The sequence below is a fragment of the Paramormyrops kingsleyae genome, chromosome 1 (genome assembly GCF_048594095.1).
Source record: "Paramormyrops kingsleyae isolate MSU_618 chromosome 1, PKINGS_0.4, whole genome shotgun sequence".
Lineage (NCBI taxonomy): Eukaryota > Metazoa > Chordata > Actinopteri > Osteoglossiformes > Mormyridae > Paramormyrops > Paramormyrops kingsleyae.
Window position 1 is genome coordinate 27,018,039 of NC_132797.1, and position 61,603 is coordinate 27,079,641.

The 61,603-nt window shown below is 44.3% G+C and overlaps 4 protein-coding genes across 16 annotated transcripts; 1 reads left to right on the forward strand and 3 right to left on the reverse strand.

The window, feature by feature from the left end:
- The first annotated feature begins 5,276 nt into the window (after positions 1-5,276).
- Positions 5,277-15,450, forward strand: fbxl5 (F-box and leucine-rich repeat protein 5). 2 transcript variants are annotated; one of them, XM_023823792.2, is made up of 11 exons: positions 5,277-5,428; positions 6,676-6,891; positions 8,773-8,868; positions 9,121-9,304; positions 9,725-9,910; positions 10,078-10,203; positions 10,689-10,837; positions 11,251-11,333; positions 11,743-12,378; positions 13,240-13,388; positions 14,370-15,450. In XM_023823792.2, the coding sequence occupies exons 1-11, from the start codon at positions 5,345-5,347 to the stop codon at positions 14,444-14,446; spliced, it is 1,986 nt and encodes a 661-aa protein (XP_023679560.2). In that variant the 5' UTR covers positions 5,277-5,344; the 3' UTR covers positions 14,447-15,450. The 2 variants fall into 2 exon arrangements, with proteins under 2 accessions (XP_023679560.2, XP_023679559.2); XM_023823791.2 differs by having other exon boundaries at positions 13,240-15,450.
- cc2d2a (coiled-coil and C2 domain containing 2A) lies at positions 13,441-41,075 on the reverse strand. Of its 9 annotated transcripts, none has more exons than XM_072712718.1 (39): positions 40,626-41,075; positions 40,315-40,396; positions 39,556-39,612; positions 38,904-38,984; positions 37,168-37,291; positions 36,731-36,798; positions 36,426-36,527; positions 35,697-35,795; positions 34,344-34,565; positions 33,792-33,951; positions 33,560-33,696; positions 33,143-33,274; positions 31,923-32,138; positions 31,186-31,292; positions 30,421-30,561; positions 30,022-30,178; positions 29,675-29,937; positions 28,959-29,136; positions 27,408-27,561; positions 27,175-27,322; positions 26,597-26,735; positions 26,306-26,509; positions 26,071-26,163; positions 25,566-25,657; positions 24,478-24,645; positions 24,203-24,308; positions 23,944-24,053; positions 20,544-20,640; positions 19,923-20,021; positions 19,621-19,797; positions 19,390-19,404; positions 18,753-18,956; positions 18,448-18,537; positions 18,125-18,238; positions 17,772-17,906; positions 17,429-17,551; positions 17,022-17,080; positions 16,434-16,611; positions 13,441-15,789 (listed from the first exon to the last, which is right to left on the reverse strand). In XM_072712718.1, the coding sequence occupies exons 1-39, from the start codon at positions 40,637-40,639 to the stop codon at positions 15,601-15,603; spliced, it is 5,034 nt and encodes a 1,677-aa protein (XP_072568819.1). In that variant the 5' UTR covers positions 40,640-41,075; the 3' UTR covers positions 13,441-15,600. The 9 variants fall into 9 exon arrangements, with proteins under 9 accessions (XP_072568819.1, XP_023679546.2, XP_023679548.2 ...); XM_023823778.2 differs by having other exon boundaries at positions 35,697-35,807; XM_023823780.2 differs by having other exon boundaries at positions 38,904-38,987.
- A 242-nt stretch (positions 41,076-41,317) lies between these two features.
- Positions 41,318-47,766, reverse strand: c1qtnf7 (C1q and TNF related 7). The gene is made up of 3 exons (XM_072712755.1): positions 47,136-47,766; positions 45,804-46,049; positions 41,318-44,310 (listed from the first exon to the last, which is right to left on the reverse strand). The coding sequence occupies exons 1-3, from the start codon at positions 47,140-47,142 to the stop codon at positions 43,682-43,684; spliced, it is 882 nt and encodes a 293-aa protein (XP_072568856.1). The 5' UTR covers positions 47,143-47,766; the 3' UTR covers positions 41,318-43,681.
- A 598-nt stretch (positions 47,767-48,364) lies between these two features.
- Positions 48,365-57,274, reverse strand: LOC140590941 (uncharacterized). 4 transcript variants are annotated; one of them, XR_011991848.1, is made up of 3 exons: positions 56,879-57,274; positions 55,885-55,994; positions 48,365-53,124 (listed from the first exon to the last, which is right to left on the reverse strand). XR_011991848.1 is itself a non-coding variant. In XM_072712743.1 (2 exons), the coding sequence occupies exon 2, from the start codon at positions 54,437-54,439 to the stop codon at positions 53,534-53,536; it is 906 nt and encodes a 301-aa protein (XP_072568844.1). In that variant the 5' UTR covers positions 54,440-55,994; positions 57,116-57,274; the 3' UTR covers positions 48,365-53,533. The 4 variants fall into 4 exon arrangements, 2 of the variants coding, with proteins under 2 accessions (XP_072568844.1, XP_072568840.1); XR_011991845.1 differs by having other exon boundaries at positions 48,365-49,854; positions 51,570-55,994; XM_072712743.1 differs by having other exon boundaries at positions 48,365-55,994; positions 57,116-57,274.
- Positions 57,275-61,603: the final 4,329 nt, after the last annotated feature.

Sequence of the window (61,603 nt, forward strand, 5' to 3'; positions counted from 1 at the left end):
TCTGGGACCTGGGTTCGACTCTCCACCTGGGTTACATGTGTGTGGAGTTTGCATGTGTCATCGTGGGGTTTCCTCCACGTACTCCGGTTTCCCCCCACAGTCCCCCCACAGCTAATTGGCATTGCTGAATTGCCCTTAGGGCATGCATGTGACACCAGTGAATGGTGTGTGAGTGTGCCCTGCAATGGGCTGGCCCCCCATCCCAGGTTGTTCCCTGCCTCATGCCCATTGCTCCCAGGATAGGCTCCCCACAACCCAGTAGCATAAGCAGGTTGGACAATGGATGGATGGATGGATGTGTTGTTATACAGTGACACATGCATAGATTGCCATTAATCTGATAGTTTAGCAGGTATGTCCCAAAAAAAACAATTAAGCAGGTACATCCTAAAAACATTTCTGACATCCCCTTCCATGTTCCATGTATTTTCTTACAACTTAAAACGTGCCAGCACCTTTTGGTTTAGTTCTCTGGGCCCGAGCTCATCTCAGATGGACCAAAATGGGCATTGAATTCTCTGTGCCTAAGATGAAACGAGTCATCCAGATGCTATCAACGAAAGGTACAATAGCCAACATCTGTGATGGTAATGGGGTGCAGTGCCAACGGCATGGGTTAGTTGTGTGAATGTGAAAGTACCAATTACTCTGAAGCCATATTATGATTTTAGAGAGACATACTGTATGTTGCTATCAAGGTGACGTCTCTTTCCAGGACATCCATGCTTACTTCAGCAGGACAATGCTAGGCCACATTCTGCACAGGCTGTGCCGTCAGGGTCCCTCGAATCACTACCAGAGATGACCTGAAGTCATACCCTATGGCTCCCCATACCATGTTGCCAGGAGTAACGATGGTGGGTCTCTCCCCTTGGCGCCGCCATACATACACACGACGGTCATCCATGGTAATGCAGAACCAAGATTCATGGTACGACACCTCTTGTCAGCAGTCCATGCTTCCAGCTTACAGCAACACTCCAAACCCAGCCATCTCTGCACTGGTGTCAACAGCAGCCTACGCATGGGATGGTGAACCTGTACTCTGGCTGATGCCAGTCGATGAGACACGGTGTGGGATGACACGGGGTGTTGTGGAGAGTCCAATACCTGTTTTCCCGATGGCAGACGCAGATGTTATGGGGTTCTGTAATGCTGGCCATATAAGACGACGATCCTGCCTTGGTGTGGTCTGTCTTGGGTGACCAGAACTATCATGATGTGTGTGGGTGCCCTTTAGTTCCAACATCGGGCGACTGTGACATCTGCATACCCCACATGCCGGGCAGTTGCATGATATGACCACCCGGCCTCATGCAAACCCACAATGTGACCCCTATCAAACACTGTCAAGTGCTGGTAATGCTGTCTAATGCATCTATGAGGCATCCTCTGTGTCTGGTGGTGACTAGATGTGCCAGCTCCTTGCAAATCAAATCATTTACATACCCATTGCTGGTCTGCACGTGTACCAAATTACATCTAAATTGGACCATTACTTCCGGGTACTTAACTTTTTTTGTTACTGAGTGTATTTTTTGTCATCTATGGATAACTGCCGAACAATTTTATTAATCAAGATTGATTGTGCGTTCCTTGTGTATGTGCCCTGCGATGGACTGGCATCCCACCCAGGGTGTGCCCAGCCTTTGCTCTATGCTCCTGAGGAGAAGCTCCAGGCTCCCCCTGTGACCTTGACCAGGATGACTGGATAGAACATAATTGCTCCCTGAGAAGAAATCAGATTTGTCGTGAGCAATTGCCAGGCGTAAAAGGCTTTGCCCTTCACTCTCATTTTAGGGCAGGGGTGGGCAATCTCATCCATGAAGGGCCAGTGTATATGCAGGTTTTTGGGATAAGCTTTACATTAGCTGTTAAAACCCAGGTGTGAGCAAATCAGTCCTCTAGTTAGTAATCTAATTGCGTTGCAATGAAATCCTGAACACTACGGAAGAGGATTAGGGCCACCATGAAAATATTATTTGAATTCTGACTTTAATATCAGAATTCTGACTTTTTTTCTAAACTCAGAATTCTGAGAAAAAAGTCAGAATTCTGTCATTAAAGTCAGAATTTTGAGGAAAAAAGTCAGAATTCTGACAAAGTCAGAATCCAAATAATATTTTCATGGTGGCCCTAATCCTCTTTCGTAATACAACAAATAACATTTACTTTATACATTTGTTAAAAAGCGGATACTTCAACAAACATGAAATCACCAATAAACTATGTATAAAAATATTTGTTTTAATATTTTTATTTTAATATTCAGAGAGAGCAGGCCTGTGGCATTACAGCCTATGCACTTTTTCTTTGAAGTGATTTTATTTTTGCACTAATGGCACTACTAATTTTACAGTACTCAGTTTCCGGGTAAATAAACATAAGTTTGTGTTTCAAATAAGAGTGAAATCTGTCTTTGTGTACTGCACAGTCAGACCTTATAATAACATCCATTAACATTGGTTTCATTTCATCTTGTGAACATAATGACTTTCTGACATCAAAGGGAAACTTTAAACATTATACTTTACACTTTTAATTTTATTCGACTAAATCAACTGTAGTTTTAGTCGACTATAATCTTATGATATTTAGCCGACTAAAACTAAAATAATTTAGATGACTAAATTATGACTGTTATAACCGCTGGCCGGCGAGCATAGCGAAATATAAGGCAGGCAGACGAGAATACAAAAACCATAGGGTTTTATTCTCACAAACAGGGTAGACAACGATGCACATCAATGACAGATCTGGGGAAACTAACTCAGACGCAGACTAAAATACACAAGACAAGCAGAAAATAACAGGCAACAGGTGATCACAATCGGGAATTAACACGAGGTAACAAGACTATGACTAAAACTAAATAAAAATTTGCTGTCAAAATTAACACTGCCTGCACACCCAACAGCCCTTTCTGGATAAGGTTGCCCACCCTTGTTTTAGTGGGTGGTTTTTGAGGTAATAAATTTATGTAACTTATTTTAATGACCTCTTCTGAATGGTGTTTCTACTCTGTCCTAATGACATGCTGTGGTGTCAGAAGCATTTTGAATGTGGGGGGACACACTGGCATAAAACAAATATTTTATGTTAAATGTGGGGGGGTCCAAACAAATAATTATGAAATGTGAGAGGGACACGTCCCCCTCAGATTTAATGGAGGCGAAGCCCATGCTGTGACGCTAAAAATGCCTCCATTCTTAAAGTGATGCCCTGAGGGACTTGCATTTTAAACTGACCAAAGATCATTTCATTTGCACATGTAAATGTGTGGCTTAAGGATTTAAGGAAAGGATTATGGGAATGAGGATGCAAACAGGGTGATTCGTGTTTGCCGGGTTAAAAAAGGGTTATTCTGAAATTGGCAAGAGGAGTGGCAGCGGGCTCGTTATTTTTGTTAACAACAGATGGTGTCACACTGCCCACATTGTAATCAAGGAAAGTGTGTCCCCTGGATTTCGAGCTGGTAGCGTCTGCATTATACGCCAAGAGAGTGTGTGCATGCCATCAAGCATCTACAGTGCAACGTTTTCGTCACATATGCAACTAAAAATCAATGTGTGCGAATTACTAAAAATATTCCCTCGCACATTTGCCAATGGGACTGAGCAATGACATTACACCACTACCTGTAGTTCTTTTTGGAACGATATGTTGAATTGACAAATAACTGTTAGGCAGGTGAAAACTAGTACTTCCAACATGCGACACTTGTCAGTCAAAAAATTGAGTCTCCATCCACCTCCAAGTTAATGTTTTTTTTTTTATCAGCCAAGTATTCTATCTATCTATCTATCTTTGCAGTGTGTACAACATTTACTTTTTTTGGAAATTTGTTTTCTCATCTGACAGGCCTGGTGCAGTGCAGAGTCTTGAGGTCACAGTCATGCACAAAGCAAGACATGGTTGGGTGCGTTTGGTGTGGAAGGACTAGACTGCTCTGCACAGAGCCCTGGCCTCAACACTTTCAGACACCTTTTGGATGGAATTGAACAGAGATTGCAAAACATGCCTTCATGTCCAACATTAGTGCCTGACCTCACAAATGCTCTTCTGGATGAATGGGCAAAAAAATGCCCATAGACACACTCCATAAACTTGTAGAAAGCCTTCCTAGAAGAGTGGCAGCTGTTATAACTGCAAAGGGGGGCCAACTCCATATTGATGCCTATGGATTTAGAATGAAATGTCATAAAAGTTCCTGTAGGTGTAATGGCCAGGTGTCCCAGTACTTTTGTACATATAGTGTATTTTGAATAAATTTATAAAACTGAATGATTAACTGTCTTGTGAATTTAATAATGGAGCAACAGCACCTTTCTTGGACCTCATGGAATCCTATACCTGCTTATGCCACCTGCTGTCCCATCATCTCCAAGGGTCAAGTTAAGAGAGAACTGTGCAGCCTCTGGCCAGGAAAAGCAGCCTGTTCTGATGGCATCATTACTAGAGTGCTCCGAATCTGTGCTTTCCAGCTCTGCAGAGTACTACACAGTATCTTCAACTTGGGCCTCAGTCTAAAGAAAATACCAACACTGTGGAAAACATCCTGTCTGGTTCCTGTGCCCAAGAAGGTACGTCCCAGTGCTCCATCTGATTACAGTGGCACTGACATCACACAGCCTGATGACCTTCGATACTGGTCCTGGACATACTCCACCACTGATTAGGTTGTTGCTTGATCCCCTTCAGTACATCTATGAGGTCCAGATTGCTGTGGATAATGCCATCATCTACCTTCTGCACTGTGTCTATTTCCACCAGGACAAATCAGGATGTACTGTAAGAATCATGTTTTTTGATGTCTCAAGTGCCGTCAATGTCATCTAGGCAGTCCTGGACAGTACTGCAATATTTTCCATACTTATTCATATTCAGTGACCCATGTATTTTTTATCTCTATATGATATATTTAGATTGTTGTACGTGTTATTGTGTATTGTCTTTTCTTTTCTTGTTCTTTAGTCATGTAAAGAATCACAATTTCATTCAGGATAATAAAAGTTTTCTGATTCTTTTTTTTAATCTAATTTTGGTTTCACATATAGTATATAAGAGAACTAAATACTTATAGCTAATTATTAATTTGTTGTCTAGTATCCTGGGGCAAAAAACAGTAATAAAAAACTGACAACGAAGCGGTTTTCCTACGAGTTGGAAAAAAAATCAACCTCTAGTCGACGCAAACGCTCCTTAGGTCACGTACTCGCTAGCTTCGTACCACATGACAGGGGAATTTAAAATGGCTCCACCCTGAGCGGCTTCACCTCTTCCGCGAAAAGCTTACGACGGCAACAGTAAACAGCAGAGTTATTTCGGTTTCCATGGCGTGAAGATGGCTCCCTTTCCAGACGAGGTGGATGTTTTCACAGGCCCACACTGGCGAATGAAGCAGTTAGTGGGCCTTTATTGTGAGAAGGTAATGGAGTCTTAACGCAAATTGTTTTTTATACCGGGCTGGCTCACTGAGAGAAGAAAAAGAAGCAAAGATGTAAAACACTGCTATCCTACGCAGATTGCGCAGCGGACTAGCAGCTGCTAAAGCAAAGGGGCTGCGTTCAGTCCCCAAATATTAGCGGTGTACTACCCTGCTGGCTTAAAATCAAGCTAACAATGCAGTTTAACTCATAATATCATATTGAATATTGTTTCTATTCAGTCGTGTTAAATTGTGTTGTAGGTTCTGCTGCAAAATTGGAAAAACGTCACTTGATTTTAGCCGTGAAGCTAAATGCTAGTATATCCCTGTTATGTCACTGTTATGTGTTCGGTAGGTAACCTCATACATGCCACACGTAGTCATTTATTTAGTAAAACTATTTTTACGTGTATTCCATTAGTGTTGTCTTTTTCAGAGTACATGTGTGTATTGGGTTAACGACAGTTTGCACTAACAGTGCAATGTCGGAAGATCGCCAACTTGCAGTTGGTCTGTGTTCGTTTACCAGTTGGCTGACGTAGTAGGTTAGTTAAAGCTTTACTCTTCCGGTAACAGATTAGTTTAAGAAAATCAACAGCCATGAATCTATTGCCCCAGAGGACGGCGTTATTATTCGCTAGATGTGAATCGTGTGTGTGTGTGTGTGTGTGTGTGTGTGTGTGTGTGTGTGTGTGTGTGTGTGTGTGTGTGTGTGTGTGTGTGTGTGTGTGTGTGTGTGTGTGTGTGTGTGTGTGTGTGTGGTGGGTGGGTGGGTGGGTGGGTGGGGAGGGGCTGCAATTTCTGCCCCTTTTCGTACGATTAATTGCCTTAGGTACTGGATACGTTGGATACTGACTGATACTTAAAGTTTGATTTTAAATTGAGGTTAAATTGTAAAGGGTATTTCAATCAAGGCAAGAAAACTTTATAAAAGGTATACTTGGGTAGTCATGCACACGAGATCAAATATTAATATGCAGATGATTTAACATAGTGATTGACTTTTGGTTAAGGTGACACATAAAATGGAGTTTTTTAGGAACTAAAAACCTGCACAAAAGATGGGTTACTGGCTCTGGTATTAAACCATTGGCTAAATGCCTCTGCCACCCTCTTATGTGATTATTTGGATCATCAGTTTTACCTCACCTGATGTTATAGCTGCTGGTTAGAAGCTTGTTAAATGGTGTGTAAATGTCTAAGTGGGTAGATAATAATCTGTTAACATATTCTGGTCCCCTTTTCAGCTGTCAAAGACCAACTTCTCGAACAACAACGACTTCCGCTCGTTTCTGCAGTCGCTGTGCGCCACCTTCAAGGAGTTCAAGATGCACGAACAGATCGAGAACGACTACATCATCGGGCTGCTGCAGGAGCGCAGCCGCACTGTCTACAATGTGCACTCTGACAACAAGCTGTCTGAGATGCTGACACTGTTTGAGAAGGGGTTGCGTGGTGTCAAGGTCTGGATCGTATCCACTTGTGTTAATGCTTACAGAACAGGGCAGAGCCACATTAATATGGTCAGAGACCTCTGGGGTCCATTTGTTGTCAGTGAGCCCCCTGTTCTTTTCTGTGGTGTAGTTCTTTTCCAGAGGGCATCCCTGATGATAAAAATATGTTTGGGTGTTTGGCCTGGATTAAACTGCATTTTGGTCCTGACCTGAAAATACCAAACAAATTATGTCCCCTTAGTCCCTTATTGGTTCAAAAAGGGACACAGCATTTTCTTTCCAATATGGGATGGGTGGAAACTAGATTTAAAATTTTATTGAACAAGGTTAGTTGAGACCCCTTCTGGCAGAGGCTCCTGGCCTTTAGCCTGGGTACAGTCCTGTATTAAAGTGTCCCTAATGTTTAACACTGCAGCCTTTCACCTCCAGGATTTTATAAGAACATAAGAACATATGTTTGGTTCCCACCTAGTGCTGTGTGTATGGAAATGGCATGTGTTTCTCCTGCAGTGTAAAGGCTTGCAATGAATTGGAGCTTTTAAATGACCTGTTGTCTATGTGTGCCCTACATAGGACTTTTAGGAATTAGATTTATGCCAGTTTATATATCCTCCGGTTTCATTTTTTTCAAACCTGAATTTATGGCTTTGCAACAGAGGAAGACTTGCCTGTATTGAAAAATGGTTACGAAATGAATCCTTCTGCTTCTGTATGCTGGTGGTACTCTTATGGTGTTTTCTAAAGCAGTCACTTCACACTATGTTGTCTGTATTATTGGCTGTGTCAACTTAGCGTCCAGAGGAAGTGTAATGATTAATTAAGTCCCGTCTTAGTGCTGCTAGAATAGCTGGCTGTCCAGAAAACTGCTGGAAGTGGTTCTGTGCTCACAATGAACGGTAACTGGAATACGCAACAGTTTTTGTAAAGTGATGTGCCGGCTGTGGTACCATATCCGGCTGCAGAAGCCACAGTATTTATAGCACATTTTAAGTTTGATTCAGTTTGTGACTCTTAAATCTGGATATATGGTGGAAAATATGAGCATCATTCATTGTGTGCATCAGTACCGGCAGGTTTTTGGTGAGTATGTTGTCAGGACTGGGTCTGAATTCTCTGCTGGAGTTTGTTTTTTATGTAATTGGCTGGTGGTTATGCTGGTCTCAATTAACTCTTCAGTGCCCACAGGGGGCCTAGTGCTTAGGGAATTAGAGTTTGAAGCAAGCTTCAGGTGGGACTTGGCTACAGACCCCGGAAATCCCGATTTTTGCCAAGTATAGTAACGTTTATTGGGTTTTCTGCGTTTGCTGGGGTTGGAATCTATGTAAAATTATACAATTAAGTCCTTTAACTATCATTTTCTGCTTTTCGGTATTGTGATTGCTGGAGAAAGTCGATTTGCTTCATACTTGTTCTCCATTCTTTAATGTCTTTTCTGGACAAGCTCCACCTTCATTTATATAGCCCAAATGTTGCCTCATTCCACCAGTGTACAAATAGCCATGTGTCTCAATCCAGGAAATTTCTTTGCCTTTGCTGGGAAGAGGTAAACCCCAAAAGGTAAAACACTGGGGAAATTGCCAGCATTTGTCTGGAGGGCATTCAAGAAGAGCCTTATTGGGGTCAGAAGCTGTTAGCGGATGTGGGGTGGTTGTGGTTGTCTTCCTTAGACTTTGTGGCTTAGCCCTTTTGGTTAGGGTGAGTGCTGACATCCCATCAGTGATGACCTGAGGCATGGTTTGTTTCCCCTGCAGTTGACTAATGCACTCAGTCTTTTACTTTCATTAGAGTTTCTGTCCTGTCTGTGCTTTTGTGTTCTTTGCGACCTGTCTGTATGTTGGTTGTTGGTATATGATGCAGCACAAATTTGTTTGCTTTTGCCTCACACTGCAGAATGAGTATGAACAATTGAACTACGCCCAACAGCTGAAGGAGCGGCTGGATGCCTTCACCCAGGACTTCCTTCCCCATATGAAGGAGGAGGAGGAGGTATGTGGCCAGAGGCTGTCTCTGAGAGTCCTGAACAGACCAGATTTTTGAGCATAGATGTAAAATATGCCTAATTAAAAATAGAGTGAAGGGAAAGTGTTTGGACAAACCACAGGAGCGCACCCCTCCTTGTGTATACCTGTCTGCCTGCAGGCCTGTGTGTCTGTCTGGTCGTAGTGACTGTGAATGTCCGTCTGTGACAGCCTCCTTATCTGCCAGCGTGTCTGTGAATGCTCGCCCACCTCTCCTCAGGTGTTCCAGCCCATGCTGATGCAGTACTTCACTTATGAGGAGCTGAAGGCCATCAAGCAGCAGGTGATGGCAGAGCACCGGGACCGACGGGGAAGCGCCCCCCTCAAGGTGCTCGATCTGTGGAGTCAGGCCCAGGAGCTGCAGCGTGCCTTCAAGTACTCGGTGCACGAGAAGTGGGATGAGGGTGAGAATCAGGGGTCAGAGGTGGGGCCAGGGAGGATGCTCATGGAAAGTTAATCCCAAAGTAAAGTGTTCACATCCACTGCAGATCTTGCTTGCTTTGTCTTTAGATAGGTTGTAGAGTAGCATTGTTCTGTTGCCCTTTTGTAGGTACCTCCATCATTTTCCTGAACATAAGTCACTCACTGCCTTGTCCAGTTTTTTTTTTTTCCATCCCTGGAGTCTTATAAGGCCTGTTGATTTCTCCTTTTGCCTCCTATCTGTCCATTTCCCTATGTGTGGTTATCATTAGGACCATTGTCCTCCAGGACCACAGGTTTCTAGTCCTTTGATAAAGATGCCCTACCGTGCAAACTGGGTGTTGGGTTTATTCCACTGTGATGCTCATTGTGACTCTAAGCTTTTACTGTGGCTCTTAATCCAGAATCCGAGAAGGATTCGAAAAAGCTGGATCACATCTCCCAGCTGCCTCCCGAGGTTCTGCTGAAACTGTTCCAGTACCTGACCCCTGAAGACCTGGGCCGCTGCAGCCAGGTTTGCACTTCCTGGTCCCGCCTGACCAAGATGGGGTCACTGTGGAAACACCTGTACCCTGTGCGCTGGGCTAGAGGTGAGGGGCTGAATTGACTTTGCTCTTATCTGCTGTTTAACTGGATGATATGCACAGCTGTGGATCTGCTTATACCTTGGCCTTGTAGATGTTGTAGTGTTGAGGGGCATCAGTCACAGACTGGTGTCTGGCAAGCGCACACAATGCTGAAATGTGACATCTTTCAGGTGACTACTGCTGCGGTCCCCCTGGGGATTTGGACGAGGAGCCGGATGAAGAATGGGTGCAGAGTCGTCAGGATGAGGGGCGGGCCTATCAGGAGTGGGATGAGGATGCTGATGTTGACGAGTCAGGTGAGGAGCACCTAGGGGGCGCCATTCTGCATTGTGTGAGCATAAGGCATCGTACCATACTGGCAGCATGGTGGTTTGGACTTGTGCCTTGAAAGCTGGGGGGCTGAGTTACAGCCTTTATACCCTTGGTTAAGGAAAATACTAATGAAATATAAGATTGTTTATATAAAAGTTTTCTGAGAGATTTGGTGGCATGCTGTGAAAGTATTTCTTTAGTTAAAAAAAAAGGTAGTTCTGGGATGATGCTTCACACCTATATTTGGAATATGTCCTTGGTGTTGCCATAACAACCTTTCCAGATACTGCTGTGCTATAGCCATATTTGAAACAGGGTTGTGTCAAATTACCGCATTAATCCAAACAGATTTCAGTGGAATGAGGATGCCCGCCACTGCTTTACTGGTCTTGCACTGTCTACTTGGGAATCTGCCATCATGCCTTGCAGCTGGTTGCATTTCCTCATTCTATCACTGCTCACTCTGCAGAGGAAGCTGGAGCGGACTCTGTGGCCATCAGCGTGGTCCAGAGGGAGAAGAGGCTGCTGAATGGGATGATCCAGTACCTCCTACCAGCCGTTGGACCCTCCGTCAAGTCGATTGTCCTGGCGTACAGCTCCGCTGTCTCCAGCAAGATGGTAGCATACTTTTTTCTATTTTATGTTTCCCTTAATCCTAATGCATCAGCCTGATTTGAACTTTTCACCACCTGTGCTGGTAATGCTTGTCTTAACTGAGGTAGGAATCCTTTTAGGGCTTATTTTGCTTTTTTTTTCTTTAGTTGGGGGCTTAAGCAAAAGTTCTAGATCAGTTTTGAGTTAAAAACTATATGGTCTATATGTGACTTCATTCTGCCCCTTCTGGACCTAGTTAAATATGTTGTTTTTTGTAGCATTTATACTTATTACACTCTATGATGTCATTAGTTTTATAGGAGTTTTTAAAAAAAAAAGCTATTGTGGTGCACTCTGAGAACTGTGATGTGGTATGAACCACTGGCAGATTCTGTGCCTTTTCATGTTTGACTGTTTGACCTTGTGTGTGTGCCTAGGTACGGCAAATACTCAGCCTCTGTCCCAACCTTGTGCACCTGGACCTCACCCAGACGGACATCACAGACTCTGCCTTTGACAGGTCAGGCAGTCGTCCACTTGTTGTTTGGCCCCGTGGATGTTTGACAAGCTGATCCCCATAAATGACATGTTGGATGTGCAGTGCTTCCTTTTTAACATCTTTTACGCGAACACACAAGGCTGTGTGTTTATCAGAATCATAATACTTTTATTATTCCGGAGAAAGTTGCTTGTAGTTACAGACTGCACTGTACACAGCTACAAAAACAGACAAAAAATACATAATTCACATTACGACATACAATTTCTGTATAAAAATAAATAAGCATAATACATGAAGATTGTAATAAATTAGTGGGTGAATATGAAAATGGCCATTGGAAGGCATGATTTCCTGTGGCCTTTGGTGGAGCATTTTATGTTGGGGAATCTCTGACTGACTGTGGTGCTCCTTGTGAATTCCCCCCCAGCTGGGAGAGTGCGGGTGCCTGTGGTCTCCTGGAGCACATTGACCTGTCAGGGTGCGAAAATATCACAAACTTGACCCTGGAGAAGCTGTCCCTGGGCCTGGGGGAACTGCGGGACCTGCGCAAGCCGGAGGTGCCAATCAACCTGCCCGCGGGCCCCAACTGTGAGGGTGGAGTTGGGGCTCGCCAGGCCCTGGTCTTTAAACGGGGGCCTGGGAGCCTGGTCAGTGTCCCCATGCACGTCTGGGTACTGGACCCCATGCCCCCTCCTGACATCGAGGATGTGGCCGAGTGGAGGCGCAACCCCGATGGGAGAAGAGGGGCTCAATTCAGCCCACCGCCTGCCAGTGGAGTGTGCTGCTGCAGGAGGCGGGGCTTCAGGACTAACAGCAGCACCCCGTGCTGGCCTCAGTATGTCACTATGGGGGAGTCGGCATGGTGTGGGCACTCTTCCTGCTGTGGGGTCTGGGAGGCCCCGAGGACTGTGGAGACGCTCTGGGAGGCCCCCATGGGGCCCAGCAGGCTTCGGACTAAATGCCAGGGTCCTGGTGACCAAAGGACTAGAAACCCAGAGTCTCTCCGGCGGCTGCGTTTCCTTAGCCTCTCTGGATGCTTCCGTGTCACTGACCTTGGCCTGAGGTAAGACCCCCCCCCCCCTGTCCCAGGGTCTCCACAGAGCTTTTTTTTTGGTAAGAGGTCCCCCTGAATCTGCACTGAGGCTGCATCTGAGGTCCTACTGTAGAGTGAATTTGTAGCTTTGCCTGTTTGCAAACCCCACCCCCCAGGGGCCAATTAGGCAGGAGCCTCCTTCTGGCTTATAGTCTGTATCTTGAATTGGCCAGGTGTGGCAGTGTTTAATCAAACTGGCTGCAGAAGTATTGTCTTTATACAAGTAGCTAATCTGAATGCAGTTTGAAAGACCAACAGGTTTTAGAACATGCATATATCTTTCAAAAACTCATCAGTCCTGGCCAGTTCTAGATTGTTTTATTGAGGTGGTCACACCTCTCCCACTAAACACAAGATAAGAGGGGATGTGGTGGAATTTCTGAGTTGTGCCAATAATGCTGTTATCACTTTGGTTAATAAACAACATGAACATGTGAGCACCTACAGGGTAGATTTTATCCAAATCTTTGACACCACCAAGCACCAAATGGTCGTGTTATGTTTTATGAATTGGAGGAGTTTGCTTTGGACACATGAAACCAGTATGGTTTAAAGCGTTTCTGTCGGTGTTAATTTCATTATTTGAACGTTCAGCCTGATTGAATTCTCCAGGTGGGTATGTGTGTGCATGTTTTCCCAAACCTTCTAGGGGTGTTCCATGAGGTGAAATAAATTTTGGTTTCAGTTTTTAAAGTAGACAGAAAAACTTGTTAATCATATTTTTGGGATTCAGTTCGGATGGTGCTTGGAATTGTGTTTCTACAGTGATAAACGTGCGTGTGTGTGTTTGTGTGTATCCTGAACCTTTAGCCTGGACTATGTGTGTTGCAGGCTGCTTTCTCAGCATGGAGGTCTTCCTCACCTAAAGCATCTCAACCTGTCTGGCTGCCTCCTCATCACAGGGATGGGGCTTCAGGAACTTGTGTTGGTCTGCCCCTCCCTTGAAGACGAGCACTTCTACTACTGCAACAACATCAATGGTAACGCAGTCTCTCTACTACCTCACTCTCTAGTAGGCTTTTTCCAGAACTGTACTCCAATGGTCATGCATTCACTCACACACACACACACTTGGCAATCAGTGCTGTGGTTATGGGTGGGGGGAAAAGCCAACAGATGAAATGGTGTGGTGCTGATGACCATAGCTTTTTGGTACTATGAAGTATATAGTGTAATACTGCGTAGTGTACACTTCTCCAAGTGTGCACTAGTGAAGCTGTATGTATTGGGCAAATGTACTGTGGGCAGTCAGCAAGAACAGTCAGTGTTTTGTGCATTTACTTAAGCAAAAGTACTTAAGCTGAGCATTATTCTGGTACAATCAAATGGGCTGAGTATACTAATGTGCATACTTGTAATGAGGCAGCTGTACTTAATGTTCTATGTGCTTTCATGTGTCTGTTCCCCTTATCGAAATGTAATACGTCGTTTAACAGCCCCTTTGTAGCATGCAGAAAAGGTGACATTTAAAGGTAAGTAATGACCACTCTACAGGAGCAGCAAATCCTAAAGGGTAAAGGTCAGGTTCAGTCTGAATTATTTGATGAGACTGCTTTTCGTTATGCAGAGTTATCAGTTGTCTTTTAATTAGTTAGATGTAAACTTTAGAATCAGATATGTAGCTGGACTAAGGATTTTCATACGCGTCATACATAGTAGCGGCAGTTGATGGATCTGACCTATAATATGATGGCTGCATGGTTCGATCCAAGGATGGGAACAGTATCCCACTGCTAGCTATATATTTCCACATTTAGCTATTTTATTTCAAAACAGATTTTCTCCAGTAATATGGCAGAGGTTGAATTGGATGCTCTGGGTGTCATGTTTTTACTTATCAGTCTGTACATCTCAGGATGGCTGTTTCCCACAGGGGACAAACAGCTGCTAGTTCAGTTTCTGCCTGAGCGCAAAGCGGTGGAGCCTAACTGTGCTGTTCCTGCCTCTGTTTCCCTCTCCAGGACCCCATGCCGACACAGCCAGCGGCTGTCAGAACCTGCAGTGTGGCTTCAGGGCCTGCTGCTGCTCAGGGGAGTGAGCCCCGCCCCCTGCTTGGCATAGCTCCCCTCTCATTGGCTCCTCACTTGCACTTTAACCTAGGAATATCATTTGCTGTCATTTCTCACCTTCTGCTGTTTTCATCTGTGAAACAAGGCAAAATTGTTACCCTGTCATCCTGTCCCCCAGATTTTACATCTTTGAGTCATGGCAGGGGAAGGGGAGAGTAAACTAGTGTGTTTCCCTTCCCTTTTAAATTTTAGACTTTTGTTTTACTTGCAATGATCCAAGTGTGATGGTTTGAGTCTGTCATTTATGTGCATAACCAGTGCTGCAGTATTTACCACGTTACTATGGGTGGACACGGAATTAGGAGAGGTGGGCTCACTCCTCGCTGCTTATGGTTTCGGGTGATTAAACTCATTCTGTTTCACGCTGATTGGCAGCGTGAGCCTCCTTTCACTGTAGTTTCCAGGGGGGGGGGGGAAGCAAATATACGCTGACTAGAAGCCAAGAAAAATGAGAAATGCCATTTCAGCATTGGTGTCCTCTAAGCTAAGTTGGTATGTGATCAGAAAAGGGTGAAGTATACTGCACCCATCTCCCTAGCTTTTGAAGGTAAATGAAACTGTACTGGAGGACAACTGGGCTGAAGTCTGAGTGCCCTTAAGTTCTGTTTGCCCTCTACAGATGTTCTGTTCAAGGTGTCTGGGCAGGAGTCAACTTGAATCGAGAGCTGTTTGTCTACTGTCAGTCCTCAGAGGGACTGTGGGGTTGGGCCCTTTTGTTCTAACAAAAATATGGGCAACAGGCTTCATTGTTTTGTGTCAAAATTCCTTGTTACTCCTGGACTAATCTGTGAATTTTGGTCTAATCACGGTGTTTAAGAGAAATCTGTGTCCCTGGGATTTTTTTATTCACCACCTCTGATGGAAATAGGAACTTGGGAACTACATTTGCTTGTTCAAATAAATATTGCATGATAAATTTGCTTGAGGGGAAAAGTCCTCAAATACAGAACAATAAAAGTATCTTGATTTAAAATGTTTGTTTTTGAATGCTATGAGGAGGAAAACACCTTTATTAGAATTTTAGGAAAAATGGGATATAGTCCTGCTTATTAAAGTACTGCTTTAATCATTGTATTAAATAGCTTTGTTACAAAAAATGGTTATATAATATCAAGCCCAACTCTTATCTGGTGCGGACAAGTGAGGCCAGGTACACCCAGACCGAGAGCACACTGCTGGGGTAGGGGTGGACATAGACTGCAAGAGCAAACTCAATGCTGGGGGCTTCAACGTTGTGCACACCTGTGCTGTAGACCATTTCCATAAGGGGGTGCAATTCTGAGAAGGCCATGTGTAGGGGGAACCCTGAGATCTGTGGATAGAATTGAAAGACATGGCCTTGATGCAGATTGTGGACGAAACCCCCTACACGCTGGTTGAGTTGATCAGCTCAGAAGATACCAGTCAAGTCTTGACACTCCTACTGAAAATCATGTTTTTTTTCCAACAAGACGACAATACTGAGTACACTAAGGTTATGTAATATGTACCATCTTGTGAAGGAGGAAAGTAATGGAATACTGGCACAGATGACCTGGCCCTCACAACCCCCAAACCTAAACCCTATAGAGCTAGAGTGAAGAGTAAAAGCAAGGAAGCCAATTTAGGCCCAGGACTCATAGAAAGTCACTTAGGACTGTTGAAGCATTCCAGGTGGCTACATCTGGAAGCTGGTTGAAAGAACGCAAAGAGTATGCAATGCTGTCATTAAAGCAAAAGGAGGTTATTTTGAAGAGTAAGATTTTGAGAATGTAATTACCAAGAGAAGTGTTCAACATTTGATGTTACTTAATTGCGCTGAGGCAGCTTACTATAAGCTGAATAACAGCTTAGAGAAAAATGCAATAAAACAGGCATTCAGACTTTTGACTGGTACTGTAGCTAATAAAAGGAAGCTGATCACACCCTTGGAACCTCAGGGGCATCCATTTGAAGCAGCACCCTTCCCAGACTCACCCTGTAGTCACCCAGCAAGTTGTGCAGCTCCAGTCGGTGCTCCTCACCCACGTCCCTCCCACCACTCAGCTCCAGCTTGGGCAGGAAGTGGCGTAGCGTTGAGGTGCAGTAACGGTTCCAGCGGGTTGGGTGCCGGGGCCGCCACTCCATTATCTTCTCTTTCAGAACCTTTTCGATCCTGTGAGGTGTGGTGTAAAGAACGTTTCCTCCTTTTTCTAAAATAGGGGTGGGGAACCTGATCCATGGAGGGCCAGTCTGGGTGCAGGTTTTTGAGATGACCTCTCAATCAGCCAATAATAAATCAGTGGTTCTCAACTCCAGTCCTGGGGACCCATTTTTATTGGCTTATTGAGTGGCCATCCCAAAAACCTGCACTCACACCGGCCCTCCATGGATCAGGTTTCCCACTCCTGTTCTAAAACATCAGTTATGTGAATTAAGATCCTGTGCCTTGTGGTGGAAAAAGCAATAAGCCCAAATCAAATCTTGGATGATCCCACGCAAGTGAAATAGCTAATCTATATAAAAGGGAATAGGTTTGTGGCATTTGAATGCAGGTTTGAGTATGTGATTGCGCATGAGTCTCACCTGTCCTGTAGCTCAGCAGCAGCTGCCTTGTCTGGTCGATTGTAAGCTATCTCCTCGGGCTGCCAAATAAAAAGTCTGGTATGAAATAGCAGTTGAGACTCGACCTAGCAGCCCCAGTGTATGATACAAAACTCAGGTGTTGCATATTGGCACCTGTGGGTGATTTTTCGTTATGTATCAGCATAAAGAGATCAGCTATTTGACAGTTGAAATGAGGTTCAGTCTACTTGACACATCTATAAGCTGAGGAATCTTAGGCCAAGAGAGCTGGAGGTTGTGGAGATGGGCAGTCCTATGCGGACAATTGTTAGACCTGCTTGCTGTGGAAGGACGTCCATGCAATGCTGATCCAAGGTCGGAAATGGGACGCTATCTGTTTAGGGGTGTGGGTCCCTGTGCCTCCTTACCTGCACGCTGGAAAGCCCAGGATTGGGAAAAGCCCTGGAGAAGAATGGTTTCCACAGTTTAGACCTAGTGACATCAAAACTCATTCTCATTGGGGCGTCATAGGGCTGCAGGTTGAACCACACCTGTGTACCAAAAATAAAGAACAATCTCTATGGGTGAGGTAACCTTATACTGTAGATGCAAAATATGCAATCTAAAATCCAACTATTAGCAGTTAACCATAGGCGGTATAACTCTTGGATGTCTTGTAGTATTCAATACACCTACATGCATGATGTTCAAAAATCTTCCTGCTGAAAAACCTTTGTCATATCCACCTCTATCTAGCTAGCAGGTACTTACATTGTCAGCATTTATCAGGCAGCCCACAGTCTGAAGAGGGCAGAAGGTGTCATACTGGCCATAGTACTGGCCCTTGCTGGGATCCCAGATTAGGTAGTGCCCTTGTTCGTAGGTCAGCACATATGCTGTGGGACCCTGAGGTTGGAGAAATTATTTTCATGGAGAGTTCCTTGGAGTCGCAATAGGCTTGCTTTAGCCAAACTCAAAAACTTTACCTGATGTCCATGTAGTAAGTTCCCAAACTTGATGTTTTGTCAAAGGTTCTATAACCCACTCTTCCAACATTTGTCTAACCAAACATCAAGTTATGAGACTGTCTGCCTTTACCCCTAAAACCCCAGGCCTCCACCCACCTCTGGAACTGCCGTGCCAATGATGAGCCACGCCTTCTTCTTCATGAACAGGAAGTAGTTGCACAACAGTACAGCGTGTTCCTCCTCATCACCTGCCAGCAATGTCAGGAATTGCTAAGGGATAGCAAAATGACAAACCTTTGAGTGGAAAGTTGTAATTCATCATTTGGAGCTGTTTATCCCTCAGAACTTGCCATTCTGCAGTTCTGCAACTGCTTAGTCCATTACCACTGATTCCTTGAATCTCACAACTGAATCTATATTGTGTGTAGCACTAATTGCTGTTTGACCATCAAACTTCCAGATGGCGAGAATTCACTCACGTCACAGGTGCTCCAGATGTCACAAATCCCAGCAAAGGAGACACTGTCTGGCAGTGAGGGAATGAGGGAGACATAGCGTGCCACCAGATCCTTTGGGGTTTTTGGGTGGGGGAAATCACATAGTCAGGATCTTTCATGCTTTTCAGTAGTATTATCTAGTATTATTACCCAGTCATCCAGAACATATCAACAAATCCCCATCAATACTCATACAAAGATTCAGAAGCAGACCAGGCCAGAACATTTTTACAGGCTTGTGACTAGGCAGTGATCTACATAGTTCACAGAAGACTAGCGCCTCCTACCATGGTTTCTTGGGGGCTGTTAGGAAAAGCATCCAGCAGCTCCTGTGGTGGGCTCAGAGCACGGATGTAGCGGGTGACAAACACAGCCCTCCCATTGATGTCGATGACCGTGGTGATGCAGGGGCGGCCGGGAAAGCACAGAGCTGCATCCCGCTGGAAGACCTCAGCTGCTTGCAACAGCCTTTCCTCCTCCTGGGTATCAAACTACAGGAATGGGGTAGTAGTTAGAGTCAGAATGGTATCACAGGTTAATAGGCTCCGCTACAGATGTTTAGTTCCTAAGTTTTCGTAGCCCCATAGGTAATGGGAACCTCCAGTGTTGGCTCCTAATGACACAAATACCACATTTTCCTGCGGTTGTGCTACTGGACAGCTGCATGCAAATTAAGCCATGGGCTAGTGAACATTATGTAGGTGCACCAATCAGCACTTTTCTAATGGTTATAAAGCAGTGAAGAACTCCATCAATATCCATTTGACAGACATTAAGACAAAAAAAAAAAACAGTCCATCAATCAGTGAACCAATAGTAACGATCCATCGAATGGGTCTACCAATCAGTGAGTCAGGAATCATGGAACTGCAAGAAAACCCCACCAAAACGGGGGGCTGTTTTCTGCTGACCTAAGAGAGTTACCTTGATCTCCTTCATCTAATAATGGCAGCAGAATAGTAGGAATAAAACAACATATGAGTGACGTGATAACAGCTACCAAATATTTCAGACTTCAGGTGCTAAACATAACAGAAACACTGCACACAGGAATATTAAGTAATGCAAGAAAAGACCGCTTTACTAAAGATCACAGTCCACTGTATTACTGAAGTCACAGAGGCAGAAAGCTCAACGCAGAAAGAAAAGGCTTACTCTTTCCCTGACACTCTCCCCAGGGATGAGCTGAGGCTGGATGGTGATGAAGAGGGTGATGAAGGAGCCCTCGCTCAGGCAGCGCACTGCGTCATAGCCTCCCTCGCTGGCCAGACTACGCTCCTTACTATAGCCTAGAAGCACGGCTGGGCTCTGAACCTTGAACGTGCCATCAATCTGGAAGGAATATTTATCAGTATTCTGTAGGTATATTGACTCATTCATCTCAGCGTTATCAGTCTGCCTGTAGTGTTAAAAGGGATCTTCTCAGAACTGAGTGGGTGTATGATAGAGTGCCTTACCCTTGACTGGAGGTAGACGGTGCTGAAGGGAATCTTGACAGAGCCAAGCCAGTGCCTCTCGATTCGTGTGTGCACAGAACTGCCCCGCTCCCGCTCATCCTGTGGAAATGGGTCCATCTGTCTATATCAAGAACCAATGCCCCGACTGAATAGTAGTGCTCTGGATTCAATTACGAGTGGCTAATATGTACAACCTGTCTTTAACAAGAAAATAACCCTTCTATTGAAAAGACCGGACCAAAGACCGAGGATCTACGGCAAGAATCTCAAACTCAACCTGGGGACCACGGGCTAGGAGGTCAAACTGTTGAGCCAGAGTTAGTAATGATTAAAAAAAGATGTGGTCTGGATCTAGCTTGCAGGCCAATGCTTTGACTCTTCACATCTACTTTTAACCTTAGGGTGAGTAAATTCTCCAGTTGTCCCTGCGAGGGTGAAGTTCCCCAAGCTCTTCAGGAGAGCTTGACCCAAGTGACCAGTCAAGACATTTCTGGATGGTAGGGACATGTCTCTACCAATACTGAGGGAGTACTATCTGTGTTTAGGGGGGTGGGGGTTTGAGCTGATTTGGTTGCCACCAATGTTGAAACCAAACATAAACATAAATTGCTCCACACTGACCTCTGTTATGTCAAACACCATCTCATCGAAAATGTTTATGAAGACCTCGTCCTTCATTGACTGGAGGCTAGATGTGCTGTAGTCACCGTTGGGGGCACTGTAGGGAAGCAGGCAGTAACAATGCTGGGAGCAGATATTTTAGCCTCCACAATTCATTTATGCAGAACTGAAAAACGGAAATTTTCTCAATTTGCGAGATATATTCAGATGTCATTTTTAAAGGAATGGAAAAATATCAGATGGATGAATTAAGTACAAAAGAACCAAGACCGACGACATTATGCATTTACATGTTTGTTCTTTTTAATCTTATATCCCAATGCTAGAAAATGAATATTTAATAATAAAAATGACATTTTGTTCTATATATCCTATATATACCCAAAACAAAATTCAATCATTTGTACTGTGAATTGGTACTTCTACAATTTTACCCTTCTGTTTTCAACTCAAAAGTTAGATATGTTCTCTAGTTGCATATCCTGAGCCTATCCTTCCATTACATTTCACATTGCACAAATCATGTCAAGGCTGAATTTTTCCATTGTCTGATATCACACATACTCTGTGAACTATAGCCATTTCAGTTACTGATGTCATTAATATGCTCTAGGGAGGCATCAAGGATGAAAAGGCTATTCCAGCGAGTGTTCATACTTGCTACATACCTCGCTATAATATTCCATGTCACATATTGCAGATGCTTTTGTGCAATGGAATGTACATGTGGGGCAGATAACACATTTCAAGCATGTAGTTTATGCTACACTGATAAGAAAGTGTTCCTCACATATCTCATTTCCACCAAAATGGAGCCGGCAATGGGTTGGTTCTTGCTTGGTGCCTTTTGAGAACCTGCCTGTGTTTCCACCGGTTTCATACAAGACCATGTGTGGAATGTTAGGTCAGTAGAAATGAGAATAAAATAAAAGCTCGTGTGAATTCTGGTTGTTGGATTTATTTTGATCGGTTTGGGAATTTAAGTTTTTATAAGCTGCCTTTAAGTAATCGATGCACTCTGTCTCCATTACCAGTTCATACAGGGGCCCAGAACTGTCAAAAAACACTTCTTCATGCCTGAAAATGTCATAGTTTTTCTAAGCCTAACTCTAGCCTCAGTTTGCTAAGCCCTAAGTTGGTGGTCTTAGGATGGAAAAACAGGTTGTTGCAAAGATGGAAATGTGCTACTAAAGCAAGCTGAACTGTGGTTTCCCATCCTAGAGGGGTGCAGAACTGCCAAGAAAACACTGTTTGATGCCTGAAAATGCTATAGTTTTTCTAACCCTAACACTAGCCTCACTTTGATAACCCTAATTTACGGCCTTAGGGTGACACAACAGGCTGTTGCAAAGTAGGAAATATGCTACTAACGCAAGCTAAAGTGTGATTTCCCCTCCTACGGCTGCTCAGAACTATCATAAAAACACATTCTGATGCCTGGAAATGCCATACATTTTCTAACCCTAACCCTAGCCTCAGTTTGCTAACCCTAACTTGGGGCCTTTTGGTGAAACAGCGGGCTGTTGCAAAGTAGATAATATGCTACTTAAAGCTAGCAAATGTGTGGTTTCCTATCCTACAGGCGTCACGAACTAACAGAAAAACACATTTTCATGCCTGGAAATGCCATACTTTTTCAAACCCTAACCCTAGCCTAACCCTAACCCTAATTTGGTGCCTTATGATAAAACAACAGGCTGTTGCAAAGTAGGAAATAAGAGCATAAGAAATATACAAAACGAGACAAAGCCATTCGACCCGTCAAGCTCGTTTGGGGAGATCTCTACGAATAGCTCAGGGCTGTTGAAATCTTATCTAGCTCTGATTTACAGGAACCCAGGGTTTTAGCTTGCACTACAATAACAGAGAGACTATTCCATACTCTACACGCTTTGTAAAGAAGTGCTTTCTCAAATCCATTTTAAAATGTTTTCCCACTAATTTCTAACTATGGCCACGAGTTCTAGTATTTAAACTGATATTGAAGTAGCTATTTGGCTGAACAGCATCCAGACTTGGTAGAATCTTACAGTATATACCTGGATCATGTCCCCCCTTAGTCTCCTTTCCTCGAGGCTCAACAGATTCAGTTCCGCTAACCTCTCCTCATAAGACATTCCTCTAAGACCAGGAATCATTCTTGTAGCCCTATGTTGCACCCTTTCCAAGGCACCAATGTCATTTTTATGGTATGGTGACCAAACCTGCACACAATATTCTAGGTGGGGTCTTATCAAGGAATTGTATAATCATAGCATCACCTCCCTTGACTTATACTCCACACACCTAGAGATGTAACCCAACATCCTATTGGCCTTTTTAATTGCTTCCCCACACTGGCGAGAGTGGGACATGGAAGCATCAACATACACACCAAGGTCTTTCTCATAATCAGTTACCTTTATTTCAGTGGAACCCATAAAATATCTGTACTTTATATTTCTGCTTCCTGCGTGGATTACCTTACATTTATCTACGTTAAATTTGATCTGCCAGGTTGCTAATTAAATCAATATCCCGTTGTAGCCTCGGTGCTGCTAGTTCAGTATCTGCAACACCACCCACCTTGGTGTCATCTGCAAATTTAACCAGTTTGCTGAATGTATTTGTGCCTCAAAGAACTAGATTAGAGAATTAGATTAAACAGGACCTACCTCTCCTAAATCCATGTTGGCTATCCCTCAGAATGAAATGTTACTAGAGCAAGCTAAATTGTGGTTTCCCATCCTACAGGGTCCCAGAACCATCATAAAAACATATTTTGATGCCTGCAAATGCATACTTTTTCAAACCCTAACTCTAGCCTAAACCTAACCCTAGCTTCAGTTTGCTAACTCTAATTTGGGGCCTTAGGGTGAAACAACAGGCTGTTGCAAAGTAGGAATTATGCTAGTAATGCAACCTAAAGTATGGTTTCCCATCATACAGGGGCCCAGATCTATCAGAAAAACACATTTTGATGCCTGGACATGCCATGCATTTTCTAACCCTAGCCTCAATTTACTAAACCCTAATTCGGTGGCCTTAGGATAGAACAACAGGCTGTTGCAAAGTAGGAAATATGCTACTAAAGCAAGCTAAAGTGTGGTTTCCCATCCAATGGGGGCCCAGAAATATAATAAAAACACATTTTGATGCCTGGAAATGCCATACATTTTCTAACCCTAGCCTCAGATTGCTAACCCTAATTTGGGGCCTTAGGGTGACACAACAGACTGTTGCAAAGTAGGAAATATGCTACTAACGCAATCTACTTTCGTCTGCTTTAACGCAATATTTTTCCAGTCTCTTTGTGTGTGTGATTTTATTCGCATCTGCCGTTTTATCGCTTTCCTTTTAAGGATCGTGCAATAAATCAGTCTGAACTTTGCTGTCCACGCATCACAGTGTTGCGATCTACCTGAAGGGCAGCTCCAGCTCCTCATTCCAGCAGGGATTGGGACCATCCGCAGTCGTAGTCTGGCACACCGTCCTCTGGAATGACACCTCCACAAAGGGCCGGATCTGTGACTAGAACATATATACATTTCACGTGTATTTAAAGTTACCTTTACTTAAATCCATCTAATGCAATATCAGGAAACACAAGTGTTTGCAATTAGTAATATAATTTGGACCACGAAAGAAATAGACAAGAGGACATGTATCAAGTCCCATACTTGACTGAGAGGCCAGTCGCCCCCTTGCAAGGCACTCTGGGATGACTGTCCAGCTGCAAATGGCTCTTTGAAAGACCGTGCCGACTTGGACGCCATTGCGGGTTTGCTGGAATTTCAAGTGGCAACAGTCAGAGAACCATAGAAGTACATGATTGCTGGCCAGGAGTAATGATGTCAGAGGAGATGCGGTAATGCTATCTAGAGAGTGACTGAAGGATGTTGATGATGTTATACCCAAAGAGATACTTATACATGGAGTAACATCAGTGTCATACCTGGACAGGGGTTTACGGATGGGGATGTCATAGGCTCGGATGATGTTGACGAGAACCTTGATATCCCCATCAGACAGGTTCTGGGCGGTAACCTTCTTCCTCTCCTTCCTCTGAGGTTTCAGGGGGCGCTTGGGTTCAGCTAACTTGAACAGGTTGAGGCCCAGAACCCTGATGGTCAAATGTAGGCCGTTCATTTCTGGTTTCCAACATCCGCTCAGACCACATATACTAGGTTAGCTTTATCAAACGTTTTAAGCTTATCAAAACTCAAACAGTATTAAAGGGCTTAGCCTCAGAATAAAAATGATCAATATTTCATCTTATCTAGTAGTTACAACGGCAACACATGGAAACACTTGGAAAATACAGGTTCAACAATAATGGCACCACTTCACTGAGAGACTAGACCATAGCACAGCTAACAAAGGAATACTACAGAAGCAAAGGACCAAAAAAAGAGACAAATTCTAAACAAGGTATACAAAGAGGGCAGAAAATGAGCCTTCTCACATACCCAGGGCTCGTACCACTAAATAAACATGGCAAAGCAAACCCAGGAAAACGGAAGAAAAACAAGAGTGAAACGGGTTAAATTATGAAATACTGCACAGCATAAAATAAAAAGTCAAACGGATACAAAAAACAAGAGTACAGAGAGCAAGCAGTGACAGTCATTTCTAAAGGGGAAACCAAGCATTTCAGCTCAAAGAACTGGGACTGACTATTCCTCAGGCAAAAGATTCAGTAAACATATGTACCCCCTGAAGGCATTGTACATCAAAGGTTCCTTTGTTTGCCGAGAGTTGAAAAAATGTTGTTTTAACCTTTAAAAAGCATTACTGTGTGGCTGTTTAGCACTTTTATAATATTTACAGGCTTGGTACTGTCATTGATACTCCTGGTGCTTTCAAAACAAATCTTAAACACTGGCTGTTTGAATGTAGGGACATTAAGGGGGCTTCCAAACTAAAATATGATGATAACCAAAACTGCTCTCCTGCCAGTTCCTGGGAACTGGAACACAGGAGAGTCTGTATCAGAAAGGCAAGAATGATGGGAACATAGCAGAAAGGTTTGCTGAACTTTACCCAATGCTGGGAACCTCATCCTCCTGGACCAGATCAGACAGAATGAAGTGGTGTTTGGAGATCAGGAAGCGGTTGACAACAGACTCCTGTACCTAGGAGACGTAAAGAGTGACGCGTGTTGAAGCTTGATTGAACACATGGAGATACACATGGAGATGATTTGATGAGAAGCCAATATCAAAGATCCCATCTGGGGAAATGCTAGGATATGTTTATAAGCCAATGATACGTTTTGAATCGGAGAGTGACATGGGAAGAGGCACTACGGGGCCAATCAGCTTTCAGCTGGGGCTACTCTCCCTGTTGCTCCACCCCTTTATAGGCCCCTTTCTTCCTATTGAGAGATTTAATAGTAAATTAAACTATTGTGTACTAAGTTATACCTCACAATGTTTTTTTTTACGTTACTTAAGGACTAAGTGAAAGGAGGAAGGTGAGAAAATGAGGGAAGGAAGGAAGGATGAAAGCTAGAGTGAAGTTCCAGCCCCATGTGTCCTGCTGTCACCTTCTGCAGGTACTTAGCCACGAGGGCCCTGTGTGCATCCAGGTGATCCCTGGTGTCGATGACTTCTCCTTCCTGCAGTCTCCTCTCATAGTCCTTAGGTGATCAGGGGATTAAAGGGGAAAAAAAGCTAATCAGCAAAGCGACAAGGTTGAGTACACTGAAAACCCCCCCCCAACGAACTTGATGCATTTTAAGACCTGACTGAGAACCACTTCAACACCGGACCACAGTTCACCTGAAAGACCTTCTCAGAAACCTCACGCTCCACAGCGGGGATGTTCTTGTAGTTGCGGAACTCTGCCACCTCTTGGCTCCTCAGCGTCAGCAGCCGGAACCTCTTGGATCTCTGTAGCTCCTCGTCCGTTACAAAATTAAATTCCTCCTGAAGCTGCTCTAGGCGGAAGTAGTCAGGCATCTGCATGGACCCACTGCTGGCTACCTGCACAAAAAGAAGAGAGAAGCTTCTGGTGTAGGTGATGCATCCTCCCAGCGGGTCTCCATTGGGATTATGGGTAACCTTTCTCACCGTGAGTAGCTGCATGAGCATAGCGTTGCTGGGGTCGTTTGGGTCAAGCCGGGATTCTGCTGCCCACTTGCTTAACTTCTTCATATCACTCAGGCCCGATGCTCCGATGCAGGCGATGGCATCCATCTGCCTCAGACCACTAGGGGCCGGCAGATGTTACACCAGTTACCGAGCTACACATATAACAATTCAGTTGGATCAAGATTCTAGGGAACTGTTGTTGGACCCTTTAATGACATACTTTTCCCAAATACAATCCATCCAACTGTATGATGGTGAAATTTAACTTTTTCTTCATATAGCAGCTGTGTTTGTAAATATATATTTACCTCTTATGAATCAATATTTGAAGTTTTAAGTAAAATTTCTATCATCTAATATAGTGTTTCACAACTCAGTCCTCAATAACCCCCCCAGACAGTCAACATTTTTGTTCCCTCCCAGCTCCCAACCAATCCAGAACACCTACTACCTTGTACAGGTGTTGGGAGCTGGGAGGGAGCAAAAATGTGGACTGTCTGGGGGTCCCTGCGGAATGGGTTGAGAAACACTGCTGTATTATGTGGTGCTGGGGATACCTGCGGACACCCCATGGCTGCTGCGAGGTGGGCGGGGCCAGGGGGACGTCATTATTGTCCACGGCCCAGGAGATACAGCAGGACAGCTTCCCAGAGGTGAGAAGGGTGAGTTTGTTGCTGCCGTCCACCTCAAAGGAGAATGGTACATCTGGGAGTGGAGAGAGACGTGATGAGACAGCACATGGTTCATGAATGTGAGGTAGAGACGGTCAGGGTTGGGCGGCTGTCCATACCACTGCCAACACCCTCGTGGTCAAAAGCCACCCTCTGGCTGCTTCCAAACTCCAGCTCCTGGAAGGGGGCGGAGCCTGTCAGGACGGTGGTATCTGGGAGGGGCACAAATACCTCTGCCAGCAAAGAGGAAGAGGAGCCCACCACCTCAAACACCTGTATGCAGGGAGGAAGGAGGACAGGTGGAGAACCACATTGATATAGGAGGCCATAACATAAGTGTTCTTTACATTCTGTATCACAGATCTAGCTTGTTAACCACTACTCTGCCTGCCGTCCTCCACTGGCTTTACTGGGTATGGGATGGAAATCAACTCTTAAGTTCCATCTGTGACAAAAGGTCATTTTTGTTGCTATCATTATTTTACATACCACTTCTGCCGTTCTGGTTATTAGATGAATAAACTGCAAAAGGTGCTGTATGCATGTGCAGCAAGTAGGTTGGCGAATGCAGAAGAGACAGAAGGTAAACTGAGGTGGTTAATGCCAATTTGTGTATCTCATTTGTTTCATTAAATTTTATCTCAACAAGTCCTGCCAGAGAATATCTAGATTCCACTGCTTTCTGGTAATGAACTTTACTTGCCTGGCTCTTCTCCCTGAGCTATGGACCATGTCACTCTCTGCTTGGGTCCTGTCTGAACCTAACCTCCCTGATGAGTTTGGCATAAGAGCACCTCATGTTAAATCCTTTAGACAGGAATACACTATCATGAAAAAATTCACACAACTTGGTGGATATATATACAGCTCTGGAAAAAGTAAGAGACCACAGCATAATTTTTTGTTTCACTCATTTCTCAATTTATGGGTGTGTCTGTGTAAAATATAAATTTGTTTTGCAAACTACAGCCTGGTTCTTCGCTGCTTCTCATTAATGAAGGGCTTCTTCCTTGATTTATAGGACTTCAGACCTGCTTCTAGGAGCATAATACGAATTGTCCAAGCAGTGCACTTCAAGCCTGAATATGACGTACCCAATTATTTTGGAAGGTCACTTGATGTCATCCTGCGATTCATGAGACTGCTGGATAAATTGACAATCATCTCTGGCATTAGAAAGTTGCTTCTGCCCTCTACCTGGCTGGTTTCTGGTCATTCCCAGTATCTCCTGCTTCACCTTCCTCTTGTGTACTGCGGTCCAAGAAATTCTGAACCTGGAAGCACCCTGCTGCTCAGTGTAGCCTTCTGCCAGCAGAACCGGGATTAAACCAGTATTTAAAAATGCAGATTTGTTTAAAAATATAAAGTGGTCTCTTAATTTTTTCCAGAGCTGTAATTTTTTTTGAAACAGACACTTTTGTCCAAGGCAACATATTTTTTGAGAAAGCAGTGTTAGACAGTCCCAGGAGCAATAAGGGACTAAGGGTCTTGTTCAAGGATACAAGGACCAATCACTCTGCCGACGCTGGGATTTTACCCAACAACCATCTGATCACAAGCACAGTGTCCCACCACACTGAGCCACATACCACCTCCATTTTAATGCAATCAGTTAACCTGGAAAGATATATCTACAGTAAAAGAAATAGGCCAGGGTGCAGCTTTCACACCTGCAGCCGGACGCTCTCAGGCCAGTTCACGATCTTCAGGTTAAATATCTGACCAAAGTGGACCCTGAAGTCCGAGCTCAGCGTCCGCCGGTCCGTCCTGGAGACCTCTTTGTCATTGTAGAGCACCTTCACAAGTAGGGAACGCTTGGAGATGTCCTCCCGCCGGGCAATCTCCCCCCTGTAGCAGAGCGGAGCCAACACTTTGTTAGAAAGCAAGGCATGATGGGAACCTCCAAACTAACATTTCAAACTAGAGTATAATCCCACTATACTCAGTAGGGTCCCACTGACTGACTGTACTGCTCCTGAGCAGGGGAAATTCTAGGATTTTTTTAAGGTGGTGGTGGGGGGGGGGGGGGACATAAGAAGGGCCATCATTCAAGCAGATGGACCAGCCTTATATTTAGCGAATGACATGTTAGGAATAGGTGAGTGACAGGCAAGGGGGCACTCTGGGGGCCAATCAGCTTAAAGCTGGGGCCAGTGCCCCTGTGGCCCCGCCCCTATATACTGCCCACAATTCCTCAAACAGAAGGTCATTCCTTCATACTTCGAGTTTTTATAGTAAATAAAAATACTGTCAGGCGAGTTTATACCTATAGAAGAATGTAAAGACACTTAAGGACATGAGAAGGGAGGAAGGAGTGAGAATCAAACATACTGCAGTTTCCTGAGATACCTGTGCTCACATGTGTCACACACACTGCCCCCCTCACCTGGGACACTGCTCTGTGGGCGTGATGCTACCACTCAGACTGATCTCCGGCACCAGCACAGGCTCTCCTGGCCTCCTGCGCCACCTGCTGGCTCTCTCCCGCACCTGCTGCTCCGCAAGCGCCCAGTCCTGTTTCTCTGGTAGCTCTGGCTTTGGAGGCTCGTCCCCTAAAAATTCTTCCTCTTGCTCTTCTTCCTCCTCCTCCTCCTCCTCCTCCTCACCATCATCACGCATCTTTGCCTTTTTCTTCTTCTTCCTGGCCTTCTAAACAGGAAGCAGTGTGCCTGTTAGTGAGGCCAAGCCAAAAATCGCAGAAACAACTGCATCGCCACCTGTAGGGGCTTTTACCTGCTTCCTTCTCCAGGTTCTCCACTCCTCATGCTGCTGGCTGTACTGTTCCATCTTTCTCTGGTACTCATCCTCAAATTCTCCCTTCAGCTCTGCCAGCTCTGTTTGGATCTCTGCCTCGAAGCCCTGCTCATCCTTTTGCAGCTCAACAAGCTCTCTGTTCACGCAAAGAAACATCAATTACAGTAACAGTTAGCATGAAGCTAACACCACACTACTGTAACACTGTTAGCATGAGGCTAACACCACACTACTGTAACACTGTTAGCATGAGGCTAACACTGCATTACTGTAACACTGCTATCATAAAGTTTAGTTAGAATGTATTACGGTAAAGTTGTTGGCACAATACTCAGTAATCCTGCTTGACTTCATAGCTGACCAACAGCTGAGCATCACCTCCTGAGGTGAAGTTTATACGCCGTGTTGGTGAACCTCTGGAACTCTCTCAGGGCTTTCATCTCCTTCCAAACCTTCACGATGCTCTTCAGCAAAGTTCTGTCCTTCTCCTGCTCTGTGTTCCGCAGGATCCTAGTGTTCCTGTCAACCAAGTCAGGTGATGATTCACATTAAGTCACATCACACAGGGGCTGGTTTTAGTCACACGGGGTGGGGTGACATTTGACTTGGTTTGCTGACCGCCTCATGATCTCTTCGCCACTCAAGAGTCACAATATCTTATTTATTTGACCTGTGACATGTTTATAATTTATTAATGAATCTGGCCAGCAACCTTATTCCGCTAATAAGCTGGCAAGTTGTTTCACTGCCCGCACCGGCAATATTAGACAAAACTATATCAATTATGGATTAAATTTTCCAGGTATGATGAAAGTTTAGACATGATAGCCTGTCCCACTTTCGCTGACATTACCAGGTTCCAAATTCTGAGAGTAACTTTTCTGTGGTGTCGTGTTGGAGCTGTTTTTTCTGGCCCGGAGCCAGTTTTTTTTTTATGGTGGAAATACACGGAACCTGTTCTAGATTGGGAAAATGCCTGGCACCAGCTCCGGCACCGGGTTGGTGGAAACGAGGCAAAAGTGGACCCAGTTAATACACATAATTTTTAAAAAATTGGGTTTTTTGTTTTAGTTTGACTGCATCTACTAACAATACTGATATTGAGGTGTCAAAGACCAAAACCAGGAATCACGCAACACCTACTTCACTTCCTCTTTGTACTCCACTATCCTCTGCCGCATGGCCATGCTCCGGCCCTGCTCACCATGAAGATCCTTGATGTTACGGAGAGCATTCCTCAGTCCATTCAGCTGATGCAAATGGGGACAGATGTCAGCAGACAAAAGATAAGATGTGGCTCAACACACACATCAGTAAGTAGACCAATCAGATACCACATGCAGACTGACCAGGCCACATCTATTATCTAAGAATTTCCTGAAGTAGCCGTTCAATCATTCACTTGTCTACAGCATTTCAAGTGCATTTATACTGTTCCCTGTAAGGTAAGCCTGGCCCTCATACACTTTGACATGTGACCCAAAACCAGACAGAAATGCTGGAGTGTTCTACAACTGGCCACATGAAGGTGCCAGAGAGCAGTATCCATTATTATAATTATACTATATTAAAGGCAAAAATCAAATACTAAAATGTAAACTAAACACTAATGGTTTCCAGTGATGCTCTGACAATGATAGACCAGAAATGCAAGTCTTAGCTTTGAAAATATTTTGTTTTGAATTCACAATTTAAATTTGAATTTATTTAGTAGATGCTTTTATCCAAATCGATGTCCTGGACTCCTCAGTCCCTGGAGTAACTGAGCTACACACCGCTCCCATTATTCACTCATAACTACGCGTTTTCCCTTGTGAGCAGCCTGGAGCGCCAGGTGAAGCCACACAGGTGTGAGGGGAGGGAGGAGTGGCGATCGGCACCTTGTCCGTCAGAAGGCCTGTCAAGTTGCGGCTCTGCCGGGCCAGGTGCTGGTCGTACAGCTGCGCCAGCCGGGCCCCCAGCACGTGCTCGCGGCTAAAGAGTGGGTGGTGGGAGAAGATGAGGCCTGCCACGTCCACGTCCAGCTGGCAGTGCCTATGCCCTTCCCCAGGCCCCGCCCCCGGGATGTAGCGGCCCGCGTGCTTGGACTTCAGCGCCTGCCGGAGGGATGACAACACCCAAGAGATCGAGTGACACCAAGCAATTGACCAGCTGCTCGACAAAACAGCTGACGAAACTGATCAGCCAATCACAGCCCTCCACAATTAAATGTACACCAGGAAGTTTCATGCCTAGTGATCTACTGATGAGGATTTTAGGCGATAGAATAAGTGAAATAATTTTGTCTAATATTACCAATATATCGATAACCAGCTAACCTCTGAGCTCCACTAATCTGCAGTCAAAGTCGGTGACGCTGTTTCTTAAGATCCTAACATACAACGCAGGCAAAGAGACATCAACGGAATAGGACAGACTTTGGAGACAGTAATGAGATTATAAGAGGTGAATGGGCCAATAAAATTCCTCATCCTCCACTATAGAAAATGGCTGATTGTCTAATGCAGTCATTTCCATTATTTCAAGAACTATGACTTCAGATCTTGCGCTGCTAACTTTGAATATTGACTGACATCTACATGTCATCTGGCAATATCGACCAAGACAAAATTTATGCTTTGGTTTTTAACAAACCTCAGCTGATACGATTATGTTAACCTATATATCGTGCATCTTTAATCACACCCAAAGATACCCAAAGGTACTTGGAGCTTGCAAATGACCCCCAGCTCCACAGCAGATTAAAAATCAATTTTTTACAGCAAAAAAATCTATTCCTTTACGCAATGCCTGCTCAAACCGTCACCTCCCATGCAGTGCACTTGCTGTCCCCTCCAAGGACTTCATCAGACACATGGAAGCACTTTCATTCAGACAAATATTAATGGCCATTAATCCTTGCCTGGCATCAGTCAGCCCCTGGAGGGGAAGACAGTCGTCCCTTTTCCTAAAGGGTGGATCTTGTGGGGACTCTGCTTGTTCAGGCGGTGGAGCTGGTGGAATCTCACCTTTCTACAGATGTCTCAGGCAGCAGTGTCTCTGCTACCAAACGCAGTATCTTTGGTAGTGACGAAGCAGAGACACCGAGTACCAGACCTACCTTCCTGTACACAGTCTGCAGGGCGGGGTCCAGGTCCCCCTCCAGGCTGAACAGGGGAGGCCGAGTAGGGGACTGCTTGATGGGGTCGGGCAGAGCCTGCACTCTGCCGTCATCTCCAAACCACTTTTTACCCTAAAGGTAAACAAACATAATCATTGTAATCCAGCAATAAGTTACATTTAGCTTTTTATTTTGTTATTTAGCAGATGCTTTTATCCAAAGCGAAGTACAACTGAGAAAGCAGGGTCAGACAGACACTGGAGCAACTGGGGCTTAAGGGCCTTGGACAGGGACCTTCACCCTGGGATCTGAAGAAGCAACATTCTGTCATTCTGAACTGAGCAGCAAGAGATCAACTGTAAAAGGGCATGTAAAAGACCCAAAAGGTATGGGAAGCCTAAGGGCAGGTTCAGGTACCTCATCCTGCTGCAGGATGCGGTTCTCCAGGATGTTCTGGTTCACCCGGGACATGGGCGGCCTCTCCCCCACATAGAGACCTTCATCCTCCATGTAGCGCGGCTGCATGTTCTCGGGCACCTTGCTGGAGGCCGGCACTGAGGCAGACACACACACACACACACACACGTACAGTGAAAGAAAGGAAGCAGGAGTCTCTGTATGTTTGAAAAGCAGGCATCTTATCCACTACCTGTCCTCAGACTGGGCGTGAAGAGGACCTCACTCTCCCTCTGCACCCGGGAGTGGTACCCCACATAATCTACCGCCTTCACCTCCAGGAAATCCTGGGCCGTCTGGTCAATGATGAACAGCTCGCTGCCCTGGTCCCCCACAAGGGGTGCATCTTCATCCTGAGACACATCCATGCCCATCACGGTGAATGTAGCACAGCACACACACACACACACACAGACACCACATCCTCCAAAAGTTGCTTCTCAAATTCCTAACCCAACCAAAAAGCATGATCACATTCACTAAAGGGTGTTTTTCACAATCTGACAGTAAGAGGACACCCTCAGTGATTAATGACATCAGACTGTTGTGCACATCTAAATACATCAGCCGACAGTGCCTGCAAAGATGGCCGCCAGATGTTTCCCTCCATTGCTTCTAGAGGCATATTCAGGTCATTACAACTGTAAATAATTTTAATCAATCATCACTCTTCATTCAGTCCATTTCAGTATATCCCATTTAGCAATTCAGGTCTATCAGCTAGCCCCCACGAAACGCCCCTTACCCTGCCCTCTTCCTGTTCTTCTTCCTGTTCCGCTCCTGCTTCCTCCTCTTCTCGGTGGCTGTCGCCTTCCTCCTCCTCCTCCTCCTCTTCCTCCTCTGCCCTGTCCCGCCTTCTGGACTTCCTTTTTTTTTGGTGTTTCACAGGTTCCTCTTGGGGTTCGGGGTCAAAGTTGAAGGTGAAGAAGTTGTAAGCCATCTCCGCTGTAGGCAACCCTGTCTCCATCTGTGGGTTTGGGACATTGCCGCCGCTGCGGTCATCATCATCATCATCATCATCATCATCACCACCACCACCGTCATCAGGATCAGTAACATCCTCTCATTGTTCTTTTTAATTTAGGTGATGGTGACTTGAAAGTAACACACACAGTCATATCCACCAAACCCAGTGTTTCTCAATGCAGTCCTTGGGGACCCCCCAGTCTACATACTTATTCCCTCCCAGCACCCCTGAACCAAACAATGAAGAACAACTCAAATAATCAAGAACACTAGTACAGGTGAGTTGTGATAATCTCACTGATCCATATTACCCATATGACCTCCCGATAATGTAACATCTTGTTGTGATAATGTCACTGATCCATATTACCCATATGACCTCCCGATAATGTAACATCGTGTTGTGATAATCTCACTGATCCATATTACCCATATGACCTCCCGATAATGTAACATCTTGTTGTGATAATCTCACTGATCCATATTACCCATATGACCTCCCGATAATGTAACATCTTGTTGTGATAATCTCACTGATCCATATTACCCATATGACCTCCCGATAATGTAACATCTTGTTGTGATAATCTCACTGATCCATATTACCCATATGACCTCCCGATAATGTAACATCTTGTTGTGATAATGTCACTGATCCATATTACCCATATGACCTCCCGGTAATGTAACATCTTGTTGTGATAATGTCACTGATCCATATTACCCATATGACCTCCCGGTAATGTAACATCTTGTTGTGATAATGTCACTGATCCATATTACCCATATGACCTCCCGATAATGTAACATCTTGTTGTGATAATCTCACTGATCCATATTACCCATATGACCTCCCGATAATGTAACATCGTGTTGTGATAATCTCACTGATCCATATTACCCATATGACCTCCCGGTAATGTAACATCTTGTTGTGATAATCTCACTGATCCATATTACCCATATGACCTCCCGGTAATGTAACATCTTGTTGTGATAATCTCACTGATCCATATTACCCATATGACCTCCCGGTAATGTAACATCTTGTTGTGATAATGTCACTGATCCATATTACCCATATGACCTCCCGATAATGTAACATCGTGGTGAGGGGTAGGGAGGTGTGTACCTCTGCTTTTTGTCTCACTCTGTGCGCCACATCTTGAAACTTCACTCTGGCTGCAGTGGACAGGTCCCCCGCCTCCCGACTTAAGAGTCCTGGGTCTGTCTGGGGGGGGCACTAATTTTTAACATAGAACGTTATCTCTGAAAAGTGACAAACACCCCGTGGTCAGCAGAGCCCTGACACTCAGGAGTCAGAAAGTTTTTTTTTTTTTTATATAGCAGGAAATTGCAGAAAATCTTTGTCTTCTGAAGGCTGGCAAGACATCACTCCTTCCCAACTAAACTTCCTGGAGAATAGCCCACATATACTTTCCATTAATGTCTGAGGAATGTGGGAGAAGAGCAGCAGGGATCTCTCTGCATGTCTGCACTCATCCACATACAAGCCTGGCCATTTCTGAGGTCCGACGTCATTTAAGCAGGCGGACATGCGACTAACATCCTTCGGTTTGGCCAAGAGAGATTTCGTTCCATTATTATTGTGCTTAGCAGATGCTTTTATTCAAAGTCCTTCATATTTGACCCTTTTGCTATAGCTCTGTTTACTAAACTGCACTCATTCAGTTTAATAATCCAGACTAAGGATCTTTCTCAGTAAGTAGTCTTCTTGAGACTTGAACCTACAACCTTTTGGCTATCAATGCATTTCAGTTGATGCCCAAAAGCAGAATGATGAACAATACTGAGGTCTGACAACATGAAAGTGTGAGAGAGAATTGGAGGTTGCCCTCACCTCAACATCGAACCTAGTGAGGGTCTCTCTGTCCCGGAGACTCTGCAGGCAACTGGTTGGCTCCGACAAGGCCTCCTGCTGTAGGAGGGTCTCTGCCTTGGACTGAGTGCAATGTAGCCAATCAGAGCCCCAATTAGAACATACATCATATCCTGTATAAGTCCCAGAGAATTGAGATTGACAGTCCTAGAGTAAGTCTAGTAAAGCAGAAGTGCTTGTGCTGATTGTGACGAAAAGGCCATATCATATAGTGTATTACACAGTAAGCTATTGTGCTGGGACGGGTGGCGGGGGGGTCGAAATACCCTGGCAGCTTTCAGCTTTTCCGCCACACGTCGCCTGAGAGGGGTCTCTACAGGTAGGGGGGGCAGATCTGAAATATGGGGTGGTGAGAGAGAGAAACTAATTCATCATAATTTTTCATGGATGCTTTACTTGAGCAATCAGTAGTTTGAGTTCCTTATAGCAGGCAGGAGATACGGCCTTCAAAATCATCCAGCTCAGCACAACATAAATTATACAGACACTCAATGTCTTAGCCTACACGTTGAACCATTTCTTTTTTTGTACTTTTTTGTGATTATTATAAATTCAAGCAGGAGGTTATGTTTGCCTGCTAGGTTGTCCGATTAAATAATTCATCCATACAAATACTCAGATGTTCAGATGAACTGAGAAACATCATGATCTTTCAGAACAATGTGTGGTCTGATTGGGGGAGTGGGAATGTGTAACACCCCACCTCTCTGGGTATGCCAAGTGGAGCGGGGCTTGGTTACTGAATCCAGAGGTTCCCCAACCTCAGAGAGCTCTGTCCCCATTGGCTGTTCACCCCGGGTTGCTTCTGCAGTTGTGTCCGACAGAAGCTACAGGGTCAAAGGTCAAGGTTGAAGTTTCCCCACTCTAACATTTCCACATGTGGAAATCAGTGTTAATTTCATAGATGAACACTATGACAAAAGTTATTCAACAAAGCAATTTTTTAACTGATGAAAATGAGATAATAAAATAAAATAAAAAAATTGGTTCCCGGCCCCCAAAAATTACACCTGAATATATGTTTTTTTTTAGCATTTAAACACAACATGAATCGGATAAAACAAGAAGAGCATATACTGTACTAAACACATCAAAGCACATTTATCAAAACAGTAATTTGTAAAGTAAGAAAATAAATGTATCCAAACAATGTGTAAAGTTAAAAAAACAATGTGTCCTGCCCCGATCGTCCGCTCCTTCCGCGTGTCACGCCCCCTCGTTAACTCCATGTGGAATCCCCGAGTGATCAGCTGTTTCTGGCTGTTGTCATTAGTCCTCTGTATTAGTCCAGTTCAGTCATTGTATTGTCTGTCTGCATTTTGCCTGCCTTACCTGTAATTAAACCCTGTATTCCCCGATACCCTGACGTCTGCGCCTTTGTCTCCGTTCCATCCCCACTCGGCATGACAATATTATTATAATTAAATGTATTCATGGTTTATTATTAATATTAAAATAATGAATAAGAAATCTTTATTTTTAAATGTATTTTATTATATAATAATAATTACTGTTACTGTCTATCATTGTCTAAATGTATTTTTACTGTCTAAATATTTGTATTCAGCTAGTGTAAACATGCACGATGCTATCACAGCGAATTCGAGGCTAAGACTGAAGCGTTACCCTTTATTTCCGCTGAGAGACGTGCCGCGTGACTCATCTTCCCGCGCATACAAGTTATCTTAGGTCGGCGTTCACGGTTTGACTTCTGAGATTCTTGATCGAGTTCTAGGTCATTTTTTTTCGAACTGGCTGGTTCGACTTTTAAGAAATTCGAGTTCTAATGAGTTTGAGAACTGAGGTACCACTGTACTGACACTTCAACAAATAAAAACAAGATGAAAATGTCAGGAAGAGATGCATTTCAAAGTGATCCAATCGGAAGTAGTATCTTTAGTTAGTGTTGCCTGTAGTTGCACACGATTGGACAACACTGATCTAACTGGCTTCAAGCCAGTGAACCGAGCTATTCTGTCTCTAAATTCTGTTTGTAAACTCATTATTCCTGTGCTAGGCTTGGGCAACATTTATCGTCGGGGACCATATAATCACTAGACTGTATGAAATGTTGGATTTCACCCAAGCCTAGTCTATGCCACGATAGGCTTCAGGCAAAGGAAAAAAAAACATACTGACATATGGATAAATTTCACATGTGATGTGAAAGAAAAGCCAAATGCAAGCTGTGAGGAGCAATAATAATGAAGATAAACATCACAAACCTGACACACGATTAAATGAGTAGAAAGAAATAGTTGATTTTTCTTTTAATGTGTTTGAAATGTTCAGTCAGGAACTGAACTAAGTGTTGCAATAAGCACAACCCAATTGGTTTTTTTCCACTAGTATGATACTTGATTACTTTTTTTAAGAGAGAAGTGAGGGACTACAGTCTACAAAACAGACTACAGTCTACAAAATAGAGGACTGACTCACCTTCCTCCTCCTCCTCATCCTCTGTGCCTTCAGAGTCTGCTTCAAAGTTGTCACTTGCTGCTCCTGGCTTCCAGACAATTCCTGCTTAAGAACAAGGGAGCAGAGAACAAAAAGTAAAATAAAAAATAGAAAATAAAAACTGCACTTCAGTGCGAGTATATCCACAAGATAAAAACCTGTACTTATCAACAACTGTACTGTGACTTAAAAATCAATATCATAAAAAAACATCTGGGCGAAAATGTTCTGGAAAACATATTAATCAGGACCATTTGGAAGAAAGATTTAAATTTCAAATACAGATAGTCAGAGTTAATTAAATTAAGAAATATGCATTATTTCCGATCCTCACTGGCAAACCTTCCCCAAGCACCCCAGACTGCATAATAAATCTCATACTGCTGACATCATACATAACAAAAATATGACGGAAGTTGGATTTAAAAAATGTATTTGACCTGAACTACCTCGTCTGTACTCACCCTGTCCGCACGGGTTTTCTAGCAAATTCTCAAATATGCACTTGGCATCATACTTATAGAATATTGCACGGCACGTTCACACTTTTCCACACAAAAGGACGGCTGGAGGAGGCCCTTGTCATCGTCAGGAAAATCGCAACCGGCCACTCCGCGGTTTCACAGCGACTCACCTCCACCTCCGTCCGTCCCCTGTCCCTGCTCATCTCCATTTCCGTGGTGACCAGAGCCTGTAATGCAGACCGAAGTCAGGCACGGAGCGCTTCGCTTTGACTGATCCGGCGCGGCTTCCGACAATTCCGGCACGTGAACCTGCGCGCGCGCGCGCTACCCTGCATGACCTGCGCAGACTTGTTGAATCAAAGCCTCCGTCCTCTGCTCACCTGCTCACTGAAATACCTCAACTTATTCTCTCTGGGTCCCGTGTCTGTGCCATTCTCTGCATGCAAGTGCCTTTCTCTGTAACATGCATTGCAAACTTCATGATGATGTTATGATTTATTAGAAGAAGTTATATGTTTTTTAAAAGTATTGATTTATTTATTTGCATTTTTTCAAATGCTAAATTATGAAACAAATTATCTTTCATTTCTTGCGTGGGCTGAGGTGTTTAGTAGTAGGACAATTCAATTCAGTTAATTTTCATATAGCGGTTTCCGCAAGAGTCGCCCCAAGGCGCTTTACATGGATGTGATACATTACACAATGATTAAGACAGAATAATACAAAAACAGGGAAAATTGAACACAAAGAAAAAATGCCAGATGATAAAACGATAAGATTAATTGTGGAGATTAGGCTGAGGGCGTTTCCTGTTTATCCAGGGATTTACATCAAATGGCCTTATCTAGCAGCGAACATGGAAGGTGTGGCAATATTTTATACAACTATGAGCAAATCACGGCATCTTCCTTGAAGTCCAGACGCTTTACCTGCGTATCCACGTCGTCTTTGCTTTTAGCCAAAGATTCCTGCAAAGCTCTCCGCTTCTTCCTAATTTTCTCCCGAAGATCGCTGGAAAAGGACAGTTTTGTCAATTTGATCATTTTCAAGCAAAACGAATGAATGCGATTGTGCTATTTGTTGCATGTGATTTGATTTGTTGAGCAAATCAACATACGTCAAACGATGCAGGGCTTTGTGCAACCAGCCAAGGGCCACAAAAGCATTATTTGTAATTTCTGAAAATCGTTTAAGCTAGTCCTGTCGTACAAAATGATTCTCAAAATACGATGCCACCTACCTTGGCGAAGCCATTATATGAGGGGATGTATGAAAGGCTCAGAACTAATGCTTGAACTACTTGAGGCAAGTTGAACTTAAAGTAAGTTACGCGACATGAATTCCATCCCCATTCAATTCGCTTTTCTTTTGGCTAAACACGGTGGGACCAGCAATCCGACAACAATCAATAAGGGAAGTAAAACTCCAATATCTAAATTACAGAGTATAACCGAATGGTTCACCCGCCGGCGAGATTATATTTTATAGCTAGATCACTATGCAGTGTAGCGGCTCGGACATCCTGTAAATCAGAAGTTCAAGTAAAAAACAACTTAAATTTCCTTATCTGCCCACTAAAGGCGCAAACATAATGCGGCTGTTTTTTATTCGTTACTGTAAATTCGGCAATCCGAGGACGCCAGCTTCGGCTGCTTAGTAACGAGAGGAACGCCAGCCCGACCGCGCATGATCCGAGGCGGCGGGACCAGTGATGCGGCCACCTCCTCTCCTCATTCAAGCGGCCGCGTGCCAATCACGGTGCTCTACTGACGTAACCCCCCCCTTCTACGGTGGCTCAGAGTACAGCGTACTCCAAGAACAAACACCGTTATTTCCCACACTCATATTGTCGCATATACAGTTATATCAAGGGTGCCTTCCTAAAGCTTACATCCAATACAACGCATTAAAGTTAAAAACGTAAAACTCATTTGACATTTATTTTAACGGGGGATATAGGCAAACACAGCTAGTGCACAACAACTCAAACACAATCAGGTCAACCCTTAGCAAAAAGTAGTATACTTCAAAGTTCATGTTATTAAGTATGCTTGAGTATAAGTATAGCAAGTATACTACAGACCATGTCCTTGTAATGTACTAGAAAGTATACCAATTCAATACTTCTTCGGACTAAATTGGAACATTTTCAAGTTTATAAAAGTATACTTTAATTATACTTTAGATCAAGATCAAGACTCTTTATTTGTCACATGTAGTTATAGCTGGTACAACATACAGTGAAATGAGTTTCCCTGGCTGAAAAAAGTACTCTCCGACTGTGCTAGACATACCAAAAAATGAGAGGTAAGAAATAAGTACTCAACAGAGGATAAGTATAAAATAAGAGAGAAAAAATTACCAGTGCAAAAAAGACAAGGTAATAAGTACTAACAGAGGATAAGTATAAAATAAGAGGAAAAGGTCATTTTAATTTTACAAAAGTATACTTTAAAGTATACAAGTACACTCATCTATATACTACTAGTGTACTAGGTATATACTTCTAGTCCACATTTTAGTTTATTGAAGTACACTTTAAGTGTACTTTTATGAACTTAAAATGACTAAAACTAAAAAATAAATTCTTTTGCTATTTTACATGTTGTTATACTTTAAGTATACTTGTAAATGGACTGCATTTATATATCACTTCTCTACTCCTACGAGTACTCAAAGCACTCATGCCTCACATTCACCCATCGGTGGAGGAGGCTGCCATGCAAGGCACCAACCTGCACACCGGGAGCAATTTGGGGTTCAGTGTCTTGCTCAAGGACACTTTGATGGGGTCAGGAGGAACCAGGGCTCAAACCTGCAACCCTCTTGTTGTCGAACGATAGCGCTACCTCTTGCACCCCCATCTCAAGTCAAGTATACTTCACTATACTATTCTTAAGTATATAAAATATAGTATATAAGAAGTAAACTTCAAGTATACTGTCTCAATTTTAGTATAAAATAAGTATACTCGTAGTACACTTGTATAAAATTTTTGCTAAGGGAACATACTTACTGTAGTCCTCTTGCAAGGGCGTTGGGAGGAAAAAAAACTAAGCAATATATCATTCTGCATAAGCAAATTAGTCACAGGCGTCAAAGTTGGATTCATTCATGCTGCTGCAAGGCCTAAATACCTACTGGCAATGGATTCAGAATCAGTTTGCAAATCTGTGAGACTACCTGAATATTTATCAAATACGATTAAAAATGATTTCACACACTTTCTTATGATTCACAAAATCATAAAGCCATAAAAGCTATACTTGATAATTAGGTTACTGCAATCTGCAATATGTTGCACTAGTAAGTGGTTGAAAGACAAATGGAAGACATATTTGTGAAAAACAATAACACTTATTGGTTACACCGCTAGTTATTAGTTACACCCCTTTGGGCAGTGCTGGACGAGTGGGTATATGGGCTGAATTTGTTGTGCCCATGTCCCCCCCCCCCGACCCAATCTTCAAAATGAATCATGGGGGAGCCCTGCCTCAAAAACTGTTTTAAATAATTATGTTACTATGATGTGCTACACTGGTAAGTGGTTGAAAGACGAATGATATATTTGTGAAAATGAATAACACATGCTGCATATTGCAATAAATGAACAGATGCATTTGTCAAGTGATGTCAATACTTTTTAATATATGCTCTTTGTATAGTTATAAATAAAAATCCATTTTTAAAGTGTTATGAAAAAGTGTACATGTGGTTTTTGCATTTCACGTTTCTGACTTTATGATCGTCATTATCAAGAATGAAAAAAGTTGTACAGAAAATTTCAATATTTCTGCACATTTCTAGAAAACATCAAGAAACAAATGTATGCACAGGGGTGTGTGTATGTACCATTGATTGCTTGACAGTACACTATGATCCCACCCACTGGATTTCAAAAGTTAAAATATTATTCATATACAAGGATGTAGGAGGATGTTTGATGTTGGGGGGTGTGGGGGCACAACCTACCCTGTGATATGACTTACAGTGTAGCCCTGCTCATCTTTGGTTTTCAAGCTTCTTTTGTCCCATTACTAGCTGTTACCTCACATTATTAGTGAGATTTGCTGTGAGCTCAGTTTAATCTCACAAAATGGAATATTCAATCCATGGGGCATTCTGTTATGCAGCATTACTGTAAAGGGGAAAGCTGATAGGCTTACATATAGCTTAATTTGGCATATGTTTAACCATCGTGGTTAATGCTACATTTCATATATACGTCTGCCAGTCTTTCTGTTCATAAGATGAACAGCTAAGAGTCACCCATAAGTCCCAACCCATAATCCTTTGTTACGCATAGTCCTCCGACAGCATATCCAAATAATTTGTGTCAGCATACAGAAGGAATCCGGAGAACAGGCTGTCAGACCAGCTGGGGTCGGAGAACAATCCATTCTGGTCTGTGTAGAAGATCTCCAACCATACCTCATCCTCTGGGTTGAGCTGCATGACTGTGGAGCCAGAGGCTACATCATGGTTGCCTGTGTTGGCGTCATATGTCTTGATGCGGTACTGGCCATTGTGCACGAGGCTGATGGCCAGGTGCTTGTTGGCAAGGGTGATGTCATAGGAGAAGTAGTAGGTTCCTGGGTAGGCACAGATGAACTTTCCAGACTGTGTGTTGTAGTGGCTGCCCTCATTAAACAGGACCTTGTTAAAGCGGATGGGCGTACGCTCCACCGGGTAGCTAGTAGTGATGCCCACAGAAAAGGCTACTTTGGGTACCAGGCTGCCACAACGGCAGATGCCCTGTTTGCCCTGAGCTCCCCGTTGACCCTTATCTCCCTTATGCCCGGGGGGGCCCATGGGGCCCGGTGGGCCCTTGTCCCCATCCATGCCACTGGGGCCTCTCTTCCCCATCGGGCCTTGATCACCACGCTCACCCATCTTGCCCATGGGACCTGCTTTGCCTTTTACACCTGGAAAAGAACAGCCCATTACTCTCATACTACAGTTCCCATGATTCCCCTGGGTTGGAAAAACATAATGATGCATGCCATTGTCTTGTTTGTGTCTCATTAAATCAGTCACACACAGTACTGTCCAACCTCTATCCTTTGACATAAACATACAGTCCTCTTCTTTAGACTAAGTTTTATTAGGGCTCTATTAAGAGTTTTTAGGTCAAATTCACATATTGTTTTACTCTAAAGCAGGAGTGTCGAACTCCAGTCCTGGGGGGCTGGAACCCTGCACATTTTTGGGTTTCCCCTCATTTAATACACCTGATTCAACTCCTTGCAACTCCTTGTGCTAATTGCCACACAGCTCTTGCGCTGAACCCTTTGTGGTGGAACAGTGAAAGAACTCAGCAACATAGGGCTCTGGCCCCCCAGGACTGGAGTGTGACACCTCTACTCTAAAGTAATGTAGTTAATTAGTACAAATAGAAAAGAAACTATTAACCAGTCACCAGTAAAAAACAGACGGTGACAACTAAAAGTCATTGTGCATGAATAACATTAATGAGAAAATGCTGGGCAAACAATAATACATCTTACACCAAGAATGAGTCATGGGCAAATGTGGTCAGAGATGGCGTCGTTGAGATAGAAGACACGTATATGTGTTAATGGGAAACAGATCCAACAGGGTACGATAGTTTTCCATATTATATGGTATGCTTAATGTCCCACAGCTGCATAGATCATTCATCTTAGAGTGGGGCGTGTCATTTGGGTCTCCATAGCAACAACCTGGCAGCCTCCTTAGATTTGACCTGGTTTGCCCTTAAGTCATCTGTTCCTTTTTAACTGCTAAGTTAGCTGATACCTGCAGACCAGGTTAGTGTCCATATAGCCCCTCTTCGGAAGTTTTTATAAATAGTGAAAAGCGCAGTACAAAGTCATGCACCTTTCCTACAGCTCCCCCTGGTGGGCATCCCCTAGTGAACACCCCTCATTTAGCAGGCTGTGTAAGTGCTGTAAAACACAGATGCAGTGTGGCTGGGGAGGACAGCGAAGCTCCACAGAGCCAGAGGGACCAGAAATAGGACTCCCCAGCAGTGATCAAAACAGCTGCTGTTCATGTTTTCAAATTTACCCCATGTATTAGAAAACAGAGGGAAACAAAATGTATAGTAACCATGGAAACCCCAGAATGTCTCAGTAATCAAGGTTACTTCTTATTCCATTCATGCCCAGCTGACTTCACCTGTTCCATGATGTGCTGTGACTCAACTAACATAACACAAATCAAATGGGAATAGTACTATCCCTTAAAGTGGAGTTTCATGTATACGGCAGAATTAATTATATTAAATACTATATTAACATAAAAATGTAAAGTAACAGAATGATTAGCATATCAATGTGACAGAGTTGCTGCCATATTATATTACAGCCATGTCCATGCTAACATATTCTACCGCAGTACTAATAATAGTGTGGAAATAATGTACATGTTGCAGTACCTGTGTCCCCATTGTCGCCCTTCTCGCCCTTCCTGCCATCTCTCCCATCTCGCCCTGGGATGCCGATGAGTCCCTCTGCACCAGGAGCCCCGCTGGGCCCCGGCTTGCCCGGAGTCCCCGGCAGCCCAGGAACGCTGCAGACGAGCTGTGGTAGGACCCTTTTGACTCTGGTCTCCGGAAACTGCCCCCCAACACAGTGGCACAGACTGAGGCCGAGTGCAACCATCAGCAGCCACATCATGAGGTCTGCAGGGGGGGGGGGTGAGAGACCATCTACCCTTTCAACTGATTTATTTCAGGGTGAGACACCACATGAAGTGATTATCCATCCAACTAATGACCTCAATCAAGTGATTGAGTCCAGGTGCAGAGCTAAAAACAATAAATAGCTAATAAAATAGCACTTTTCACACCCCTGTGGTGCACAAATATTATGACTGCACTTCTGCCTTAATGAGGAAAGCGCCATTGATTTGATACATCACGCTGGAAATTATTTTCACTGACTGAGGAGATTCCACCGACTAAAGCTAGGGTTCTTTTTTATAAACAATCACAATCCCACAGAGAAAGCACAGAGCTGCAGAAATCCATATCTGACAGCCAGATGTTCTGTGAGAACCCCTCGAATATTGGAGAATGTTGCTGACGTTAACCTTTTGTACTAGCAGAAAAGCTGAAATAATACCGGACCGAAAGTGACATAAGGAGGCACTGGGGAAAGAAGTGTGAAATCAGAAGAATCAAAACCGTTTTAGCTTTCAGTCAAACTGCAGGAATGGATAAAACTAGGCTCTTTAGTGATTAACACAAGAATGCCCTCTAACTCTCAAGCCGGTATAGGTACACGCATTTAATGTTGTGATCTCATCCAGATCACCTACAGATGTGCAATGTGCAGGCTAAACGTTATAATATAGATCTATTGTTTTTTTCATTATGCAGCAAAGGGTCACAACGACTGGGATTTATAGAGGAAGCAAAGGGCACAGGCAAAGAACACGCTAGATGGGATGCGAGAAACTGAAATATCAGATAAACAATTACATTATTATAACATTAACGTACAAAATACAAACATGTTAATTCACGAACAATTTTCAGATCTGTGGACCATCTCTATGCGCAACTTTTGCCGAAACTTTTGTATTAAATCAGTAACATGCTCAGCAGAAGCACGTGTTTCAGGTAAGTTCCTCTCCTAACGCCTTCTTATGTCACAAATAAACCAAAATAAACCACAACAATTAAAAGGGTAAAACATCTCAAAATTATGTCCTGCATAAAAACCGGTTTAAGTAGCATAGACACTGTATTAATCATAATACATACCACACATCTCTTGTGCAAAGGTCCCCGCGCATCCAGCCAGATTTTGTTACACAACAGGACACGCTTCTCGCCGATTCGTTTGCCTTGCTGGCTCATAATGTCTAGCCGTCTTCGATAATGGGAGATACGTCATGCTCCGCAGCTTCTCTTTTAGTGTCTCTTCAGTGTGTCCCGTTTCGGAGAAATGAACGAGATTTCCATCCTCCCGTCCTGTTAAGCCTCCACCCCCACTGTTGTTGACCGGCAGCAAAGCAAGGTGCGAAATTAGCTCTATTGGAGTGCATACTTAAGCAATAAGATAGCAGCAGCTATATGATATATAGGCTACGTGTATTTTCAGAATAGCCTTTTCATGAAATCTGAAAAACAGCGCATACGCGGAAGACGCTGCCTTATAGCGGTACGCGTTAGTACCTCGCGCAATGGCGATATAAAATGGACTCCTTGGACTTGACCGAAGGCGCACAGAATGTTGTTTTTTATTGCTCAAGAATAATTAGCAAAGCCAATAAGGGTGCGTAATAAATAACTCGCCCAATAAATAACTGAAAAGATTTACAACTAAAGGCTTTTTAGATCTTTTTCATATTTTCCAGATATCCGGCAAACTGTGGCTTATTAAAACAGCGCCAAGGGCCACTTCGTTGAGCAACGTGTCAAGAAATGACTCACTAGGCTTATATCTGGGAATACAACGATGTGTTTTAAATCATATTGTGCCAGATCTTTATGTGTGCATGGGGCATCTTTCTGAAAAAACTCCGCAAATAGGCATAAAAGTAAACGATAATCCTAAATTGAACAAGAAAGTTAATAATTATAGATACGCTAAAGAAAAGTGGCCTTCTATCCCCAGTATTGCAGTTGATCCCTATTAAAGTATCTTGTTTTTAAGGTGCCAATCAAACATTTCTGACTTTTTTTCTATATTAACATGCCATTTTACACTAATTTATTCAATTTATTCATTTGGTGCTCAGCCCTTACAGAGATATCTATAAAACATGCAGGCCTATAGCTGTATTATCAGATGAAGACATATACTGTATACTTATAAAACATGTATGACTTTTCCATTTGAAATTACTTTTGAAAAATCAAAAACCCTGTAACACCGATACATTTATGTAACAAAATCACAAAAATCAATCGTTTTTCATGTATTGTTTGCCACCTTTCTATATGGTGGTGGCAAAATTTTTTTTATTTGTTTTTTTTTGATCAGAAGGTGTGTTTTGTATTGCAATACGATTGGTGTGAGGCATATGATTTTAATAATAAAAGGAGACAGGTCTTTATAAAAAGGAGCACTAACGATAACGCACTAACGATAACGCATGCACTACACAGAAAACATTACGAGGGAACAAAACTTACTATTTTCAACATGAAATGCAGGACTGCACACATTGAATAATATATTTATATTAATGATTGTCATTTCCGTAGATCTCCAAGGCCGCCCCCCCCCCCTCATATTTTGCCCCCATATACATTTCCCAGCTGTGAACAGGTCACTGCCTGACACCTAGACTTGGGTTTTGTTAACCGTTAGGTCAAGTGTAATTAATTTAAAAAGTTTAGATGCAAATAAACTATTTTCTGGCTGGTCATGTACACGGGACTGGTATACAGGAAATTATCAGAAAATATTTCTTTCTAATCCTATCGAAGGTGAGAGTTTTATCCACATCGTATTAATGTTGCAATGTTTATTGACAGACGGACAGTATGTAAAACAGTTGTCTGTAAATAAATTGACTACAACTCAATCAGCCAAGGGCTGATCAATATAGTGAGAGTGATGGTATATTATTGGACTTCTGTACTAAACACAGTTTGTCCATAACAAACACCACATTTGAACATAACGATGTTCATACTGTAAGTGCACTTGGCACCAGATCACACCATGCTGCAGTTTGATGATTGATTTTATAATCATATTGTCGGATCTGCGTTTGCATGTTTTTGAAGAGAGGAACTGAACTGTCAACTGATCACCACCTGGTGGTGAGTTGGATCCGATGATGAGGAAAGATGCTGGATAGACCTAGAAGACCCAAACATATAGGGAGGGGTGCTGGGAGGTTCCAGTGCGGGAGATCTTCAACTCCGGCAAAACTTCTCCTGCATCCTGAGGGAGTAAGGGGACTTGGAGCCTGAATGGGCCATGTTCTGGGACTCCATAGCTGAGACGGTGGTGCGGAGCTGTGGCTGTAAGGTTGTTGGTGCCTGTCGTGGTGGCAATCCCCAAACCTGGTGGTGGACACCAGTGGTAAAGGAGCTGTCAGGCTGAAGAAGGAGGCCCTCCAAGCTTGGTTAGCTTGTGGGACTCCTGAGGCAGCTGACAGGTACTGGCAGACCAAGCGGAAAGTGGCTTTGGCGGTTGCTGAAGCCAAAACTCTGGTGTGGGAGGAGTTTGGTGAGGCCATGGAGAATGACTTTTAGTCGGCCTCGTGAACATTCTGGCAAACAGTCGGGCGACTCAGGATGGGGAAGCAGGGCTTTACTCATGCCGTTTACAGCAGGGATGGAGAACTGTTGACCTCAAAGGGGGATATAACCAGGGAGTGGAAGGATTGCCCTCTCCTGGTGGGAGATGAGGTACTGCTTCAAGTGGAGGAGTTTAAGTATCTTGCAGTCTTGTTCTCGAGTAAGCGGGAGATCGACAGGCAGATCGGTGCAGCATCGGCAGTAATGCAGATTCTGTACCATTCTGTGGCGGCAAATAGAGAACTGAGCTGAAAGGCAAAGCAATTGATTTACCGGTTGATCTATGTTTCTACCCCAATGTCATGATCACAAGCTTCAGGTAGTGACCGAAAGAATGAGATTGCAGATACAAGCGACAGAACAGCAAGGTGTGTGGGCTCAGCCTTAGAAATAGGGTGAAGGAGCTCGGACATTCAGGAGAGGCTCAAAGTAGAGCCACTGCTCCTCTGCATCGAAAAGAGACAGTTGAGGTGGTTCGAGCATCTATGTAGGACGCTTCCTGGACACATCCCTAGACATGTCCAACCGGGAGGAGGCCCCGGGACAGACCCAGGAGACACTGGAGAGATCATATCGCTCAGCTGGCCTGGGAACGCCTAGGCATTCCCCCGGAGGAGCTGGAGGAGGTGGCTGGTGAGAGGGAGGTCTGGGCATCCCTAGTTAGACTGTTGCCCCCGTGACCCGACCCAGGATAAGCGGCAGATAATTGATGGATGGATGGGTGGATGGATATAGTAAAATATCCTAAGGTCTGAAATGGAGTAAAGAAATAATGCATTGCATTCTCTTAGAATAGCCCATAATCAAATTAAATCAATTGCAAACTGAAATCTAGTTTTAAGAAATGAATCATACAAAAAATACTTAATTCATACATATAAATAATACACAAATCTGTGTATTCAGTGGGTTGCCAATTCTCCCATCTGACTGCTGCAATCCACTTCATTCCACTGCATTTTTCTGGTTCTGCTGGAAATTTATGAAATGTTAAAGCAGGTTTATGACCTCTCTAATGTCTCAGGCATATTTACTAAACGCATATCTGCTGCTTCTTCTGCATCGTAAGCTGATTCAACTCAATTCAGTTCAATTCAATTCTATTTGTACAACACTTTACTATCCTTCCCCAAAGCCCCCAGTGAGCAACCAGAGGTGACAGTGGCAAGGAAAAAATCCCTAGAAGGAAGAAACCTTGGGAGGAACCAGACTCCCAAGGTCCAAAGGGGGAGCCCATCCTCCAGGGGCCGGCAGAGGAAGTCAAATGAGCAAGATGGCAAAGTCCCAATTCACACAGTCACAATTTTAACATTCGTGTCTCAAAGGGGGGGGGGCAGGCAGGTGATGGTGCTGCTTCTGATGGCAGGATGAGCAGTGGTACAGCAGCAGGGAAGGAAGGAGAGACGTCACAGGCAGACCGGCGGGCAGCCCGGAAGGACGTAGTAGAAGCATCTCAGGCAGCAGGGTAGGCAGGATATCTTGAGATTTTAGGTCTCCAGGCAGCACAGCCCAGGAGGGGAAGGGGAAATAAAAAGTGTTTTAGCCAAAGTAGAGGAGACTAGAGGCAGTGCAAACAGTTGGTGAGTGTAATATGTAACCTGCAGCACATGTGGCTATGGCAGCATAAGTAGGAGGGAGAGGCAGGTGGGACCGCAGGCTTGGGGAGTCCCTGAACGTCAGCAGTCCAATTCCACAAGGGGGTGTGAAGCTAGAGAGATAGCACTGACCGTTCAGCTCATCCAAGGCCAAGTAGTTACAATAATCATTCCCTCAGAACCTGCCCTGTGGCACCACAGCAAGATGAAATCTACACGCCATCCTCAAGACTGAATTAGTTTGTAAAACAATCATCTGAAAAGTCATGGAAACTCATGTTCTTTCACACCACATTCAAAAAAGTAAAAAAACATCCACAGAAAGAATGAATAAGGGGCTCACCATCCTCTTCAGAGAGCCCATTAAACGCAGTTTCGGAGCCTCATCTAGATGGGCTTGTGTATCACAATGGGGGTATTTACAGGTGCCTGCGAGACAGCGCAAGCCGATTTAAACTCAAATATTCATATAAATCATGTATTCAGCAGTAAGCAAAGGCTATTCCCTTAGCTTTTTGCACAGGACTGGTCCATTTATGACAAATGTTGTTTCAGTAACCATGGAAATATTGATTAGCACTTACTAATTTTGCTTGGGGATAGTAAAACAATTGAGAAGGTTCCACACATAATGAAATGAATGTACTAATAACCAGCTCCAGTTAGATACCCAGATAGCCACCAGGAAAGTAACAACTACAAATAACAAATTATGGTTTAACCAGCTGGTTATTGACAGATCCCAGACATCTTCCGTCTCTGGGCATCTTAAAGCAAAACTTATCCAGTCACCATTATTAAGATACCATAGTACATGTTTTACCTTTAATTTCAGTTAAAAGTGTTTTTAAATCTAAAGATTGCTTCACATTTTAAAAGTTATATAATGGTACTTTTTTGTGAAACACCTCTGAGTTACAAGAGCACAGCGCCTCTCAGGGTTTAAAATGTAAAATGTATTTGTCATGTAAGCCTTCACAAATATTCATGGATCTAGGCGGTGCAAACTTAAGAGAGAAATCTCGTAAATGTGTCCTGGAATTGTCTGAAATAAGAAGCAGCCAATTCCCTCAGTTTCACTGAAATTCTTCAGCTGAATCTATAACTCGAGTACTTAGACGATGTTTAATAAACACAGAATCCTTGGATTAAAAATCCGGATTTTTCTAAAATCTGGTGGAGCACAGACAGGGTGCAGGTCTCAGAGAACCATGCATGTTTCTGGGAAATTCGTTTTTTTGTGTTTATTGAATGTCAGTCTGAATAATAGCATTTTTATGTGTTGCTCTTGTACAATGTTTCTTTGTGTTATGTAAAAATGCATTTAGATGATCCTGTATTTAACTGCTGATAGAGTGTGGGAAGGTTTTTTAGCCCTTAGTTTGACTTTCTGCATGCACATGAAAAAACAAGATTTCAGCTATGTACGCATCTAAGGTCCACTGGAACCTTATTTGACACTATTTTGTTAGATATTGTGTCATGCCCCGATCGTCCGCTCCTCTCGTGTGCCACGCCCCCTCGTTAACCCCATGTGGATTCCCCGTGTTTACCAGTGTCCTGTGTCAGGAGCAGGTGAGCCGGGAAGTAGGCGAGAGGAGCTGGATGAATGGGTAAACAAGGTTTTAATTGATACGAAAAGGCAGACATTCACTAACACGCATAACAATACATCAATGACGAATCTGGCAAGACTGACTGAGACTAGGACTAAATACATAAGACAAGGCAAACGGAATAGGGAACAGGTGACGACAATCAGGATTCGACATAAGGTAATGAGGGGGCGTGGCACACACGAGGAGTGTTCGGAGCTGAACGTGACATAACCCCCCCCCCAAAGGCGCGCACACCGAGCGCACCCGAGGGGAGGCGACGGACAAGACGAGGGACAGGAGCTGGAAAACAAAAGCAGAAAATCAACGAGAGACTGGGAACAAGACAGAAGCACAAAACAGGCACAGGGGCAAAACCCACGACAAAACCCCACACAAGACCGGAAACGCGGACAGACAGACAGAGAAGGGAGACACGGAGGAAGCACCCACAGGTGACACGAAGGGGCCAGGAGTGCACGGAGGAGGAACAGAGGGACGAGGAGCAGAAACAGGTGGGACGAAGGGAGGAGGAGCAGACAGGGGAGACCAGACAGGAACGGACGGGGGACAAAAGGGAGCCCAGGCGGGCGATGGGCGGCGGCCGGAGGGGCCGCAGGCGACAGGAAGGAGGGAGCAGGAGGGGACCACGAAGGGAACAAGGAGACAGGGTGAGGGACAGACGGAGGAGACAAGGAGGGAGTCGGAGGGGCTAACAGCAAAGGAAAGGAGGAGGGGGAAGCTGCAGACAGCGAAGGCGCCGCCACAGAGGGGGAAGGCGCTGTCCGCCGAGCGAGGGCGAGCCAGAGGGCAGGGCGGGCGGGACCTCGGCCCGACGTCTATGTCCCCTCCCCTTGCGGGACACAGATAGGCGGGGTCCTGGGGGGTGTCGGCCTTGCCGGGGCACGGGCAAGGGAGTCTCGAGGAAGGCGGCGGCAGCAGTAGCAGGCGGTACCGCGGGCAGAGCGGCGGCAGCAGTAGCAGGTGGTGCCGCGGGCAGAACCGCGGCAGCAGCGGCAGCAGGCGGGTCTGGAGCTGCTCCTTTAAGGGTTCTAGGGACCCGGGGAATTGCGTTCCAAGCTGCCCTGGCTCCCCTGTTAGCCAGGCGTGCCGGCCGGTACTGATATGTTGCCAGCAGTGGCTCCTTGGCGAAAGCGCCGGAGGCGTTGCATGCTTGTGTGAGCGTCGCAGCCGGGACGTCGTCCGAGAGCAGGGATTCCCCTCGCTCACCCGCTAGGAGTGAAGCCGGTGAGAGAAGATACCGCCCCACGACGATAGTCGGGTCGGTTTCTTCCCTTCTTCCCCGTCGTCTCTTTTCCTTCCGGCGCCCCAGACCAGAAGGTAGAGGCAGGGTTGCTTCTGACCAGGTGGGAGGCTGGAGCCATCTCTCCCTTACCTGGTCGGTGAGCTGTAGGAGGAGGGAGCGCACTTCCGCCATTATGCGCTCCTCGGTTCGTGGGTTAACCTCTTGGAGGAGATCCCAGCTTTCCTCCGCCAGTGCGAACAGGCCAGGATCTCCGCGGATCTCTGGCAGCTCGCGCCAATACGTGACCTCATGCAGCAGGACGAGCCAGAGGTCCTCGCCCTGCTGCAGTGCGTCTTTCAGGAGATTCGTCATTCTGTCCTGTGTCAAGAGCAGGTGAGCCGGGAAGTAGGCGAGAGGAGCCGGACGAACGGCCCTTCCAGCCCTGCTCGTCTGTCCTGCCCTGCTCGTCTGTCCTGTCCTGCTCGTCTGTGGTTGAGGCTGCACCACCCAGAACTTCTGAACCCCCAGCACTAGACCCAGTCCCCGAGGAGGTCCCGGACAACCAGGACCCAGCTCCTAACTCCAGTGAGGAGGAGGAGCTTGAATGGGACCCCTCGGGGACCTCCCTATGGACTCCCGCTCCCTTGCCCTGCCGGGACCAACAGCCCTTGGGACCCCGCCTGTCAGTGTCCCATAAGGGACGGGGACACAGGCGTCGGGCCCGGGTCCCTGCCCTCCCCGCCCCCTGGCTCGCCTGTTCGCCCCCTGGCTGTGGCTCGGTGGCTGCCTGCGGGGCCTGCGCCGTCGGGTCGGCGGTCGCCTCCGGGCCCTCTCCCGGTTCCTCGGTGCCGGTCCTCGGCGTCACCTCCGGCTCCGTGTCGGTTGCCTCCGGGCCCCCCTACTTCGGCGGTTTGTCGGACGGCGCCTTTGCCGGCTCCGGCTTCCCCTTCGCCTGCTCCGGCTTCCCCCTCCTGCCTGCCTCCGCCGGTGATCCCTCCTGCTCCCTCCTTGTCCCCTCCGGCTCTCCCTCGTCCCGTTCCCTCGGCCCCTGTGGCGTTCCCTACGGCTCCGGCCTCCCTTTCTCCTGCGGCCCCTCCGGCCGCTGCCCGTCACCCGTTTGGGATCCCTCGGGCTCCCCTTTGTCCTCCGTCCGTTCCTGTCTGGTCTCCCCTGTCTGCTCCTGGTCCCTTCGTCCCTCCTGTGTTTCCTCCTCCTCCCTCTGTGGGTCCTTCGTTCACTCCTGGTCCTTTTGTTCCGCCTTTCTCCCCTTCTCCTGTGTCTCCTTTCCTGGTCTGTTTGTTGGCGTTTCCCATTCTTTGTCGGTTCCTGTCCTTCTTGTCTCTGTGCCTGTTCTGCGTGTCTGTCTTGTTTCCTGTGCCCCATTGATGTGTTTTGCTCTTGTTTTTGTCTCTCCAGGTCCCGTGTCCCCGGTCTCGTCGCGTCCGTCGCCTCCCCTGGGGCGCGCCTGGAGTGCGCGTCTTTGGGGGGGGGGGTTCTGTCATGCTCCGATCGTCCGCTCCTCTTGTGTGCCACACTCCCTCTTTAACCCCATGTGGATTCCCCGTGTTTACCAGCTGTTCCTGATCGTTGTCAATTAGTCCATTGTATTTAGTCCGCGTTTCCGTTTATTTCCCCAGTCTGGTCATTGTAGTGTTATGCCGTTTTCTGTCCTGTCTGCCTCTCCGAATGTCAATTAAAACCCTTACTCCCGATTCCTCGTCTTCGTCGCCCGCTTCCTTGGTCCGTGCTTGGCACGGTCATGACATATTGCTTCACTCATTTAATACTGTTAATTTCTCAAGTGGGTCGTTTCTTACTTTCTTCACACAAACTTGGATTTATGAAGTCATCCAAGGCTATGAACGAGTTCTGGCACTTTGTTTCCTGTGTCTTGTCCTCTGCTGGTTTTAATTAATGTCCAGTATTCCTGCACAATAAAAACAGATTCAAATCTTAGATTTCTACCCAATAAAAAATACTTATAATGAAACCTCTTGTGTAAATAATTTGTGAGGGAGGTTAATGATCATGGTCATGGATCAGTTCTGAGGACGTTTTTGAGGTTCTTTAGCCTAAGTGGACTTGCTCATATTTATTTGGACAGCAGAATGTGAGATGTTGTGCCCAACTTGTTGTGTTTTGTATTGGAGCAGCTTTAGGTTAAGATGTAAATTTGTTTGCACTATGTTTACTGTCTCTGCACATATTGTTTTGCACTATATGTTTCTTTACCGTCTGTGCACATCTTGTTTTCCACTAGGTCTATATGTTTGTTTGCACCTTATGTACCTTGCTGCTGTATGCACAAGCAATTCTGCATTGCCAGAAGAAAAGAGTACTAATTTGTACCTTTGCTGTCATTGGGGCTGTACCTTCAAGGGTCTGCCAGTGGTATCTTAGCTATATGTAAATGTACCTTTTAAGGTACAGAAATTCACACTGTGGAACATCCTCAAGGTACAAACAACATTAATGTACCCACAATGGTACAGAAATGCCCCTCTTAGTCCATGTCTGTATCTTAAAAGGCACAATTACCTACAGCTATAGGGTACAATTGGCAGACCTTTGAGGGTGTAGCCCCAATGACAGCAAAGGTACAAACTGGTACTCTTTTTTCTGACAGTGTGGGATCAATAAAGTTAATCTTATCTTATCTCCCAACAGGGTCTCAAAACAACTTGAAGGCTGATTTAATCTCTCCCACTGCCTGCTGATGCATTTTTCATTTTATCCAAGCTGTACAGCTCTCTCCATATCTTGGCTGTCGATCCAGGGTGGGAAGCAAGTGACATCATATGCGATCCTTACCTCAGTGTGTGTCCCTTTCCACCATGTGTGTGCGTGCGTGTCTGCCCTCAGCTTCTCTCCCAGTGTCCCCAGTATTCTCAGCGTCCTTGCAGACGAGGTCTATATCCACGCCTTCTTGTTTTCCCATTCTTTCCTGTACTCACACTCACACTCACGCCCACGCACGCACGCTCCTTCTGTTTCCTTTTCTCATTTTTCTTATCATTTCTTTTCCAAACATCTGTGAACAAGACTCACCCTGTTATGTTGTAAGATCACGCTGCAGAAACATCTGATCCAATCTTACCATGAACAGCTTTTCTCCCCTTCTTGTCCTTCTTACAAGCTCTTGTTCCAAGCTAGACCCTCCTCCAAACACACAGTGTGTCTGTGCTTACAGTGGGACAGTATTGGTACATAAACATCAGCTTAAATCAGAATCTTAAAGGTTTTTTGAGTTGCTTTTCAGTTAGTGACTACGGCTTAATAATTAAGTTATATGACCTAATTTGCCCTGCAAGGGCAAACCCCAGTAACTAGGTCTTTTGCTTTGGTTTTAGTGTTGATTTTGTAGCTATTATAGTTTTCACAATGTTTTCTTTAAAACACCATAGCTGAATTAAGATATTTGTTCAGAACCTTACATAAACAGAACCTGAGACCCGATTTTAGTCTCAATGTTGATAAAATATGCAGTTACATTGTTTTGCCTTGCCCATTTTAGTTTTGTCCTGCTGTTGTACCTTTAAGACCAGTATTCAAAATGCTTCAGTCAAAATAAATAGGTGCAGCTGCAAGTCATTTTGGGTAGAACACTTGCCCAAGCGAAAATACTTCTTGTTCTCCAAATAGTTTTATCACAAATGAGCAATAAAATAACACGAATGAGTAAAAAAAAAAAGAACTGCAGTATTTAATTCTGACCTACTGGCTACTTTCTTCATTAAACAGCACTACCTAGTAATATCCACAAGATGGTGTTATTGAGGCATAAACAAAGCGGGAGGACTACATTTCACCCTCGGGACAGCTTCCTGGAATGCTGGAATCTGGCGAAGGCTTCACAGAAAGAGATTTCCCACGCTAAGCTGCAGAAAACACATTAAACCCACAATAATATAATGAAGACCATAGCATTGACTGACATTCTGGGTGCTTCCCAAATACTGTAGGGTCCTGAGGAGGCTACTTAGCCATTATCCTGGAAGATCACGACTGAGCCGTGGTGCACCATACAGAAGCTCACCGAGTCTGGGAGGGCCACAGTCTAGTAGGTACAACCACCTCTGGATTTAAAATCATGTCTCATGGTTCAAAACTAAAATTTCAAACCATTGGACAATATGTTTTTTACTTATAAATATCTAGTAGTGTTGTGTGCCTCTGTAGTGGGTTAAGATGCTATCCCTTTAAGTAGAAGGTCAGTGGTTCAAATCTCAGGGTTGCCAGAGTGATTTTGCTGTTGGGCCTTTGAGCATTCCCAATTGCTCCAGCAACTGGCTGACCCTGATCTCCCAAAGGATGAAAGTGTCTGCTAAATGCATCTTTGCCTTGTATAGTAAAATTAAATCTACTCTTCCGTTCCAAAGGTCTGGACCACTTCATTACACAGAGCCTCCAGTGCATGCATTCTGCTTCAGCACCTCCACCCAGTCTCTCTTTCTCACTCATTCGGACAACAGCCCACTCTATCCGTGGTGCTTGTCATTCGTTGCCATAACAACGGCATCCTGTCCCAGACATACAGATGTAAAGATTGGCTGTGGGCCGGCGGCTACAAACATCTACCTCTCTACCCGCCTTCGGAAACCAGGGCCTCTGGCCAATGAGCGTGGCCAAGCCTGGGGGAGAGACGGTTGACCAACCAGCCAGACTTTTTTTTTTTCTGTGAATTATGTTCAGAGATTTAGGCCTTCCCTAAGCTTACAGTACATTTCCCAGGGGGAATCTCGAGTACCGTTAGCTATACTATAGTCTGTTATGTCAACAAATAAATAGCCCACAAGCACACAGATGTCATCATACGGGTTCCGGGGAATGGACACAAAGCCATCCCATGAGACATCTGTGCCTTGTACGATGGATGCGAGCTGGCTGGAGAAGACGGCTGAGCCAGTGATCGCCGTAAGCAAGAGTCCCAGGATGCAGCTGTTGTGGAACAGAGTGTGCTCCCAATGAACTGGAGCAGGAAACTGTCTGAGTCTGATGTTCTTTACTTCCTGCTCTATGAGTCAGGCATCCAGACGAACACCACGCCCTTGCATATTTAAGGGACCCACCCCATCCCCTTTGCAAATCAGAGGGGCCAAGAATAACTTAGAGGAGGAAAGGCTACCAGTTTCTTAAAGCAGCATGCTTCATGAGACCTGCTAGACCTATTGTATATATCAAGCCATATTACTTACTATATGTCATATAGTCCTAATACATGATATGTACAGTATGGTATGACATTGCACATTTCCAAAACTCATTCAGTTTACATGATAAGTGTTTTGATAGAGTTTCTGTCCACTTAGTGAGTTTTTACAAATTAATGAAAGTTCTTCATTGCATTAAATGACAACTGGGTGAGTTTTGGTTGTCAAAACTGTAGTATATGATAAGAAAGCCTTACTTTAGTTCATTGGGGGTCTCATCTCAAAAAAAAAATTCAATCCAAGGCAACGTCACACCTGGTAAGAGAGGTACTGAAATGTATCAGGGTCAAGTCAAGTTGGGCAATGAAGCACTTCTCTTAGTATCTAATCTCAGTAATTTTTTTACCTGAAATTATATATGTCCAATTTATCCTGCATAAATGACCAGGTGTTTGTTTGCTCTTCTTAAAGGTATCATGTTACCAAGGAAACTGTGTTCTCCTGTTCCTGAATAATGAATAATACTTTTAAAAAGTAAAATATAAATTACACATCAAAGTTAATGGCTTCTTTTGTTGAACTATTCTTGACTCATCATTAACAAGATGTTGTAATGATCATTAAAGTCTAAAAAAAAAAAAAGCATGGGTGACTCCTAGTTGAAAAGTTATGGTATTTGCAATTAAAAAGGACGACTCATACAGTTTGAGGTTGTTGAGACTGGGAGAAATAAATTTTCATCTGAAGTAGAAAAGAATCAGATTCAAGATCAAAACAGACTCTGCAGGCCGTAAAGTGAAAATATAGTGGGCTGCAGTACCATGTACATCCAGTAGAGGTGCTGTGCACCTTGGATTCAGGGTCCGCTGGCGTTATCAGACTAGAGCCGCATTTAGATGGCAATCAGCACAAGGGTACACAGCTGCCAAAAAACAGAAGCATGAATGGATCCAGGCCAGTTCCTGGTGGCAGTTCTTGACAAATCGAATTGATCTAGCAAAGACATAGACATATTACTTAATTATCTTTTTAAAAATGTGGCACAAATGAAATTCTATTAAATGAAATAGCAAACACATGTTTTATAATAATAAAGGCGGGAATTAATGAATATGTAAATTTTTTGTACACTGATGTGTGGATAATGTTTCATTACATTTAATTTAATTTACTTTCATTTCACTTCAATCTTGTTCTTGCAACAGTGTAAACAGCAGTATTGTGCCTTTAATCACCTGTACAGCATCATTTCTGTCACAGAGGATAATGATATTGGCAGATCCAGGATTCTGGGCAGATTCACTGACGCCGGACACTGGCGTGAATCAGCCCCGGTGCCACAACCGTTTTGCCGGACGGACCAAGCGTCGTAAATGAGGGGGCGCAGTTTAACTCACCAACAGCAATACTAATAATACTGCTATGACACCATTAAAACAGCAACTGACAGACACTCATTGAAGCAACTGACAGACTTACATGTCAGAACCATGGGCAGCACAACCACCATGACGTTTGTTTTTATGTTGCACATCGTAAATTTAGTTTGCGCAAATAACACCACATGCATATAATACAAAGTCAGCAGTTGCTAAAAACGCAAAATGTATAAGGCCTATCTTTTAATCTTAAGCAACCTGAGACCAAACTGGCCTGATCTGTCAGTAGAGCTTAGGCCTGCACTGCCGTTAATGTTAACCCAAGTTAACATTAATTTAAGTCAAGTATTTTGACTGATTCATTTATCGTTCAATTTTAAACTACTTTGAATATCAACATGGAATGAAGTACTCCTAGTTCAGCTTTTTATATACTTATCTTTACAGTGTATACAATATTTATGTATTTAGTGGGGGAACTTTAAGACTAAACTGTTCCATGCCTCCCTTGACACTGAGCCTGGTGTGAATTCGCAAGTTACACTTTTGCATACATTTAAATCCAACCTTGGAACATCTCGCAGCTGCCTTATAACGAAAAATTATCCGGTTGAACATTAAAACAGCTTGTTGTTGGGGGGGGGGGGTCTTGGACAGCGGTGCAGGTTGGTAGGAGCCATGATGTGACAAGACAGGCAATTCTAAACGGGAATAAAAATCGTCAAGGCGAGAGACTATAAAAAAAGCTCACCATGAAAGGACAGCTGTTGGGGTAATAAAAAATCTGCAGCCATTTTGCCTTTGGGGCCCAGTCACCAACATGGCTCCCTGCTACACTACACTACACTACACTACACTACACCCTGTCTGTGTTCAGAAAACACTTTAGTAAAGACAACAAACAAGATGCCAGTCTGATGCAGACCTGTAGGGAGTGCTCTGATTATGACATCACATAAACATCATCAGTTTGGGTGAAACCAGTGGGCCTAAAAGGGGTAACACCA

Coding starts and splice junctions, on each gene's coding strand:
- c1qtnf7 (XM_072712755.1), bottom strand. Junction 44,311..45,803: donor GGGCGACAATGGGGACACAG/GTACTGCAACAT, acceptor GTTCTTTTCCAG/GTGTAAAAGGCAAAGCAGGT.
- LOC140590941 (XM_072712743.1), bottom strand. CDS start 54,439: ATGACGAATCTCCTGAAAGACGCACTGCAGCAGGGCGAGGACCTCTGG.
- cc2d2a (XM_023823777.2), bottom strand. Junction 37,292..38,903: donor GGATGAGGAGGAGGAGGAAG/GTGAGTCAGTCC, acceptor TTGACCCTGTAG/CTTCTGTCGGACACAACTGC. Junction 29,938..30,021: donor GAACCTGGAGAAGGAAGCAG/GTAAAAGCCCCT, acceptor CTTCCTGTTTAG/AAGGCCAGGAAGAAGAAGAA.
- fbxl5 (XM_023823791.2), top strand. CDS start 5,345: ATGGCTCCCTTTCCAGACGAGGTGGATGTTTTCACAGGCCCACACTGG. Junction 6,892..8,772: donor AGGGGTTGCGTGGTGTCAAG/GTCTGGATCGTA, acceptor CTCACACTGCAG/AATGAGTATGAACAATTGAA. Junction 10,204..10,688: donor TGCTGATGTTGACGAGTCAG/GTGAGGAGCACC, acceptor CTCACTCTGCAG/AGGAAGCTGGAGCGGACTCT.